We start from the raw sequence: 72,089 nt of genomic DNA, 5'->3' as shown, positions 1-72,089 counted from the left end.
CCATGCTAGGTTAGTTTTCCCACGGAAAACAGAGATTACATCGCCTACACTTCTCCACCACTTGCTACGCAAGTATTGGTTCTACGACCATCTACTTAAACTTTGGCCCTACGGCCGTCTATCTTATTGGTTTTAATGGGCACATCCCAAAATGTTCATTAGGCATTTGATTGAAATTTTGATTAATAAAAAGTCCTAAAATATTCCGTCACTGGATATTTCATTCAAGCTCCTCCGGGGCAAAAATATTTATCTATGTTTGAAAGAGGGTATCAATACTGATACTGAAAACGAAATTTAATCCCGACGGCACTCAAACATCCATATTCCCACTCCCACGGAGTTAATTAATAATAGACCATGTTTCGTGGCGTCTAAACGACCTCACTACTTTTTCGTGTTATTGAAAAAATATAGCTTTGATGGCCGTGTTAGAGCCGCGAAGCATCGGGCTATATATATGTAAAACGACCAACGGTTAAGAGGTCCTTCTGATCTAAAAGTGTGTTTTATTGTTTAATTCTCGCTTCCTCTCCATTTTTCTTATGACTTGGAAAATTTCGAATGATGGTTGCGACGATGGTGTGAGGATGACGTTTCCATGCACGACAAGGAACAACAAGCTGATTAAAAAGCCACTCCACATGAAGCCTACGGCAAAAAGGACAGCTGGTACTGTACCTCCTTCGGAGAATACAGTCCTATTTTTATACAAATTAATTTCGCCCTCGGCGACTCCTCGGAGTTCCTCCAGGAGAAACTTGTGGTCTCGCCACGTTAATCTGTAAGAGGTGGTCTTCAATCACCTTTTACAATCTTTACATGATGATCAAGGTCTCCACGAGGCATTGCACGATCGTGCCCCACGGGCACACGAATGTAAAGTACTTTTTTAAATAACTAACATTTAATTTTGCAACATAGCTGGATATTGCAAGGCCGGCGGAATGAACAATTTGCTATGAGGTTTTATTAAACCCATTTTATTTTTAAATTTGTTTCAAGGATGCTTTTTCTCCTCATTGGAGTCTGTCTACTACCTTAAAATACGACTATGTACTTCGTACATAAAATGAAAGGTAATGACAGAATCTAATGAGTGACGTTTGAGAAAAGCCCGCCTCTCGGTATCTAGGCTAGAGTTTTTAAAACTAACACCAACGATAGGATCACGTCCTACTCGTCAAACCCTTTGTACAAAGGTAATACCGTTCCACGAACGTTAAATCAATAAAAATACAGTCCACTGCGATTAGAAAAAATACTTTCACATCGTGTTTTATTTTTCTCTAATTTTCTTTCCATATTGCTACGCAAACAGAATGTTTTTATCAAATATATGTTAAAACCGCCAACAAATTTAACTTCGACAAGATAAATTCTTCCAAAATGAGCATAAAATAGTAGAGGCGAGAAAAGCAATAGAAATGTACGCACTTGTTCCAAAAAATGTTGAATAAATTTTTGCAAATTGAGTCAGAAATGTGAACAAAAAACTACAAAAGGGCTACGCTTGTTTGTCCACCAAACGAGATTTACGCCAATAAGAAGCACAAATGAGCAAAAAACCCAACAAATTTTAAATAAATTTTATTAAAAAAGGATTGTTCCAAAAATGTTTGTTGGGTTGTCACTTAATGGGTTCAGCAACGTGTCAATTTTCAGCAGCAAAATGTATAAAATCCTTAATATTCCGCTTACAGGAGGATTTTATTTTATTTGAGCCAGTATATTATCCAGAATTAGATTGTTCCAAAGTTTTAAAGTTTTTTGTTGAGCCAATAAATGTACTCCACAAATCCCAGAAAAGGTGAAAATGTTTGGGGAAATAAATTTTCAGAGTTTCAAACAAAAATGGTTCATAAAGCAAAGGTAAATTCTTTAGAGCAAAATAAATGTTTTAGCAATTGATAAATATAATAAAGGATGAAATGTTCATAAAGGTTGAGTTTATAAATTGAAGTTATCTAACCTCCATGTTTTCATGCTTGTCCACCAAACGTATTGTATTTACTCTTATTATGTATAATAATGACACCAGTTTTCCCAAAGTAATCGGTTGTTAAAGCCACGATGTTTTCCAAAAAATCCGCAAGAAATATAAGCTTAGTAAGGTTATGTTTTCTTGTATAAGTGACGCCAAAATTTGCGCTTTAATTTTCAAATAGATATTTATAATGGGTTTGTATTTTAAAGGTAATGTAAACTTCCAAAAAATTTTGGTTAATTCTATGTAAATTCCTCAAGATTTTATTGCAAAAATTTAGTTTGGTTATGATTTTTTGAGAGTATTTCCAGCATTGCACAGATAAAAAGACACCCCGAAAATTTTGATTAAAAGCTGCATCACTATATTTTTGTTGAATGTCGATAAAATATTTCAAATATATTGGGAAAATATTTATCAAACATGAAAATGTTGCCAAAAAGCGACCGATAAACGAGTTCAAACAAATAATTCATTGAAATTTGTTTAAGTTTTTAACTAATATTTGTTGTTATAATGGTTTTCAACGCTTGTCACATGTTCTCGCTCTCAAGAGCGAGAAAAAATAACTTTTTATGGCACAGAGAGATTTTCTGCTACAACAATATGCTGTGTTTATGTGTGTCGTTGCTATATTTGTGTGGCGTTTATTTTATCTATCTTCTTATTGCCACGGCGAATGCTTGTATGTATACTAAAACTTTGGTTTGTTGTTTTTATGAAACTAACAAAAGAAGAGAAAAAGAAAAAAATGTTTTGTTCGCAAGAAGCATTTATTTTTTTAACCATCAGTTTGGTGGCAGTTTGTTTAAGACTTTTGCTGTGATTAGATCGAACAGTGTGGAAATAAATCAGTGTTTTTTGTAAATTATGGTGATTATACATTTTATGAGGAAACATTGAATGTAATGCAAAAATCGGAAAAAGGAGAATCGAAATATTTTATTGGACGAAGAAGCAATTGCACGGTAATACTATTTTATATATTTGAAATATGATGCACCAATTTATTACATTTTATTCCAGATGCCGATTTTCCGCTGATGATTTGTAATTTAACAGGAGAATTCGTTTTATTTCACAACTAACGAGAAGCGTTCAACGAGATCCTTATTTTATTATTAAAAGTGTTTTATTAGTTTTCTTCTATTTGAATTCAAGAGTGACGCTAAATTATTACTTTTGTTATAAATTTCTTCATTACGTTTTTCTTCCATTAATTTCTTGTATCATTTATAATTGTGTATGTACCTAGCGTCTGTTATTGTTTTGCACTTGGTATTTCATAAATTTCAATAAAAAAGCAACCACCACCATTTATATGTGTGTGTATGTATCTATCTTTTTGTTAAACCTTATTGTATATGTGACCTTATTGTATATGTGACAATAAAAATAAAATAAAAATCAACAAAATTCTTAGTTAATATGAGAACTGCTTTATCAAAATAATTTCTAATTTCAGCGCGACAATTAGAGCACTCGTTCTTCAAGGGGCAGCAATGTCCAGGATTTCTTACGCATCCTTCAGGCGCCAGTGTTTGCGTTCATTCCTTCACAAAAGCAGAAGATTTACGACATTTAAAATCATACAGTCGACTTCCCCGCAAACCGTCTGGCCGATGTTGATCCCAGAGGTAACCTCCCAATTAAACTGGAACTAGGCGGTGAGACGTACTCGGCGATAAGCAGAGAAGACCGAATGTTTACAGGTTCTGGGCGATGTTTACGGCTACGAGACGGCGTTGAGCTTCGTCATCAGCGGTCCAATAAAAAACATGGAGAGAAGCTGACCTGAAGAGAAGCGGAGTTCAACACTGTGTCACTGTGAGGGGGAGAAGGTATGGTCAAGGACCATACCGGTCATAATTACTTTGGTCGAACCTGCTGCCTCCTATTCTCATATCGGTCTATCAAAAGTTTCCAAGCTAACTCAAACCCGTCATTTGTTGAAGGCACGTGACTTATAATTTCCTGAGCTTCGCCTGTTGTTTTCTGCATGAGATGAAAAAGCTTTTCCACGTTGCGCATTTTGGAGCTTTTTATGTATATGGCTGTGAATAAATCTCTGAACGTTGGCCAGGCAGCGTATCCTCCTTTGAAAGACTCCGTATCACATGGGAGCAATCTCGAAATCGAGGTGAAATCGAGTTCTGTGCTGGCTTTTGGTTCCATTTGGGATTCACGTTTGGCGTTTTCTTCCTTCTTATACAGTTCAACGGCCTTTTCGTAGACATCAATAGCTTCCAAGTAATGTTTCCTCAATTTATTCTTATCGATCGCCTTCTCCTCGGCCTCAGGAACATAGTCTCGACACTCTTCATAAGATCGCTTAACTTGGTCGAACACCGAATCCAGTTTCACTCGTGATGACTCCAGTGAATGTATGTCGTCTATTTGGTTCATAAAAAAAAACATTGTTCCACAGCATCCCATACGGGACAAGGGAGACTTCTCTCATATCAATGAGTGCACCCCGATTCATATTTAGCTCAATGATATGGGACCTACTGTTTATCGCCGAGTCCGAATGGCGTGTCTTAAGACACCATTTGTGGAGAAGTTTTTCAAGGCTGAAATACTCAGAAAATGTTGCCAACATTACTTATTTTGCCACCCTTGAAAAATGTTTGATGTTGCCTGGCCGGGAATCGAACCGACGATCTTCTGGGTGCAAGGCGGGTGTGCATACCATTGCACCACGGTGGCACCCCGTTTGGTTCGCGATTGCTAAAATTGACGTGTAATCACTAAGATCATTTACACAATTTACGCAAACTTTTCGCATACCATTGCACCACGGTGGCACCCCGTTTGGTTCGCGATTGCTAAAATTGACGTGTAATCACTAAGATCATTTACGTAATTTACGCAAACTTTCCGCATAAAGATTTGTCCATTTTGATAAGTGAAGGGTCTAACTTTCGAACAGATTTTTGCTTAGCAAGAATTTTACAAAGTTGCCCAATGACGAGGACGATTTTGTTCTTTTTGGTTTTACAACAAATCCAAAAGAAATTTTGATTTTTCAAAATTTCGGATGTTATTTTCCAAAAAATCAACGACGAATAATTTGTGTAGTCAAAACGATCTTAAATGGTTTGGAATCACTAACGAGATTTTTGTGAGAGAAAAGGGAATGTTTTTATCAAATATATGTTAAAACCGCCAACAAATTTAACTTCGACAAGATAAATTCTTCCAAAATGAGCATAAAATAGTAGAGGCGAGAAAAGCAATAGAAATGTACGCACTTGTTCCAAAAAGTGTTGAATAAATTTTTACAAATTGAGTCAGAAATGTGAACAAAAAACTACAAAAGGGCTACACTTGTCTGTCCACCAAACGAGACTTACGCCAATAAGAAGCACAAATGAGCAAAAAACCCAACAAATTTTAAATAAATTTTATTAAAAAAGGATTGTTCCAAAAATGTTTGTTGGGTTGTCACTTAATGGGTTCAGCAACGTGTCAATTTTCAGCAGCAAAATTTATAAAATACTTAATATTCCGCTTACAGGAGGATTTTATTTTATTTGAGCCAGTATATTATCCAGAATTAGATTGTTCCAAAGTTTTAAAGTTTTTTGTTGAGCCAATAAATGTACTCCACAAATCCCAGAAAAGGTGAAAATGTTTGGGGAAATAAATTTTCAGAGTTTCAAACAAAAATGGTTCATAAAGCAAAGGTAAATTCTTTAGAGCAAAATAAATGTTTTAGCAATTGATAAATATAATAAAGGATGAAATGTTCATAAAGGTTGAGTTTATAAATTGAAGTTATCTAACCTCCATGTTTTCATGCTTGTCCACCAAACGTATTGTATTTACTCTTATTATGTATAACAATGACACCAGTTTTCCCAAAGTAATCGGTTGTTAAAGCCACGATGTTTTCCAAAAAATCCGCAAGAAATATAAGCTTAGTAAGGTTATGTTGTCTTGTATAAGTGACGCCAAAATTTGCGCTTTAATTTTCAAATAGATATTTATAATGGGTTTGTATTTAAACCAAAAAATTTTGGTTAATTCTATGTAAATTCCTCAAGATTTTATTGTGTCACCAATATGATGCCGCAAGTGCGCGCCCAATTGCAAAAATTTAGTTTGGTTATGATTTTTTGAGAGTATTTCCAGCATTGCACAGATAAAAAGACACCCCGAAAATTTTGATTAAAAGCTGCATCACCATATTTTTGTTGAATGTCGATAAAATATTTCAAATATATTGGGAAAATATTTATCAAACATGAAAATGTTGCCAAAAAGCGACCGATAAACGAGTTCAAACAAATAATTCATTGAAATTTGTTTAAGTTTTTAACCAATATTTGTTGTTATAATGGTTTTCAACGTTTGTCACATGTTCTCGCTCTCAAGAGCGAGAAAAAATAACTTTTTATGCACAGAGAGATTTTCTGCTACAACAATATGCTGTGTTTATGTGTGTCGTTGCTATATTTGTGTGGGGTTTATTTTATCTATCTTCTTATTGCCACGGCGAATGCTTGTATGTATACTAAAACTTTGGTTTGTTGTTTTTATGAAACTAACAAAAGAAGAGAAAAAGAAGAAAATGTTTTGTTCGCAAGAAGCATTTATTTTTTTAACCATCAGTTTGGTGGCAGTTTGTTTAAGACTTTTGCTGTGATTAGATCGAACAGTGTGGAAATAAATCAGTGTTTTTTTGTAAATTATGGTGATTATACATTTTATGAGGAAACATTGAAGAGAATCGAAATATTTTATTGGACGAAGAAGCAATTGCACGGTAATACTATTTTATATATTTGAAATATGATGCACCAATTTATTACATTTTATTCCAGATGCCGATTTTCTGCTGATGATTTGTAATTTAACAGGAGAATTCGTTTTATTTCACAACTAACGAGAAGCGTTCAACGAGATCCTTATTTTATTATTAAAAGAGTTTTATTAGTTTTCTTCTATTTGAATTCAAGAGTGACGCTAAATTATTACTTTTGTTATAAATTTCTTCATTACGTTTTTCTTCCATTTATTTCTTGTATCATTTATAATTGTGTATGTACCTAGCGTCTGTTATTGTTTTGCACTTGGTATTTCATAAATTTCAATAAAAAAGCAACCACCACCATTTATAAATGTGTGTGTATGTATCTATCTTTTTGTTAAACCTTATTGTATATGTGACCTTATTGTATATGTGACAATAAAAATAAAATAAAAATCAACAAAATTCTTAGTTAATATGAGAACTGCTTTATCAAAATAATTTCTAATTTCAGCGATGGTACGTGTGGTGGCGGAAGAAATTGACACGTACGCGACAATTAGAGCACTCGTTCTTCAAGGGGCAGCAATGTCCAGGATTTCTTACGCATCCTTCAGGCGCCAGTGTTTGCGTTCATTCCTTCACAAAAGCAGAAGATTTACGACATTTAAAATCATACAGTCGACTTCCCCGCAAACCGTCTGGCCGATGTTGATCCCAGAGGTAACCTCCCAATTAAACTGGAACTAGGCGGTGACACGTACTCGGCGATAAGCAGAGAAGGCCGAATGTTTACAGGTTCTGGGCGATGTTTACGGCTACGAGACGGCGTTGAGCTTCGTCATCAGCGGTCCAATAAAAAGCATGGAGAGAAGCTGACCTGTAGAGAAGCGGAGTTCAACACTGTGTCACTGTGAGGGGGAGAAGGTATGGTCAAGGACCATACCGGTCATAATTACTTTGGTCGAACCTGCTGTTTGTCAAATTTGTCATTTACTTAGGGCTAGCGGTTCGCAAATATATATATATATATATATATATATATATATATATATATATATATATATATATATATATATATACATATTCCTGCAACTGCTAGCCTATTCCCTTTGCTGCCTTCCAATGACATTAGAAAAGCGATCAGGCAGCAAAGGGAGTTCAGTTTCTCCCGGTATTACAAGCGCACGTTACTATCCTCACAGTGAACACAAGTTACAATAACAACACAACTTGTTGCATCATAAAATTTGTCCAAATCACATAAATATTGTTAAAAGAACAGAAAGTGAATATACAAGAATAACAAGTAACAACTAGAAATTAACCAGAAGAAACTTCACATTTTTTAAACACAAAACATAGAATTTGTTAACTTTTTTTGTACATATAACACGAAATTGCACACAAAAACAAAGATTACAAAAGTTAAAAATATCTACTTAAAATCACAACACATTTTGTACAGAACAATCAAAAGTGAAAACTATCCTGAATTGCACATTACTTAAACCTATTTAAAACCTAAAACTATTTAAAACTTAAATCTATTTAAAACCTAAATCTATCTAAAATCTAAACCTACCTAAAAAATCTAATATTGCACAAAATATATTGCATTCCCCACCAATTTGTATATAAAAAAACCTATCCTGAATTAAATATATTGCACTATAAAATTTCACCAATTAAAACCTAATCTAAAAGCAACACAAAATTGAATTGTACATACACATACAAACCACATTGAATTACAAATAAAACCAATCACTATACCTTGTACGAATATCAAAACGAAAACCAAAAATTTTATCAATTGTGAAAAAACGGCAAAATTTAAACTAAAAGGTTTGTAAAAAAACAGATATTATATAACGGCAATAAAATGACAGAAATTTTATTTAGGTTTTCTTTTTTTACATGTAAATAAAAAACCTCATGCATGCACAAAATCAATGTTGCAGCAATGAATTATGCTTTTGTTTTAATATTTATTTTTAAATAAAAAAAATATATTATACTAATGTTCTACAATTATATTAAATTATACTAATCACATATATTATTATCATCCAGTCAATAATAGAATCACCAGAGCAACAGTTGACATTGAATGAAATTTACAATTGGTTTCAAAACACATTTTGTTATTTTCGGCGTAATGCTGCCACTTGGAAGGTACTGTGTGTAATTCTTAGATACGGTTTAAGAAAAAATAGACGAATATAAGATAACAATATCATTCTTGAATTAAATGAAAAAAAAAAAAAACATCGGGTAATGTGATTTTTTTTTCATTTAATTCAAGAAATTATTCATCATAAATATATAAAAACAATCAATTTGTACACATTTATGTAAAATCATATCTAAAATTGCGTTGATCTATTCATATTTTTGTTCCGCGTTACTTCAATAGCAACAATTCGGGAAATAAACGTCAATCCCAACAAGGGATATGTATCATTGAAAGTTGTTTGAGTAATTGAAAGTTGATTTCGCAATTAGGTATACATAGAATTTAAATATAGCAGATGTGATAACAAAATATATTAATAATCAACAAATGAAAACAATTTTGGACAAAGTGCTCTATAAATAATCTGAAGTATTTATTTTACATTATATGATTCAGGACGATGCTCTTTAAAGTACAGCAAGACATATGTATGAGTAGCATCTGTTTTCCTCTTAGGCCATGTTTATATTATGGCCTTTTGCACCGTTAACTGTACCGATCATTCTTTAATCACCAAATTCGTTATATTGGACTATGACAAGAAGAGCTTTTGAAATAAAATTTTCAAAAAAAATTATGTGGGGCTATTGCAAAACGAGGTAATGCGCTGATGATTTTCGCTGTAATATTTAAATCCCCCAATGAAGACCAAATACCAAATTTCTGATATTTTGGTTTGATAATGTGGTTACAACCAGGGCTTTGGAGCCGAGGTATTTTTGGCTCGACTCCCAATCCAGACCAATTTTTTCACGACTGCGACTCAGAGTCGTCTCCGACTTTTCCCCACAGCTTGGCTAATATAAGCTAATCTGTTAGTTTTTAACATATTCTTTAGAAAGGGCATTCGAATATAATACTCATCTACATAACATAGATGGGTGCCACCGTGGTGTAATGATATGCACACCCGCCTTGTACGCTGAAGGTCGTGGGTTCGTTTCCCCTTACAGGCAACCTCAAAACTTTTCAACGCTGGCAAAATACCCCTCAGTAATGTTGGCGACATTTTCTGAGTAGTTCAGCCATGAAAAACTTCTCTACAAGTGGTGTCTTAAAAGACGCCGTTCGGACTAGGCGATAAACAGTAGGTCCCGTATCATAGAGCTAATGTAAATCGGGGTGCACTCATTGATATGGGAGATGCCTCAATTGTCTTATCTGGGATGTTTGTTGAACAATATACATATATAAATTAAAAAGTCTTTTAATGATTTTGTTTTTTTTTAAGATAGCCGGGGCGGTTTTTATGCCGCCTGTCTTTATTGATACCAATTTGCGACTAAAAACTTAAATATACTTAACTCTTAATGTTAGCTGTTAATTTTACATGTTTTGATTACATTCTCATTTCTCAACGATCACGCCACTAGTAATACGATGAGCTTGGAACCTACCTCAAGGCTTGCGAATACGTTACAGTTATTTATGCTAGCTCATGTTCCATATTTTGGCTGCGCGTGTTGTAACCTGATCCGTTGTTATTGCATTAACTGACTGTGAAAAGGATTTATAGTGTTGTAAGCATTTATTATGATGTGGGAACAATTGTGTTGTTAACTCCTCCCCCTTTAAGTCCACGCGTCCTCGTGTGGAAGCTGTTTTATTGTGGAGTCAGAAGAAAGGCAGGCTATGAATACTTTTGTTTGTCTACGGGTTCTGTATATCTTCATCTTCGCAATGGGCCTTATTAGATTGTGGATCTTCTCTATTTGGGGATTCAGGAATGGTTTTTGGCTTTTCGGAAAAAACAGAGTTTTCTGGGTCGGTAAAATTATTTTTTTTTTCGGGGAACATATTATCAAAAAACCAATTAATTATAGTAATAAACACAGCCGAACAACACCAATAATCATATTAAAGTTGTTTTTCTCTCTTAAATCACTAAACAAAGGGGTGTTATTTAAATTCATCTGGTTAACAAGCTCCAGTGAGAGTATTTTCTTTTGGTCCATGATTTTCATAGGTTGGACTAAAGCTGGTAGAGGTTTCAGGCCTGACATCTGGGAAGAGTTGTACGTTCTTTTGTTGAGCTGAACTGTTGAATTGTAGTAGTGGATAAGGTACGAGCCATTAAGCCATAATGTTGAGTTGTCAGTTATAACTTCTTCGGTATATTGGTTGAGTATTATAACGTTATCATCTATTTCTTCTATCGTTGGGACGTGATCATTGTTAGTTGTAGTACAAGTTGAGTGTTGGCTGTTGATCAGCTTTGGGATGCAATTAGACTTAGTGATATCAACAAGTTGTTTTGTTTCGCAAATATTTAGAGAATTATAAGTTTTACAATTTTCTTTAAGTCCAAAAATTCTTTGTTTGCGTTCAACAATATAATCAAAATCTGATTTCAAAATTTTTACTCCATTTTTTAAAGGCTTTATTAATTTCTTTTTACAATTTTCTTCGTTTGTCGTTGGAGTACTTATGATACAAATTACATTTAGTCCTTCTGAGGCAATTTTAACTTTAGAGAAATGTAATAATTCATCAATACTACTGAATGGGATATTTTCCTTATCAAATATGTTATTTATTGTTTCTATTTCAATGAACGATAAGATAAAGGAATTTACGTTAACTTTGGCCAGATGGATTGCCAATTCAACATTTACAATTTCATCCTTTAATATTTCAAGCTTGTATTTGAATTCGATTAGTTTTTCATTTTCTTGATAGTCTTCTGAATTTATAATTTTAATTATTTTATTTGACGTAATGGTAAGTTGATTAATTTTCTCTATTGACAATTTGTTAATTATTTGATTTTCACTATTAATTGGGGTATTATCAATTTTTTCTGAACTATTTCAAAGTCGTGGCGGTCTGGACTACCAGCCAACCATTTCCAAGCTGTTCCAATAAAATCTAATGATCTTTTGGATTTTATTCTAGGTTTGATTCTTGAGATATGGGATTTGATTTGGGATATGGTAAAGGAAAGGTAAGGGATTAGTGGATGACGACTGCTGTTTCTAAAAATGGTGTCTTCGAATTGACGAACTATACTCTCATAGTTTTGCAGATCGATAGTGTGGACTATTTTGAATGATCCCGTTTGAATTTTTGCTAGACCTGCGTACATGGTTATTAATTTAAGCATAGTACACACGGTCCAACAAAACTGACAGTCAACGCACTTTTATGGCAATTTTCTGGCAAATAAAAACTTTTTGTTAGCTAAAAATGATTGAAATACAACATTTAAGGTATAATTTAGTGATTAGGAAAGTAATTATTCAGCTAGACTTTAATATTAACGAAATAGACCTCGATGACTGTTTGTTGGACCGTGTGTACTATGCTTTAGAGTTAGAATAATCCAGTATTTGCACTTCGGCTCTGCACAATAGCAGCAGTAATGGTACTCTGCAATATATAAAGTAAATAGCGATTATTTTCTAATGTGACTTTTGTGGACGACTCGTCCGCTTTCGGTTATTACTGTAGAATTTCTATCTTCTTTCACTATTTCCTCCTTGTATCTTTCTGACAATTTGGTACCTAATCGCATGTTAACTTTTACAAAAATATGCTGTCCTGGTAAATATGCTTTTGCTTCGGTCTTCCTTTTATTGTGGTAATTTATATCATTTGCCTGTTTTTGTTTCAATTTGTCAATATTTGAGAGTCATAACTTCCTGGAGTAAAATCGACAGTCCTACCGAAAAATAAGTCAACTGATTTCTTTCCTGTTGTCGAATGGATTGAATGGTTGTACTCATTAACGGCCTTTTCTAAGAGTTCTTCAATGTCACGACAAATTCCCTCAGCTTTAATACACCTTAAAAGTTCGGCTAATGTTGAATGGAATCTTTCGATTTGACCACTCACTTCACTCCTGTATGGTGGACATATAAATACATTGATACGTAGTTCATCTTTTATCATAAACATTATTGTTGCGGAATTGAATGATCTTTCGTTGTCTATCATAACGGTTTTTGGTACACCAAAATAAAATAACAGATCTCGAAGTGGTCTCCGTACGTCTTCGGTAGATTTCCCTTTAAGAATTCGAACGGAATTGAATGATCTTTCGTTGTCTATCACAACGGTTTTTGGTACACCAAAATAAAATAACAGATCTCGAAGTGGTCTCCGTACGTCTTCGGTAAATTTCCCTTTAAGAATTCGAACTTGTGCTAATTTTGAAAATTTGTCTATGGATTTTAAAATTAGTTTTTTATCTGTTGAAAAATATCTATGTGTATGACTTGACCCGGATGCGTGGGGATCGGTGTTTTTTTTAATTTGGGTTCATTTGGATGCCTTTCGTACTTATTTCTTTTACATATAGAACATAGTTTTGCTATTCTCTTTACCTTGTTAAACATGCCTGGAAAATAATATTTTTCTTAAATCTGTATCTTGTTTTCTTCTGCATTACGGTGTGCTCTGCTATGAGTATCGATTATGACATGTTCTTGGTCTGCTTTCGATGTAATATCCTCGACGACCTTTTGTGAAAAGACTATTTTGTAATTTTGAAAATTGTCAGGATAGATTTCTTGAATTTTACCCATTATGAACTCTGTAGTGCGATTCTGTAACTCCTTAAGGACAGAATTAACGACGGTTGTCGGTAGTTAACGATAATTATCGGTAAGTGCTATTCTGAACACTTATTTTACCGATTTTTTTGGTAAGTAACGTCGTTATCTACCGTAAAATATCCTTTAGTTAACAACCAAAAAAAAAGTAGTTGTTAAGTCTACCGACAGAAAATCTATTCATATTTCCACCAGGGTTTAAAAGCCAGCATCTAAAAACATTAGCATTAGTTGTACACTTCAACTGCTACACAATTTTCACACACACGGCTAAATAAGCAACCGATCGCATATTTATTTTTGTACATTTTTGCTTATTTCGTTTTTTACGTCTAATCTTTTTTTCGTTAGGCATAATCGACATCCACACTATATATTTAGGAGTCGGCTGACCATTCGTCGCAGCGAATTAGCCACAGAGTGTGTTTTTTGTGATTAGAGTTGCCAACGTAGTAATAAAAACGATGTCATTTAATGACATAATGCTCCCATCATATGGTAGAACTTAAAGAATACTAATCATTATTGTTTAAAAATAAAAAAATGTATTTTGAACGGCTTCACCAAAAATTCACATGTCCTTTGAACGAAAAAGTGGAATTAATTATATCGTGATTTTGAATGACTTACACTGGTTACCCTGATCTCAAAAACAATTGTTTGCTGAAAACATGGCTAAGCAGTTGAAACTTTGTTGCTTATTCTCTTTTCTGATATGTGTTGATCATGTGTGCTGCAAAATATGAGTATGCGTCTCCGATGCTTTTTTATTGCAGCAACGATATCGAATAGCATCAGCATCCCTAGCAATATTTTTGTGAAATTTGTTGCTACATGTTGCCGTTGTTCATTGTTGCTAAACATATTTCGAAGAAATTTTAGCAGGCAAAGCTGCAAATATTCGGTGCTTTTGCTAATATGGCGTTAGCATTTTAAACCCTGATTTCCACAAATCAATGCAATACCAATCTTCATATCTCGGCACAAGAATGCGGTCAAACAAAATGTTTTCGTCCGCCTGTCCACTAAAAATTGCAAGCAATAGTCATGAAAAATAATTTTTAGCCGATTTTGTAACTACTCTGTAGGTCGCAATAAGAGATGATGTTCAGATAATATTTAGCGGGTTATATGGTCCAAAACCTGTGAATATGTTTAATATACTGCTTGAATGGCATATTCCCACTAAATAAATTATCTTTTAAAGAGGAACTACCATTCTTTCCATTGACGCCAATTATGCCCGTTTACAATCTTTTCCTTGAAAATACGAATGTGCGACATGCTGCTTCCGTACTGAAAATGCACTTAGACAATGTCAACTTGCAAAGCCGCATGAGCTTTTCAGGGTAATCGAAAGTATCCGGCAGAAAGTAATTTATTCGCAGGGCTCAATCAGTTGCGAATCTTTAACCCAAAAAAATAAGAGTTATCTGTACAGATGGTTTCTCCTCGGATATGGCATTTCCATCCACAACATTAGTTTAGTCTCTCGCAACTCGTTCCTTGCGGCCGAAAAGTCTAATGGGCCAAATACATACGATCCGTTGTGTAACGCGTTGCGCGTTGGAAACAACAACCACAAGAAAACTATGTAAGTGATGCCAAGTTTGTTCTTGAAGTTTTCATGTGGTTGTTGTAACGCAACGCTCAACGCGCCGTATGTGCGGCCTTAACCGCTAACTATAGATGCAAATTTGGGTAACGTCAAAGATATTTCCCATTCTATTTTTGGCAATAAAATTTGCTGCATTTTAATATCATTGTCAGGACAGAGGTCATATATCATGTCAGCCAACTCGTGATGTATTGCCGGGTGGTGCAGATAAGAAAAAATGTTCGTTCTATCCGAAATTAATTTGCCCTAAGTAATATGAAAACCACAGATATGAGCCATAGTTGTTGCCTACTTTTAATGCGTGTTTGAAGTAGATTAACAGGTAGCACCACGGAAAGTCAGAGGACATTTGAGATGATCCTGATCAATCTGAATTTCACATGGTATATAAAATATCCCACGTCGCTAAATTTATTTAGATCACAGCATTAATAGGAATAAAATAATACTTTATTTTCACGATTTCATGAACAAGATACACAATCGGCCACATGTTAAATATTCTTCAAAACTGCCAAATTAAGAATGGTAAGACCGAATCCCAGTTCATTATCGGGACAGAGAATCATTGCAATTGCGTACACTAACTTGCTTTGCATCCAAATTTGCGCGTACTGACATTTTTCCTTAAAAACGGTTTAAAAAACGGTTTTTTTGTTCTAGAACTGCAACTAGCAAAGTTTTCATAAGCGAATTAATTTAGTTTGATTGACCACTCTATAAGCTTTTTAATGGTATACATATAAGTTTAATCGGTTACTTAAAACCGGTTCAAATATCGGTTTTAATGTCGGAATAACCGGTTCAAAAACTGAGATAGCCGGATATATCCTCCAAGAAAATTTATTATTATCGTGTTCATCATTACAAGAGCTATTTGTGGCAAATATCTCCGAAGCACCCCAGATGTCTACATAAGAAATAATCAATTCTTATGTGTACACACCTATACATGACCAATAACGAATATACAGAAAAACAAAACATAGTTTATTTCTGAACCAAAACCGATTAAATGTCAAAAAGGACAATGAAAACGGGACAAAATCGATTAGTTGTCAAAGAGAACCGTACCTAAAATCTTCTGAGCAACATTTTCGTAGAATATTTGGATGCTGAAAAATCTCATCTTGTGGTACTTTCACTACGGTTCAAGAAACAAAGGACGAAAAGGACATGAAAGGAATTGAGTTAGAAGAATGAAATGTTCTACAAAAAGATTCGCCAATCGATTTGGCTAAAGACATGTCACCTCAAAATGAAGCTACAACAACGCCAAACAGAGATATGGAGCTCTTTTCCCAAGTATTATAGAGAAAAAATCAAAAACTTCATCGCGCGATATCTCAGAAACTTGACCTATGGCGAAAATTTCCTTTTAGGTTCTTAGTATACCCATCAAGGGCTTTCACATTCAAGAAAAATTTCCCACCCCCCAAAAATGCTGCTGCACAGTGTAATATGTCTACGATAACCTGGAAATATAATTTAAAATTTATATGATGGTTCATCGTGTATTGAAAACCAAATTTGGTTTCCGGGACGCTATGGATCAGGTTTTCTGCGGAACTTTCGTGGCTATGAACAGTTCCTGTAAGTGAATTTATATTTTATTATATTTGTTCTGGGAAGGGCATTTGCATCGATGTTAGTTTTTCCTGGTTGGTATCTCAATTCATTGTTATATTCTTCCAAAATTGCTTTCCACCTTTTCATTTTGGCATTATTATTTTTGTTACTAAGGGCATAAGTAAGAGGCTGATTGTCGGTATAAATTATTACTTTGGCAGTTCCATATACGTAATTTCTTAAAGTGTCGAGAGCCCATATTATAGCCAACATTTCTCTTTCATTAGTGGCATAATTCTCTTCCGTCTGTGAAAGAACTCGAGATATAAATGTTATTAGTCTACCGCCTTGACTAAGAACTGCACCTAATGCATTAGTTGAAGTGTCCGTATTTAAATTAAAGTCCTTCTTATAGTCTGGATAATAAAGCATAACATCTCCAGCCACGAGGGCGTTCTTAAGGTTATCAATCGCTTTCTTTTCATTCTCTCCTAATGTTATTTTTATTTTGCTCGACTCTGATCTGGCAATGTTACCATAGGCTCCTCTTAACATGGAAGTTAATGGTTTTGCAATTTCTGCATAACCTTGTACAAATCGGTGATAATAATTACAGAGTCCGATGCGTCCTCCTTTTTGGCACTACCCAAATCGGAGAATTGTACGGTGAACGCGAAGGCCTAATTATTCCATCCTTGAGTAACTTACTAATATCTTCATCAACTATTCCTTTAAGCGATATTGGATATTGCCAATAATCTTGGTAGTTCACCCTTAAGACCTCTGATGAAGGTATCCAAATCTTTATCTCTGTAAGCTTTAGTCATATTTGTTAAACTTTTCTCATCATAATCTAAGCATGCTATTTTGTCTAGAATAAGAGAAAGGTGTTAGTAGACAGCACGGTAAAACTCCGTTACTGTCATATTTCCTTGCCACAAAGAACTCATTTGATATTCTAGTGTACTTATGTCACGTTTGTCAGAGTAGTGCATCATAAAACATTTTTTATTTTTCCCCAGTCCAAGGGAGTTCTATATGACTCCAGTGTTGTGTCGGCGTCCCCAACAATTTTCGACGTAATGGTATGCAAGATAGCAAAATATCTACTTGTACCTTTTATAGTCTCAAATAATTCTAATATCCTGTCAACCGATTTTCACCAAGAGTTAAATTCACCTGACCTTCCACTAAATTCTCTTTTAACTACACCCACTTTAAAAACTTGTTGTTTTTTAAAATTTGTAAACAACAAATATGTGATTAAGCGGGCTTACTTTAAAAATAATAAATTCTCTAAGGTTTTTAACTATGCCTGGGATTGAGTCCAATTCCTTAATATTAACCTGCGTTATAGGTTGATCCCCTATTTCTTCTGTATTGTTCTGAGGGAAGAAAGTTTTGATAATTTTGACTACGTCATCTTTCTGTGCTGGTGTCAATCTTAATGTAAGTGCAGAATATAAATATAAGCTATTTTTTAACCTTTTGGTTATAGCGTCTACGTTCGTCATTGTTGGAGTGTAGGACGTAGGTTAAGGATTAAAAATATTGGATAGTTGTTTGCCTTTTCGTGATAAAACAGTATTAAATTTTGACAATTTAATATTAATATTTTTGTTTGGGCTAAAGGATTAAAATCTAGAATAATTGTTTACGTTTTTGAGATACAACAATATTTAATTTTGACAAATTAGTAAAAAAGTCTTAACTATTAAGAAATAAAAGTACTTAAAGATAGGGCTTACAGTACGATGATTTGCATGTTGCTTGATGATGGAATTGCTGTTGTTGACGATGTTAATCCGTTCATTTGATGTTCCAACATTTTCTATTGCTCTCTTTACTTATATTTTTGCTTAATGTCTTAATTATTTATTTCAATTACTAATTTTTTAAATTTACTTGAATTTCTTTATTTGAAAAAATTTCAAGTTTACTTGTTTGCTTTTTTTTAATTTCACTACACAATTCTGTTTTTGCAATATATGATTAATTATTTGTTCTCCTTTTCTTATTGTTGCGAGTTCAACAACTAGTTTTAAGATCTTGAATTACAAACTTTAATTACTAACTTGAACTAAACTGAGTATAATTTTAAACGATCTGGTAGCCTTTACACATAATAAAGTTTTCACTCAAATCTCAAAGGCTACCATCTCTTAATTTTAAATGACATTTACTTTGCTGAATTGTAACTAAAAAACTGTGGGCAAATGGCCGCAGCCTTATATGTTCACTCACTAAAACATAAACCGTCTTGTCATCAAGCAATAAAAACTTACCCTTTTTTGTTCACCCGCAACAAATCTCAACTAAACTTTGCCTTTCATTAACCTTTACGGTGTTACAAATCGGAAGGAGTTTGTCACCGCAATACCTAACTCACCGCTACAGTCCAATAGACAATAGCTCCCCCAGATTTGTACATGGTCCTATCGAGGCTACCAAGAACCTGAAGGAAATAACCTATTTCGCTAATTTGGATGTATTGTCGTCCGCTGGTTTTTAATTGTATTTATTGCACAAATTCTCAAGGAACATGGAAAAAAGGTACGTAAGATAATATTAAATTGTGAGCGAATAGGGAATGCTTCTGTTGGCAGAATTTAACGTTTGAATTTCCACTTTAAGTTCAAACGCTTGTTAAAAAAAACTCTACATAAATATCGTCCAAGTCGATTTCAAAACCGCCGTTTTATTCAACAAATTCCACCCGCATAACAAAAAGCTACAAGCTACCCGCACAAGGAAAAGAGTATTCGCTCTTTGCAAAATTACTCATCCACTGTTTAAACTTGTTGGTTGGTTTCCTATAAATATCACTTCTCATCAACAATTGATATGTCCGTCCAATCATTCCAATTAATTTCCAAATTGACGGTGAAATATACACAGACTCTTTACCATTACCAGAGGTCGACAACCAGCTCTAAAACAAAATTGGATTACGTCGATCAATTCTTTCCTTTGTCGTTCTGTATGTTCAACACATTACACCTGCATCCTCATCCACCAACGGTCAGCAAGACAACCAGCTGTTACTAACAGTCAAACAGGCACATCATTTACAACATTCTCTTCAATTCTTCTCTATTGTTGACAACGACTGTTAGGAAAATTATTTGATTTGTTTGCATTGGTTGCCTTTTCGTTGGTTTGTCCATTTGCATAACGCACTACTCTCAACGACTGCTCTTACCGCCATCCACATACAGCGACCCACCGAGCGCTCAGCAAGCTCTGTTAACGTTGCTGTTAAGTAGTCCACGTACTGGTATGTGTGTATACCACACATCGACGACACAGTCGCAGCATAACTCTGACAACCACACTGCTCTCTTTGTACATTGGCACATTCTGCTTCATAAACGAGCAGTGCACATACACGGGCCCACACATAGTCGGTTTTTTAGACGTTGACGCACTGCTGTTTTCCAACGCACCGTACTAGTTGACGCAGTAGGTAGCCGTCAAAAAGATTTCTTGCAATTAAAGAAATAAAGAGAAGACGCCCTCAATAATTAAAGAGATATAATCCCCGTTGTCCCTGTGTTACAGGATTCTCTTAGTCAAACATATGTTTAGTACCAGGTGCTAGAGAAATAGAAACAAATAATAACCCGCATTGGGGCGCGAGTTGGAGAAAACGTCATTCAATACTAGCCGCCGTGGTGCCATGATCATATTTCTTGTTGATAAGAGTAATTTGCAAACGTGAAAATAAAAAGTTTTAAACAAAAAGGAAAATTACGGGCATAGATGTCAACAAAGAATAAAATACAAATACTTAAGTTAAAAATAAATAAGTTGCAGCTGTCAAGGAATAAAATAAATTAGAAACCCAGTGTGGTTGGAAAAGAAAATAACATAAAGAAAAAGAACTGGAAAAAAACACATTGCTCCAACAGAGTTGCTTTAATACGCTTTGTGCAAAACGAATAAACAACAAAGGAACAATTAAGAAACTTTGTGGCTATAAAAGTACAACTAAATAAAATTACGCTGGCAAATTAAATCTTAACGGAAAGAGCTGAAGGAAAAAAGCCCCTTAGAAAATCAAGTCTTCGAAGACATATTCGTGCACGATTCGTTAACGAAATTTCCGAAATTGTCATGAACGACATGCATGACCATGTCTTGCAGTGTGTCTTGGCAAAGAACCCAAGAAATTTTTCAAAAAAGCGAACTTTTAAATTTATTACCACTTTTATGACGAATAGGTGACAATTTGCAAGGCATTGTCTTGTAATGTGCCGTGCAAAACAAAAAAACGGTACCAATTCAAAACTGTATGAAAGCAGCATGCTATGCAATATTAATAGAAAATTAAAACTAATTTTTTTTTGTTATTTTCAATTCGGTTCTTGCCTTCAAATAAGCTATTGGATATACATATTAAACGTGTGTTTATATAAATAAAAGTGAATAAATATACAGATTATAAAAGAACGTAAGTAAAACTAAATAATATTTACAACATTTCATTATGTCATCTAAAAGATCTTTGCGGCGAGAAATTTCTCGAAAAAGTCGGGATTATTTGAAAAGACTTCGAGGAAAACAATTTAATCAAAAAGACTTCTGTCAGGCAGAGGGCAATAATAATGTTGAAGTTTTGCCAGTTTACAACGAAAATTCCCAGTTTGAACCATTCCTTGAAGATTTGCCTGTTTGTGACGAAAGTTCCCAATTCCAGCCAACACTGCGTGATAAATTGAGGGATGTTTTTTTGAAGCACAACGTATCTAGAAGTTTGGGAGATGATATATTGGCAATGCTGAGGGAAGAAAACATAAATGTTCCCAGCACTTCCATCCAACTTTTAAATTACGATAAACAGCCAACATTACTTCGCACAGTGAATCCTGGCCAATATTACCATTTCGCTCTTAAGAAGCAGATTTCAAAGCTTGGTAACATACTGGAGAATACAGATAGCATTGTGTTAGATGTAGGTATTGATGGTCTGCCGTTGTTCAAAAGTAGTTCAGTATCTCTATGGCCCATTTTAGGGAAAATCGTTAATTTGAATGTTCCATCAATTTTCCTTATTGGAGTTTATTGTGGGGTTAAAAAACCAGTATGTGTTAACGCTTATCTCCATGATTTTATAGTAGATTTAAAAGTCCTTTTGATTGAGGGAATTCAATATGGAGATAAGAATGTAAAGTTTATTTTAAGGGTCTTTATTTGCGATGCCCCTGCGAGTGCATTCATTAAAGGATGTGTAGGGCACAACGCGTTCAATGGATGCAGCCGCTGTTTACAGATAGGGCGAAAAGTAAACAATGTTACAGTTTTTTCCAAAGAGGTAGCTGAAAAACGAACTGATGACATGTTTAAAAACAGAGTAGATCCACAGCATCATAGTGTTAGATTTAGGACAACGACAACCGATCTAGAAGAGGCCGGAACTAATATGGTGACGCAATTTCCCATCGACGTTATGCATGCTATTGACTTGGGAGTTATGAGAAAAATTTTAAATATATTGATTGAAAAAATGAGCTCTGACCGAAAACAATCCTTATCAGATAAACTATTTTCCATTTCAAATTATATTCCTCAAGAATTTGTGCGAAAACCCCGTACGATTGATGAAATTAAAAGATGGAAAGCGACCGAATTTAGGCAGTTCCTTCTGTATACCGGCGTTGTTGTTCTGAAAGACATCATTGATGACGACACGTACTATCATTTTCTGCTACTGCACTGTGCATATAGGCTCTTATGCTGTCCTTACAGTTATAAAAATAACGTAGACTCAGCGGAAATTTTGTTGCAAGACTTTGTTAAATTTTTTGAAAATATATATGGAGAGCAAAATGTCACATACAACGTTCATAATTTATTGCATATATGTGAATGTGTTAGAGAACATGGTCTTGTAAAAGAATTTTCTGCTTATGACTTCGAAAATTATATGCAATGCATAAAAAATCTATAAAGAAAAACCACCAAATATTGCAACAAATCCGAACTAAGTTCGAAGAGACGGCAATAATAATACAAAAATTCAAATTTAATTATAGCAAACGTAAGGGAAAGTTAATTAGTGTTAACAACACTAATTGCTATATAAGCCACATTCCTCCCAACAATCTTGTTATGCTACAAAAGAACGACTCTTTGGATTCCGTGGTAAAAATAACAAGGATTGAGGACAAAACGATATACGGGTTTGAAATCGGAAGTCAACAAAACTTTTTCTCATTACCTGTTCCATCAAACCAGTTAGGTATATCACCTGTCAACCACTTAGATGATCCCGGAACAGAAATTGCGTTCGATTGTGGAAATATTAGGTGTAAAATGATGTACTTGCCATATAAAGGACAATTTGTTCTTTTACCAATGTTACACAACTGTGTGTAAATCATATTTGTTAATTTCATATTAAAACAATTCTTGCATTTTGATACAGATATCATATTATATAAAAACAAACATGAATAACATTGAAGAAGAAATGTCAACTATAAAACAAAAATTGAATGAGATCTTTGCACGGCAGGAGGAGATAGTAAAAATATTAGGGGAACACAACGTATTACTTCGGCGAAACCTTGGAATGTATGAAACCTCTCAGGCCATGTTTCCAATTTGTACGGAAGAAAAGTTAAAGGAGGTCGAAAATCATTTGCAGACAGAAAAAAAATTAGAAGTGGTAAGTATTAATTTTAAACTTAGTATAAGCGTTTCCGAATAAAAATACTTATTATATTTTACAGATCGGTGTCATGAGGAAAATTCTACAATATTCAATTAAAAATATTGATAAAGTTCTGGGAAAAGAAATTATAATGGCATATAATGTTGATGGAATAAAAAACAAGAAACCTTTAAAACAATATGGAAATTTTTTATGCGGCGTCTATGGTAAATACATAATATTATGGGCTTAGTAACAGAATTTATGCATTACTAATTCTTCTTATTACTCTGTTTTTTTCTTTACAGATGCTGTTAAAAGTGAAGGACTCACATACGAAGACTATTTATGTCAACTTAGAAACTCATTAAAACTAATTAAAAACACTATTAACAAAACAAATTCCAGAAAAACATTAACAGAAAACAAAAATTGAAAAATATTTCCAATTTTATAATTATTACTATTTGTTTTAATTTTTATTATAACTATGTTATCATTTTAATTATTATTAATTATATACTCTTTGAAAAATACAATGTTTGAATTTACTTTATTTACTTTAATTATATATGCATTATTATATATTCAAAAAAATTGTTTCTTTTCTTTTTAAATGGGGTTATTGGAGGAACTGCGGTTATTTATCACTGAAGAGAAAATAGATGGCATTGTAAGGCATTATGTTTTTTTTTATTTTTTTTAATTTTTTTTTATTATTTTTTTTATTATTTTATTATTTTTTATTTCAATACTCATTTTTACATTTCATGATAGATTTAAACCCACGAAGCTGTATGTAGCTTGTCTGTGGGAGTCGTGAACGAATTGGGTATGTCGTGCACGATTCATCAATGTTGTCTCGAAGACACTTTCTATTGGGAGGTAGCGCTGATAAAGCAAAATAAAAACAAATTCTTACATTTGCTATTTGTTTTAGTGTCTCCCGCAAACTCCACTTACAACGCTTCCCTCGTAGCATATTTAATAGCTAACAAAACAACAATTTTGCATACGTAAAAATCCACTTACATTACTTTCATAGCAGGATTAAACGCAGCATAGGTTTTTTTTTATGGAATTGGCAATTATATGTTACCTATAAGCATTTATGTGGAAGTCGTACACATCATTACTGGGTACAATAAATTTGCAACGGTGTTCCGAAATATAAAACAAAAAGAAAATTTTGGTAAACTGGTGTAAGAACAACGTTGAAGCACAATTAACCAGGAAACAAGAAAGAAGATAGAAACGGCTGATGTCAACAAAAATAAATGCGTACAGTACAAATCAATTACATGGTAAATAAGTTTTTGCTAATTATTGGCGAGTTGGTGGTTACAACTATCTTCTAAAGAGTGAATGGTTTGAGATGGAATTATTCGGGAAAGAAAATTTCAAAGGTTTAAGTATCGTCGATGCATCCACTCTAGAAAACAAACCCTAAAATTCTATAAATTTTCCGTTAAATAGCTATCAGAGCTCCTGAATATTTGGCAAGACAATTTGGTTAAATTAAAGGCGACACTTGGAGAATAAGTTGCCGCTTGGAATCTTTGTAAGTACCCAACATTCATTCACTTACGACATAATTATTAACAGCGATAACTCAAGTCGTTTAGTTATCCTGAACCTTCGAGATTTAACAAGTTTGTTGCAATTCGGTATTACATTGAATTGATTGAATAATTACTTTGAATTGTTGTGAAAGTTGTTGACTTCCAACAGACAAATTTGAAACAATTTGTGCACATATTTTAAACCGGGACAAACAGGGTAAACTACAATTGAATAGTGTGCTTCTTGCCGGTCCATACCATCTTCAGATAGGCAACATTACAGTGTTTTCATCCAACCAATGATTTCAACACGGATGTTCTCGTGTCTGGTGAATTTGTAGTTTTTTAAGAACTACCAGCCACAAATACATTGCTTTATATCCCATTTGCAATTTCTCTCTTGATTTTTGGACAGATCTGCTCCAAACCTGTATTGAGAGAGAGAATTCAATTGTTTTCTATCAAACATAAGTACATAGAATATATTTGAAGTTATATAGATATTCTTACCTTAATCTATACTAAGCCAGCGCTGTTTTTAAAGAAAAAATTATAAACAAAGTCAAGATTTCTGTTACGTGACGAAGCTAATATACATACGTTCGTTTTGAATACAGAAACCCTTTCGTTACTAAAGCCGTAATTTATCATCAATATAAAACATTGTGGTATTGTCATTTCTTGGGTGTTTTTTTATATGTTTTGCTAAACATTCAATGTTGGTTCGGTCGATCTCTTGCGCCAATAAAATAACTTATTGCTTGAGAGATTTCGTTCATATACTTGTGGGGTTAGACCTGCTGTTACACACTTTACATAGGGTTTCGAACTACTTTAAATCATAATATAAGTAAACTACGTTGAATCTAGCTATATTTTCCTACATTCACGCTCGGATAAATATTTGTTAAAGGTTTCAACGTTAAGTTGTTTTCTTTTCCACAAATATGTGAAAATTGTTTGTCGTATGGACACACTTCCACGAAATGTAAAAGCAAATACTTATGTCAAGTGTGCAAGCAACCACATCACACTCTATTACATTCTGATGGAGGTAATAATGTGAAATCAAATTCGCAAGGTCCACGGTCTGCATCCTCTACTTATCACATTAAGTCTTTCGACGATGAATTCCCTACCACATCTTCATCTGCATACTCCCATCTATCGAACGTTCAAAATCATTTTTCACAAGCTGGTCAAAAAACTGTTTTACCCACTGCCTTGGTAGATGTAGAACATCAAGGTATTTGTTTCACTGTTCGAGCCTTCATAGACCAAGGATCGCAGGAGTCGTTTGTTGCGAGTCGCATTATAAATCGTTTCAAAATTCCGACAAAGAAATTCTATACAAGGATTTCAGGTCTGGGTGGAACTCTTCTGGAAAATTCGTCTAAGATATGTGAATTAACGTTAAAATCAAAGAAATCCGATTTCAAGGTGTCCGCTTCCGCTATTGTGATTTCAAACCTTAATGATTTAATGCCCGCTTCCCAAACCGCTATCCATGATTCTGCTCACTTGAAATCTCTAGACTTATCTGATAATAACTTTTTCAAACCCGCTCCCATTGACTTACTCATTGGTAGCGATATATTGCCAGCCATTATAAAACCTTGGCTTGAAAATAATGTGTCTGGAAATCTATTGGCCCAGAATACGGAATTTGGGTGGATCATTAGTGGCAAGCCCACATCACAATCCGTTGTTTCCTTTGCCTCGTGGACGACAACTGTCGATCCACTTAATCAAGATTTGCGAAAGTTTTGGGCGTTGGAAAATGTTTCTAATGAGAAAACCATGTCTACTGATAATATATGGTGTGAAGATTTCTATAAAAAACGGTAAACCGTAGACCCGATGGTCGATACGTAGTAAAACTCCCGTTCAAGCAAAATTTAGCATCTGATCAATACCTTGGTGCTTCAAGACATGCAGCAATGGGTCAGTCCTTAAGGATGGAAAAAACCCTTGATCGAAACCCTGATCTATCTGCCGAATATAATAAAGTCCTCTCCGAATATTTATCGCTAGATCACATGAAGCCAACTTCAGGTCAAGAAATTGTTGACAACAAACGCTTTCTCTCCTATTACCTGCCACACCACGCTGTGGTCAAACCAGAAAGAGTGTACACCAAAGTTAGAGTCGTTTTTAACGCATCAAAGAGAACCCAAAGTGGGTTCTCACTAAACGACATCCTTCATACGGGCCCTACTTTACAAAACGACTTAATGAATGTCGTATTGAAATGGAGAGTTTTTAAATATGTTTTTAATGGCGACATTCAGAAAATGTTCCGCCAAATTCTTGTATGCGAAGGCGACCAACAGTTCCAACGAATTTTGTTACGAACTTCTCCAACAGAGGAAGTTCAAGATTCCTGCCTGCAAACTGTTACCTTCGGGGTCAACTGCGCTCCATATTTGGCAATTCGAACTTTGCTTCAACTTAGTGAAGACAGTAAGACTTCCCATCCGACTGCATCATCAATTCTGAAGAGCCAAATTTACATTGACGATATTTTATCCGGATCCCATTCATTAACTGAAACAAGATCTTATCTTCATGAACTAATAGACTTGCTTAATTCCGCAGGCTTTCCGCTAAAGAAAATAACGTCAAATCATCAGCAAATCCTGCAAAATCTAGCCCCCGAAGATCTTCTTAACGAAGAATTCCTACAAATTCAGGTTATCAGTGAGACAAAAACCTTAGGCATACAATGGAATGCAATGAAAGATTATTTTTTCTACAAGATAACACATATAGAGTTACCAACTGTTTCGATAACAAAACGAAGAGTTTTGTCCATAATTGCGAAGTTATTTGACCCTGCAGGGTGGTTAACTCCGATTATAGTGGTTGCCAAAATCTTAATGCAACAATTTTGGATCGATGGAACATATTGGGACGTGGAAATTAAACCTCAGTCTTTGGAGAAATGGAATTCCTTTCTGGTGAACTTTTCTGAAATTCAAAATATGAAAATTCCCCGTTGGATTCACTATTCTCCCGAAGCCATGGCCCAAATACATGGCTTCTGTGATGCTTCAGAGAAAGCATACTGTGTCTGTTTATACATCCGTTCCACTTTTCCAAATAATGTAACATACACTAATCTACTGGTTTCAAAAAGCAAGGTAGCACCACTCAAAACTGTTAGCCTATCCAGACTTGAATTGTGTGGTGCAACAATGTTGTCAAAGTTGATAAAAAATGTCATCGGAAATCTCAAGATTGCGAATCCTGAAATCTATTTATGGACTGATTCCACTATTACCCTGGCATAGATCAGTAATCCAGCTGATATTGGTACCCGTGGATGTACAGCCGCAGAATTGAAGTCTTGTAACTTGTGGTGGCATGGGCCAAAATGGTTATCCGAGGAACCGCAACATTGGCCAAACCAAGTACAGTTTCAAGAAGTTGCACCTGAGAAAAAGTAATTGCGCTTCATACTCAGGTTAATGGAGATTCACTACTTGAACATTTTTCTTCCTGGAGTCGAGCACTACGAGTGTTCGCATATGTATTCAGATTTATACATGGATGTAAAAGAGTACAAACGTCAGGCGTACGGGACCAAGTGATTCTAGCCCGTGAAATCACATTTGTCAAATACAGATTCATAAAAATAGCACAAATGTTGCATTACGCTTGGGAATATCAAGCTCTCGAGTCACACCAACCTATCCCCGCAAAAAGTCGAATACTTAAATTGAACCCATTCCTTGACGAAAATAAAATACTTAGAGTAGACGGTCGCCTGGCTAACACTGATGCCAGTTACAACGAGCGTCATCCGATAATTTTACCCGAAAGATCCTTATTCTGCAGACTGTTCATTGAGTACGTACATCAACTCCTTCTACACGCAGAACACCAAGTGATGCTAAGAGCCATTCGTCAAGAGTTTTTCATAATCCGCTTAAAAAGTGCAGTTCGTTTATATATCCGTAAATGTCACAAGTGCAAGATCTACAAACACCACACACAACAACAAATAATGTCCGCATTACCGCCTGAACGATGCACTTTCTCCTTACCCTTCACAAATACTGGTCTTGACTTCGCAGGTCCCTTCGACCTTAAAACTTCTCGGCTTCGCAATGCCAAGCTGCAAAAAGGCTATGCAGCGATCTTTGTTTGCCTCTCCACTAGAGCAGTTCATTTGGAAGTTTGCTCTGAATTGACCTCCGATGCCTTTCTTGCTACCTTCAACAGATTTGTTGGACGAAGAGGCCTTCCAAGTCAAGTTTTTTCAGGCAACTGTACCAATTTTGTCGGCGCCAGTCGCACCTTGTGCTATGAATATAAAAAATTCCTACAATCAACTGAGCAACACATTGTATCCAAGTATAACTTACACGGCTTCACTTGGCATTTCATACCGCCCCATGCCCCACACATGGGTGGCCTTTGGGAAGCGGCAGTGAAGAGTATGAAGTCTCATTTGAAAAAGGTTGCTGGTAATACAAAATATACCTACGAAGAATTTTCGACCTTGCTGGTTAGAATAGAAAGTATTCTTAATTCCAGGCCACTCTCTCCTCTAACTGACGAACCAAACGAACTCCTCCCTCTAACTCCTGGTCACCTGCTACGCGGAGCACCTCTTGTTGCAATACCTGAACAGTTTTCCGACAATTTGCCCTTAATGAATAGGTGGAAACGCTTAAAAACCATACAACTTCAGTTCGCCAGACGTTGGAAAAACGAATATGTAACCGAACTTCAGCGCAGATACAAATGGAAACACGTTCAGAGGGACTTAGCTCCCGACAACTTTGTTGTTATCAAAGACGATAACCTTCCTCCTACAGAATGGCGACTTGGACGGGTAATAAAAGTGTTTACGGGAAAAGATTCTAAAGTTCGAGTCGCAGAAATTCGCACGCAAAATGGAATCGTTGTTCGCCCTCTAGTAAAACTCTTCATTCTTCCCAATTGTGAGTTTTCCATCCTATGCTCACAATTTTTATAAAATCTTATGTTTAGCAATACTTCCAGCGTACCAAAGTTCCGCATTTGCAAAGAACGGCATTTCATAAAATTATGTCCTACTTTTTCCGCCATGGACGTCATGCAAAGAAGAACCATAGCCCAGCAGAAAGGCTTCTGCTTTAATTGCCTCTGCACTGCCCACACTCGTGAATGGTGTCTTAGCCGCAAAGCATGTGTCGTTTGTCAAAAAAAAACCACCACACAATGCTTCACATGGATGCTAAGAAAACCGCTCACTCTTCTGCAAAGTCTTCTAACTCTCGGCGCTCGTTACCATCCAATGGCAACCCTGACAAAAACGCACCAAGCCTTTACCAAGTCGGTCCGCCAGAAAGAATTCCAGCCCCAAACAGTCCGAACAAATGCCATCCACTTCTTCTGCTTCCAACCGTTAGCGACCGGCTGACATGCCGCGCGAATCGCCACATCTTTGTACCAACAGCACTTGCGAAGGTAGTTACAGTTGAATGATGCGACAAAATACGCCTATTAATGAATTCGGGCGCAGCACAGACTTTGATTTCCACCCACTTGGTCCAGCGAATACAATTACCGATAACGCAAAGAGCAGGAAAAACATACGCCACCCTCAACCTCCTATCGTTTCATGAACATACGGTGAAGGTCCAAATCACTGGAGAGGTGCGATCCCAACTCAATATTTCCTTTGCTGAATCCACCAATGAGAAACGTTTACAGTCACTTTATAATCATCTGACAGATCTAGCGGACCCTCATTTCTACAATCCCATCAATATCGAAATTTTATTAGCCAACGATCATATTCCTAAAATACTAAGAGCCGGTTTGATTCAGACTGGTTCTAATATGCCAATTGTACAAAGCACTGTATTCGGTTGGATCAACGCAAGGGAGGCCGCCATGTTGAAGCGAGTTTAACAACTAGTTTTAAGATCTTGCGCCATGTTGAAGCGAGTTTAACAACTGGTTTTAAGATCTTGAATTACAAATTTGAATTACTAACTTAAACTAAACTGAATATATATATTTTTTTATTTTTGCCTTATGAAGGCGAAGGCCATTTATAGAGGTATTTAATTAATTCTCTTTCGAGTTGAGCTGTAAGGCCTTTAGAGATACATTGAAAAATTAGGAGTCTTCCGAAGTCCCACGCTTCCAACCATTACACTACGTTTCACGGGTGGTAAAGCCGATCTTCAGGTGTATTAGGATGTGGTTGTTGTGGCAGACGAAGACAAAGCTTGGAAACTATTATATATATCGCACTTCATTAGATAAATGTATATGCGAAATTATGTCAGTTAATTGAAACTCTAAACTTTTCCTATAGTCTTGCTTGGTAATCCCATTTTTCAATGTTCACAAATACTACGGTAAGTTTTATTCCTACATCATTAGTAATTGCTCTTCAATATCAGAAGATTTTATTTTTTGATTTGATCATCAATTATTGTCTACTAAAGTTTTGACAAGTTGATGGTGGCTTAGAACACTGAGACGCCGGCAACCTTGACACTCAGTTGTCGGAGACCCAGGTTCGAATCCCAGCCTGGCTCATGCTGAAATTATTTTTTTATTTTATTTTTGCCTTATGAAGGCGAAGGCCATTTATAGTGATATTTAATTAATTCTCTTTCGAGTTGAGCTGTAAGGCCTTTAGAGATACATTGAAAAATTAGGAGTCTACCGAAGTCCCAAGCATCCAAACATTACACTACGTTTCACGGGTGGTAAAGCCGATCTTCAGGTGTATTAGGATGTTGTTGTTGTGGCAGACGAAGGCAAAGCTTGGAAACTAGCATATATATCGCACTTCATTAGATAAATGTATATGCGAAGTTATGTCAGTTAATTGAAACTCCGAACTTTTCATATAGTCTTGCTTGGTAATCCCATTTTTCAATGTTCACAAATACTACGGTAAGTTTTATTCCTACATCATTAGTAATTGCTCTTCTATATCAGAAGATTTTATTTTTTGATTTGATCATCAATTATTGTCTACTAAAGTTTTGACATGTTGATGGTGGCTTAGAACGCTGAGACGCCGGCAACCTTGACACTCAGTTGTCGGAGACCCAGGTTCGAATCCCAGCCTGGCTCATGCTGAAATTATTTTTTTTTTTTTTTTTTGCCTTATGAAGGCGAAGGCCATTTATAGTGATATTTAATTATTTCTCTTTCGAGTTGAGCTGTAAAGTCTTTAGAGATACATTGAAAAATTAGGAGTCTACCGAAGGCGAAGGCCATTTATAGTGATATTTAATTAATTAAAATTTCGAGTTGAGCTGTAAGGCCTTTAGAGATACATTGAAAAATTAGGAGTCTACCGAAGTCCCACGCATCCAACCATTACACTACGTCTCCTCCCTTGCGTTGATGCAACTTAATATTCACATGCCCCAGATAGCATCCAACCGAATACAGTGCTTTGTACAATTGGATGCGTGGGACTTCGGTAGACTCCTAATGGTTGGATGCGAAGATTTTATTTTTTGATTTGATCATCAATTATTGTCTACTAAAGTTTTGACATGTTGATGGTGGCTTAGAACGCTGAGACGCCGGCAACCTTGACACTCAGTTGTCGGAGACCCAGGTTCGAATCCCAGCCTGGCTCATGCTGAAATTATTTTTTTTTTATTTTTGCCTTATGAAGGCGAAGGCCATTTATAGTGATATTTAATTATTTCTCTTTCGAGTTGAGCAGTAAGGTCTTTAGAGATACATTGAAAAATTAGGAGTCTACCGAAGGCGAAGGCCATTTATAGTGATATTTAATTATTCTCTTTCGAGTTGAGCTGTAAGGCCTTTAGAGATACATTGAAAAATTAGGAGTCTACCGAAGTCCCACGCATCCAACCATTACACTACGTTTCACGGGTGGTAAAGCCGATCTTCAGGTGTATTAGGATGTTGTTGTTGTGGCAGACGAAGGCAAAGCTTGGAAACTAGTATATATATCGCACTTCATTAGATAAATGTATATGCGAAATTATGTCAGTTAAATGAAACTCCAAACTTTTCATATAGTCTTGCTTGGTAATCCCATTTTTCAATGTTCACAAATACTACGGTAAGTTTTATTCCTACATCATTAGTAATTGCTCTTCTATATCAGAAGGTTTTATTTTTTGATTTGATCATCAATTATTGTCTACTAAAGTTTTGACATGTTGATGGTGGCTTAGAACGCTGAGACGCCGGCAACCTTGACACTCAGTTGTCGGAGACCCAGGTTCGAATCCGAGCCTGGCTCATGCTGAAATTATTTTTTTTTTTTTTATTTTTGCCTTATGAAGGCGAAGGCCATTTATTACTTACTTACTTAGCTGGCCTTTTACAGAACATTTGTTCCATAAGCCGAACTAAGAAAAAATCTCCAATCCTCTCTGTTTGCTGCTGTATTTTCCCAGTGTGGGATATGTGACTTTCTGATATCTCGTTTCACTTGTTCGCTCCAACGAAGCTTTGGCCTTCCAGATCTGCGAGAACCTCCATGCGGCCCGTATTTATACGCCTTTTTTGCGGGTTCATCATCACTCATTCTTATAACATGGCCTAGCCATCGCAATCGTTGTATCTCGATTCGTTCAACTACATTGATGTCATTGTATAGTTGATACAGCTCGTTGTTCATACGACGCCGATATTCGCCGTCAACACAGATTGGCCCGTAGATCTTTCGAAGAATTTTTCTCTCGAACACACCAAGCACTGCCTTATCTGCTTGAGCAAGTACCCATGCTTCGGAACCATACATTAGCACGGGTAGTATCAGTTTTTTGTAAAGTGTTAATTTTGTTTGACGAGAGGTGGCTTTATTCCTAAACTGCTTACTCAGCCCAAAGTAGCATCTTTTAGCCAACACTATTCTTCTTCGTATTTCACAACTGATGTTATTTGTTGTGTTTATGGCGGTGCCGAGGTAGACAAAGTCCTTTACTATCTCAAAATTGTAGGTACCAACATTCACAGATGCGGGGTTTGTGGACATATTACGCGTTGATACCATCAACTTGGTTTTTTCGCCGTTTACTGCCAGACCAACTTTTGCAGATTCTCTTTCGACTTTTGCAAAGGTGTCAGTTACTTCCTTTACCGATCGACCCATGATGTCAATGTCGTCGGCATAAGTCAGTAACATATCGTATATCGTTCCATTTCTTTTGACCTTCGCGTCTCGTATGACCTTTTCCAGCAGGATGTTGAATAGATCACACGACAGGCCGTCTCCTTGTCTGAAACCTCTTTTGGTAATAAACTCTTCGGAGAGGTTCTTTCCTATTTTAACTGAGGATCTCGTCTCAGTTAATGTCATTCTACAAAGCCGAATGAGCTTTGCAGGAATGGTAGATTTGCCAGGTCTAAAGCCGCACTGGTAGGGTCCAATAATTTCATTGACCATAGGCTTTAGTCTGTCACACAATATGTCAGATACTATCTTATATGCAATAGGGAGCAGACTTATGCCCCTGTAATTGGAGCACACAGTCTTATCACCCTTCTTGTGTACTGGACATAGGATGCTCACGTTCCAATCGTCGGGTACGCGTTCTTCCTGCCAGATGGTGCTAACTAGCTGATGCATACACCTTATCAGCGTGTCGCCTCCGGTTTTGAACAGCTCGGCTGGTAGGCCATCTGCTCCTGCCGCCTTATTATTCTTCAGCCGGTTTATTGCTGTCCTTACCTCATATTGGCTGGGTGGTATACATTCAATACCATCTTCTGGGATTGGATCTGTGGTATCTTCGCCGTCTTCACTGCTATCGGATACCAACAGTTTGGAAAAATGTTCTTTCCATATCCTGAGCACACTATCTGCATCAGTTACCAAATTACCTTGTTGGTCTCTACAGGAGGACATGCCTGTACCAAAGCCATCAGCTTGATGCTTCACTCTTTGGTAGAATTTTCGGACTTCGTTCTGTCTCCTGTACATCTCTACTTGTTCACACTCCCTCTTCTCCATCTCTCTCTTTTTCCTGCGGAAAAGACGTTTCTCCTCTTTCCTTTTCTCCCGATACCTCTCTCATGCGCTACGCGTTGCTACTGATTGTAAAGTAGCCCTATATGCCGTATTTTTTTCTTCGGTAGCAGCACGGCACTCCTGGTCATACCATGGATTCTTTGGCGTAGGTCTCTGGTATACAAGTACTGATCTTCCGGCTGTTTGCATGGAGTGGGCAATGTTTTGCCATTGTGCTGATATGTTATCGGGACGAGAAGCGCTTTCATTAAGCATGTGGGACAGTTGAGTGGAATATGCTGTGGCTATCTGTTGTGTTTGCAGCTTAGCGATGTCCAACTTTCGTGTTGTGTCCGTCCGTGCTTTATTTGCAACGTTTAGACGGGTACGTACATTTGCTGCAACGAGATAATGGTCCGAATCTATGTTTGCTCCTCGGAACGATCGTACATCCAACACGCTCGATGAATGTCTTCCATCTATCACAACATGATCAATTTGATTTATTGTTCTTTGGTCTGGAGACAGCCAAGTGCCCTTATGAATATCGAGATGCTTAAATCTGGTACTGCTAACTACCATGTTTTTTGCCGCTGCGAAGTCTATCAGCCTCATTCCATTGTCTGATGTTTCACTATGTAGACTGAATTTCCCGACTGTTTGTCTTTACCAATTTTGGCATTAAAATCGCCTTGAACAATTTTAATGTCATGGGCAGGACAACGGTCATATGTTTCTTCTAAGCGCTCGTAAAATATATCTTTGGTCTGTTCGTCCTTATCTTCGGTTGGCGCTTGAGCGCAGATTAAGCTGATGTTGAAGAATTTTGCTTTTAATCGAATTGTAGCAAGTCTTTCATTCACTGGAGTGAAGCTGGATACCAGATGCTTTAGTCTCCGACTAACTACAAATCCGCAACCAAACTCATGCTTTGTGTCATGGCAGCTATAATACAATGCGTCACCTTTAGGTGTTGTTGTGACATCTTTTCCAGTCCATCGTATTTCCTGTATGGCAGTAATGTCGGCCTTGTACTTTTCAAGTATATCTGCCAGCGCGTAAACTGCACCTTCTCTATAAAGAGTGCGAACATTCCAGGTGCAGATTCGCAGATCATGATCCTTAAAACGTTTGCGGGGTTCGTCAACTTTAGAGGGGTTTGTTTTTCTTTTCTTTCGTTTTTTCATAGTAGACTGTTTTTTCTAGGGGAGGGTTACTAACCCGACGCCCAAACCCAAGTTTTTAACGTTCTTAAGGGTGAACGCGCGGCACATGTTAGCTCACTACCTTTAACGGGTGTTAAAGGCAGTTCCCCAGGTGACACCACGGGGAGGTCAGTGTCCACTTGAGATGAAAGAGGGACCAAGATAAATCCTGGGCTTTGCCATGTTAAAACCGGTCAGGACCGTTGCTTGGTATCTTCCATCCCCTACGTCACCCAAGGCCATTTATAGTGATATTTAATTAATTCTCTTTCGAGTTTAGCTGTAAGGTCTTTAGAGATACATTGAAAAATTAGGAGTCTACCGAAGTCCATCGCATCCAATTGTACAAAGTTGGATGCTATCTGGGCATGTGAATATTAAGTTGCATCAACGCAAGGGAGGAGACGTAGTGTAATGGTTGGATGCGTGGGACTTCGGTAGACTCCTAATTTTTCAATGTATCTCTAAAGGCCTTACAGCTCAACTCGAAAGAGAATTAATTAAATATCACTATAAATGACTTTCGCCTTCGGTAGACTCCTAATTTTTCAATGTACCTCTAAAGACCTTACAGCTCAACTCGAAAGAGAAATAATTAAATATCACTATAAATGGCCTTCGCCTTCATAAGGCAAAAATAAAAAAAAAATAATAATTTCAGCATGAGCCAGGCTGGGATTCGAACCTGGGTCTCCGACAACTGAGTGACAAGGTTGCCGGCGTCTCAGCGTTCTAAGCCACCATCAACTTGTCAAAACTTTAGTAGACAACAATTGTTGATCAAATCAAAAAATAAAATCTTCTGATATAGAAGAGCAATTACTAATGATGTAGGAATAAAACTCACCGTAGTATTTGTGAACATTGAAAAATGGGATTACCAAGCAAGACTATAGGAAAAGTTTGGAGTTTCAATTAACTGACATAATTTCACATATACATTTATCTAATGAAGAGTGATATATATATATGCTAGTTTCCAAGCTTTGCCTTCGTCTGCCACAACAACATCCTAATACACCTGAAGATCGGCTTTACCACCCGTGAAACGTAGTGTAATGGTTGGATGCGTGGGACTTCGGTAGACTCCTAGTTTTTCAATGTATCTCTAAAGGCCTTACAGCTCAACTCGAAAGAGAAATAATTAAATATCACTATAAATGGCCTTCGCCTTCATAAGGCAAAAATAAAAAAAAAAATAATTTCAACATGGGCCAGGCTGGGATTCGAACCTGGATCTCCGACAACTGAGTGCCAAGGTTGCCGGCGTCTCAGCGTTCTAAGCCACCATCAACTTGTCAAAACTTTAGTAGACAATAATTGATGATCAAATCAAAAAATAAAATCTTCTGATATTGAAGAGCAATTACTAATGATGTAGGAATAAAACTTACCGTAGTATTTGTGAACATTGAAAAATGGGATTACCAAGCAAGACTATAGGAAAAGTTTAGAGTTTCAATTAACTGACATAATTTCGCATATACATTTATCTAATGAAGTGCGATATATATACTAGTTTCCAAGCTTTGCCTTCGTCTACCACAACAACAACATCCTAATACACCTGAAGATCGGCTTTACCACCCGTGAAACGTAGTGTAATGGTTGGATGCGTGGGACTTCGGTAGACCCCTAATTTTTCAATGTATCTCTAAAGGCCTTACAGCTCAACTCGAAAGACAAATAATTAAATATAGCTATAAGTGGCCTTTGCCTTCTTAAGGCAAAAATAAAAAAAAAATAATTTCAGCATGAGCCAGGCTCTGATTCAAACCTGGGTCTCCGACAACTGAGTGTCAAGGTTGCCGGCGTCTCAGCGTTCTAAGCCACCATCAACTTGTCAAAACTTTAGTAGACAATAATTGATGATCAAATCAAAAAATAAAATCTTCTGATATAGAAGAGCAATTACTAATGATGTAGGAATAAAACTTACCGTAGCATTTGGGAACATTGAAAAATGGGATTACCAAGCAAGACTATAGGAAACGTTTGGAGCTTCAATTAACTGATATAATTTCGCATATACATTTATCTAATGAAGTGCGATATATATACTAGTTTCCAAGCTTTGCCTTCGTCTGCCACAACAACAACATCCTAATACACCTGAAGATCGGCTTTACCACCTGTTTAGGTGAGGGAGGGGAATTCCATAGGTTTCTTCGATAGTTCAACGATAGCTCAGTTATCGTATGTTGAGCGGTGGAGGGAGAAAAGAATAAAAGAAATAAAAACAACCAGTATTTATTCTTAATATAAATATAATTGAAGTTTATTGTGATTCTTTTCAAACAACAAAATTGATTACCTTTTGTAATCGGTGGTAGTGGCGACAGAGGCCTTTTAGTAATAACGCGTAGACGTTATTCTTCAACAAATGACTAATGACAAGTGAACGCAGAGGTTCTGAGTGATCGCAGAGGATCTCATGTCATATACTAATACAATTACAATTATTCCTGTGAGGGTAAGAGTGTAACAAAGTGAGCAAACCGTCAACAACCGATGCCCAGCGGCGATCCGCACACTACGGTCTCCGCAGAGGGAGTTGTAGAGGAGATGCAAGTACGCCAGTCAGCATCCGTGATTGATCGAGCAGGGGAAGTTGAGGGACAAAGTATCTAACTTACTTACGAGTCACTGAACAATTCAATTTAAGTTTTCAAGATATAACAGCACTAGCGATTTGTTTCAATTAGTTGTTAGCATTACTCAGTGGTCGGTTTCAATTTAAAATACGAGATTAATAACAAGAGGTGGCAGGAACCGGACCGATAAGAAGGTACCCGAAAGTATATTTTTGGGCAAGCAACGAATTCAAAACTATGTTTGGCTGTTCCCAAAAGCACACTATTATCTAAGGAAGAGTTTGGTGTTGTCCGAAGACCGATCTATCTCGACTTTTAACATCAGTAAAAGCCGAAGTGGAGGTTGGACGCGACAAGGAAGGACTAAATATTCGACTTTTGACCATGGTAAAAGCCGGAGAGGTATTTGAGCGCGACAAAGAAGGGCTAAATACTCGACTTTTGACCTTCGTAAAAGCCGGAGATGATTTCGTCAGAGTTGAAGCTAATACTCGACTTTTGACATATGTAAAAGCCGGAGGGGAATTCACAGAGGGCGAAGCAAGAACTTTACTATTGCTCAAGGTATCAGTGTCTGTATGATTGCTTTGGCGTCTGTTAGGAGAGCGGGTCGACATAGTACACTTAAACTCTCGACTTTTGACATTTGTAAAAGCCGGAGAAGTGCAGGACAATGTAGAAATGCCTGCAGAATGTCGGGGCTGCGACAAAACACAACTGTGATCTCGACACTTGACTTCAGTAAGAGATGGAGACAGTTTTGATGTGGTCGGAGCAATAACTCTTCTAACTTGTGGTCGGTGGAGAAGGCTATGTTGCCGTTGTTTGCACAAGTTGCAGCTATATTTGCTGTTACATTTCTTAACAGCATGACCACGACATAAGCAATTTATGCAGAACTTATACTTTTTAACAATCAAAAATTTGTCCTCAAATGAAAGTTTAGAAAACTGGGAGCAGAGACGCAAAGCATGTCGCTGATTAGGACAAATTGGGCAACAAGATTTCTGGGCTGAACTATTGGATAAAGTTTTCGATTTGGACAACGATTGTTTGGAGGATTTAGATAAAGCAACATTATTGGGTGACGAGTCAGTGAGTTAATTCCGGTACATGTTGTGAATACAAACCAATGTTTGTATCCTCTCTGTAAGGAAAGCATCTAAGTCTCGCCAAGAAGGCAACGAAGACTTGTTTTTGATACTTTGCTCCCACAGAGTCAAAGTTAACTTTGGCAAACGCTGCAAACAAATACAAACTATTATTGGATCCCAATGATCCGTGATGACGTCATAGACGGTCATTGCAGCAAGACAACTACTAATCCCACGCTGAATGGTTTTCAAACCTGAACAAGTTTCTTTATCAAACGAAGGGAGTTTAAACAATTGCTGGATGTGATTATACCCAGGACACGTTTATTTTCATACGCATCCGACAAAGCTTTCCACGCCAACGGGAAACTACTATTGGTGAGTGGAAATCCCAACACGATTTCCCTAGCCTCAACGGTGGTCTTCTGCAACAAATACCAAAAACGTTCAATATCGGAAAGACCCGAATTGTGGATGTATAGAGTGGTGAATAAATCTCGGAAGGTTGGCCAAGGCGTAAAGTCGCCAGCAAAAACATCAATGTCGATGGGAGGTAAAAGTAGTCTATAGTTATCGACAGTTGATCTGAAGCAATGATTATTAGCAGGGTCACTACAAGTTGTGGTGGAGGAAGTTTCTGTTGGGACAATTACACCAAGAGGAGTAGACTGCACAGAAACGGAGGCTAAAGACTCGCTAGAAAGCAAACTGGGAGATGGTGTTTCCTTTGAAACGAACAAAAAATCATTTGGTGAAGGTGGTGAGATTGCAGAAGCTATAGCAGGTGAAGGAGTTTCACTATCAGGACTAATTGTGCTAATGCACCGAAGGTAAGCAATCCCAGCAAAATGTTCGATGCCAAAGATGACATTGAATCATGGGTGCAAGTGATCTAGCATGTCATCTTTTTAGCATCTTCATCGATGAATTTTATATGAGCGTGGACCCCAAAAGATGACGTTCTTTTCTGGATCCTAAGCATGTCATTTTAACCAATGCATTGACATGTCATTTCCACCAATGCTTTGGCATGTCATTTCCACCAATGATTTGACATGTCATTTTCACCAATGCTTTGACACGTCATTTTCACCCATGCTTTGACATGTCATTTTAACCAATGCTTTGGCATGTCATTTTCACCAACCCCTTGGCATGAAATTTTCATGTCTTGTTTGGAAAATGGAAATGCTGTATTGAAATATGGTTTTCATGAAAAACAAAACTCTTTATTAATTCAAACGAATTCATGAAATAGCTACAATTAATTTATCAGTTTAGTTTTTCAAAAGTTTACATCCAAAATTGCAATGTAATCACCACCGCTGCAACGCAAAAGATTACTTCCTCCGTTCTCCGCAACTGATATTCTTTCATCTTACTAAAGGTTTTTTCAATTATCTTCCCATCACCAGTTCAGATTTCAACATGGACTCCAAATGCACTCCTTTAAGTATTTTTATTTCGTAAATTACTTTTATTTTATAATTTTGTTATTTTATAACAACATTTTGGTAATTTATACTCTTTTGTTTAGTGACGGAAACATGTAGGGATCTACAACCCGGCTTGCTTTAGGGATCTCTAAGAACAAAATGGTACGAACGGGGAGGAGAGACTTTTTATGGAAAATACCATTTATGCTTAATTAATTTATTTTTAATTGTTCCTTTCCAAAAGTAGTTTCTTCTTTATTCTCAGATTATTGTTCCTTTTCGTTTCGGACTTTTTTTTCAAATTCCAAGAAGCGAGATTTGATTGATTTCATTCTATGTCAGATTTAGAACAGACAAGGGAACTTTTAAAATAGCAATGTGTGCAGTCCGATTCTATTTTTAGCTCGATGGTTGGGACTTCGTATAATACCAATTGTTTAGAAATTTTAGTTGTTTGATATGCAGGAAATGTAAGACAACATCACGACGACAGTTCTAACAACTTTGGTCTGTTCCAGAAACTGCAAGAATCTACTTATTTTTACTACGATAACAATTTTTCCTTTATGTTATCGAAAAAAATAGTAAAAATTAGTAGATTTTTGCAGTACTGGAACATCCCAGCTAACATTTTTTTCCGAATTCGTATCGAATTCGGACAGAATTTCTGAAAAAATATCCGATTCTGATGCCGAATTCGTACCGAATTCGGTACGAAAGTTGTATGGACGTGGTCACCGAATTCGGAAAGAATTTTCTAAGGAAATTCTTAAAAAATATTAGAGTTTCGCGACGAATTCGGTCCGTATTCGGAAGTAAATTCTTGGAAAATTCGGCGAAAAATTTAGATTTTCTGACAGAATTCGGTCCGAATTCGGAAGAAAATTCTGGAAAATTCGATGAAAAGTTTAGATTTTCTTAAGAAAATCCGTCCGAATTCGGAAGGAAATTCTGGAAAAATTCGGAGAAAAGTTCAGATTTTCTGAAAAAAATCGGAAACAACTCTGACGCTGACGCCTTTGATATTGACACAACACGTGTACTGTACTGAACAACCCCCACTCAGAGACAATTTTCTTTTAATGTACTATTTATGGAAGATTATAATTTCAAACTTTCTAATGATTTTGCCTGTTGTTATCATTTTATGATTAACAGTAGAACAATGTGCAGAAGTATGTCGAAGCTATCAGCACTAGCTTGAATTATTATATGTTGCCTTTATATTAAAAAAATTGTAAATTTGTATATGCGAATTTTATGACCAGTAATTTTGTTCTTCGACATCAACCGAAAAAAAATTCCCTTACAAAATCCATTAGAAATCGGAACGAATTCGGAATGACGATTCTTTAGAAAATGTGCAGAGATTCTTAAAATAAACTTATAGAAAATCGGTCCAATTTCTAGGAAAATATTAGAGAAATCGGCCACATTTCTAAAAAAAAAAATTAGAAAATCTCAGAAAAAATCTGATATCAGAGCCCTCGGAAAAAATTGTTAGCTGGGATACCAAAATGAAAATAAACAGGTGTGTAAATAAAAACACAAACATCATCTCTATTGGATCGATGGAATGGGTACAAATACTGATGAAAAGATCGGATCTTTCACGACTTCCTTGGCATTGGTTCAAATCCTAATGAAAAGATCGGATCTTTCACGACTTCCTTTGAACCAATGCAAAAGATGACATGAAATCACGTCATCGCAAAGAACCCCTTCCGTCAAATTTTGCTGGGAATGTAGGATGTGGCGTACTTTTCCTCAACGACATCAATACCATTATCCTGTGCAGTCTCGGACGTCGTGAGGTAGTTTCTGCACTCATCATAAGTGCTTTTGACTTTAGACCATAATTTTCGAAACTCAGAACTGTGGATTTCGAAATAATATACATTATTGTTGGATTCACTTCTCTGTACAAAGGAAGCCACAGGTCTCAAAACGATGTCAGCAGTTCTAACAAAACGAGTAACCGGGGTAACTGACATTTTGCAATGTAAATGGACAAAAGCACCAAGGTAAGTGAGCAAAACTTGCAATTAGTTTGCAACAAACAACTAGGAAAGGTAAAAAGGAGATACAATTCAAGCGCAAATTGCTGTAGCTTCAAGGAAATAAGAAATTTCCCCAAAAAACTTCCAAAATTGTACAGTTGTACCGTCGAGATTTCGCAGGGCGATAACAATTTTAAATTAAAGTAGGGTGAAATGGGAGATAAGCTCAAGAACCTTTCTCAGGACGAACAAAAACTACTTTAATTAAGTCAAAAAATGCTAAAAAGTCTCAATTATACCAAAGTGTATATGGCGCTACCAAGTGTAGGGTGTATGAGAAGGTGAGATTTTCCAATGCTGGGGTGTTCTTGTCCAAATTCCAACGACAAATAAGCTATTTGTCTGAAAAAGAAATGTTTGCCCAAGAAAATCAACGCAGATAAAATAATTTGTCAGAAATATATCTTATTTGGTTGACACGTTGGTGCAAGGTATGCCAAAAGTAGGGTGTATTTGTCCAAAAATACCTAAACCCTACGGGGGCTTAAACAATTTTGCAAAATGTTTAAGTTATATTGCCAAAAACAATATTAAAATGTCGAAAAACTAGTATTTTTCACATATATTCTCTGCTCGAAATAGGTGCAATTAATGCCGAGTGTAGGGTGAATTTGTCCAAAAATTCCAAAAACCCTACTGCCAATTAATTATAGTTTCAAAAACTATCGAAAAATAATTTTCAAAATTACCTATTAAAAAAAACAATCTGTACTATTGTACCCCACTGTGCTAAACCATCAACGCATATAGCACAAAGAGGAATCGACAACACAATTGGCGCTGGCAGAGGAATGGCTGTGTGTGAACAGTGCAGCTCCCACTGAAGGACAGACGTTGCAAACGACCAAGCAGTATGTGGTGCTGATGAGCAGAATTTTGTTGGTATTTTTACAACGTAACTAAAAAAGACGCTTCAAAAAGGCGGGAAGAGATATGTACATTGTTGGTAGAATTACAATGTAATTTCTCAAATTAGAATAATTACTTGGGAGAATAGAAAAACTAATGTGTTTGATTGGGATCTATACAACAATGAAATTAAATGCAGCGAGAACTTGGATGGTGCGTTGTTATTGTATATTTGGCTGTGCAAATTTTCAAAGCGTTTTATGTAAACCGAGGGGGAATAACAACGCCAAATATTTTTGGATGGAGAGGATCGTACCAACAACTAATACCAAATGACAATGTGCAATGTGTGTTGTTGTTAAATTTGCCAATGCAAATGCAAAGATCCTTGGCGAATAACAACAATAACAAATAAATGAGAGCTAGATCAGTGCGGGTAATAATATAACAACACGAGAGCAAAAGTGATTGGAAGTTGACGATGTTGCTACTGCAAATATTACAAATATATTTGCAAGTTCTCAGATTGAGAAGAGTCACAATTCGAATTTTACAAAATAACAACACCGAATGCTTTCTTTGTATGATCAACGCGACGTAGGGTGATCAGCACAACGACAACGTATTTGCAAATTTAGGAACAACTAAAATGTTTCGTATTGGTGAAAGCAAGTATTAACACAAGAAGTGCTAATATGCGTCGACCAATATGAACTTTTTTTTGACGACAATAAAAGGCGATTGGAAGGAGTGTGTTTGTTGTTATGGTGAGAACTAATAAGTTAGAGCAAATCGAACAATAATAACAACAACACGGATTATGATTTGTATGATCAACGCGACGTCGGATGATCAGTACAACAACGATTTAAACCAAATTTGTGTGTGGACTGTATAAGTAATAATTGTGCAAAAAATTTAATTCACTCGCGTAGAGAGATTGAAATTCAACCACAATATTTGTTTTTTTTTTATTATTTACTGCAAAACCAAATAAAAATACTAACACTCGCGATAGCTTGCTTTTTATGGAAATCTGATTTTACGTACCTGGTGTTAGTATGCTGATTTGTTGTTGGGGTGATGATATGATTCAAAATTGTCCAATATTTTTACAGTGCCAAGACAACAACAAAGGCTTCACATCTCGTTTAAGAGAGGAGTAAAAACAAGGCTGGCTTCTATTCGGCTCGATGCGACCAAATGTTTAGTTGGGCAACAACAAAATCTCCAGTTCGATTGGATAAAATGTTGAGGTGAGGGAGGGGTGATCCATAGGTTATATTTCTCAGTTACCGTATATGATGAGCAGTGGAGGGAGAAAAGAATAAAAGAAATAAAAACAACCAGTATTTATTCTTAATATAAATATAATTGAAGTTTATTGTGATTCTTTTCAAACAACAAAATAGATTACCTTTTGTAATCGGTGGTAGTGGCGACAGAGGCCTTTTAGTAATAACGCATAGACGTTATTCTTCAACAAATGACTAATGACAAGTGAACGCAGAGGTTCTGAGTGATCGCAGAGGATCTCATGCCATATACTAATACAATTACAATTATTCCTGTGAGAGTAAGAGTGTAACAAAGTGAGCAAACCGTCAACAACCGATGCCCAGCGGCGATCCGCACACTACGGTCTCCGCAGAGGGAGTTGTAGAGGAGATGCCAGTACGCCAATCAGCATCCGTGATTGATCGAGCAGGGGAAGTTGAGGGACAAAGTATCTAACTTATACACCACCCGTGAAACGTAGTGTAATGGTTGGATGCGTGGGACTTCGGTAGACTCCTAATTTTTCAAAGTATCTCTAAAGGCCTTACAGCTCAACTCGAAAGAGAATTAATTAAACTGAATATAATTTTAAACGATCTGGTAGCCTTTACACATAATAAAGTTTTCACTCAAATCTCAAAGGCTACCATCTCTTAATTTTAAATGACATTTACTTTGCTGAATTGTAACTAAAAAACTGTGGGCAAATGGTCGCAGCCTTATATGTTCACTCACTAAAACATAAACCGCCTTTTCATCAAGCAATAAAAACATACCTTTTTTTGTTCACCCGCAACAAATCTAAATTAAACTTTGCCTTTCATTAACCTTTACGGTGTTACAAATCGGAAGGAGTTTGTCACCGTAATACCTTACTCACCGCTACAGACCACTAGACAATAACTCCCCCAGATTTGTACACTTATTTTTTTAATTCCTGTTCTTCAATGATTGTCTTTTTACTTTTTTTAATTTTTAATTGTTCATTTAACTTTCGCAAAATTGTTTGTTCCTTACAATATTTGGTATTTTACTTTAATTTATGTGGGAAATGGGCATAACAGGCGAAGTACCCGTAGTGGCCTTACCTTCTAGAAGCAAAACACTGCAATGTGCGCACTAAAATAAGGGCACCTATATGATTGAAGTGTGAGACCAACATAAATACTAAAAGAATTGTGAAATAGTTAGAAGAAAGCTTTTAATCTTTAAGCAACCGCCATCTGTGTAAAACATAAATTTTACTAGCTTAAGATCACGGAACATCGATTCTGAACAAACATAATTTTAAGGATTAATACTAAATAAAACCTAATTTAAGCAATTCATCGAAATTGTTTCAATGCGTTTTAGTAAAATCCTACATTTTGGGGGCTGTGAATGGAGAAAATTCCAGAATAATATGCATAAAATATCCGTGTGTTAGCGAGAAACAGCGTAGTTAAAAACCTGAGTGGTTGAAGAAAACAGCAGAAAGAACTTAGCTGTATGAAAATGTTTAAAGAAAAAAATGATTGTACGTGTCTAAATGTAAAAACTGCATAGAAAAAAAAAACGAATATTCGAGAGATCTAACATAACATGTATTGTGATATTTAATTGTGCATGTATGGGTGTAAAATAGCTTTTAAACTTTAAGTCGCTTAAATTTAAACTAAAGCTTTGAAAGTGTTGCTCGAAGACTTTTTCTAAAGACGCTTCGAGCAAAAGCTTTAATACAGTGTTCACCAGCAACAACATATTCAACCGCTGCGTTTGTGTTGGGCACACACACGAGATTATCTATCCATCTCTAGATAAACATCGTGTGCGTTAATTCATTGCTAAAGCAACGTTCAAACTCACCAGAATTGAGATTGTGTGTGTTCACACAGACACGGCTCGCGAGGACAGTGGTGATTAACACTGCTTTAATATAACTAAAAAAGCTTTAATAAACTAATGTGTGGTGAAATACAAGACGCTATACATAATGTTCTAATGACCACTAAGTCGAGAACAAGTGTTGATAAGTAGCGATCCTATAAACACGTACATAAAAATAGCAAAAAATATACTTGTTGTCAAGCGCAAAAGAACAACAAAGTGTGTGAGAACAACCCTTATTTGCCATGAGAGGAATGAGCATTTGGTGAAACGAGCGAGAGACGGAGACAGCCGCGTGCCAAGAAACAAGAGCGAGATACGATAACTTGACGAGTTGGAGAATTATAAGATAAGTTTATATTTTTATCTATCGTTACAAACATCCGTATATAGCTTTTACATTTTTAGATGTTAATTATCTTGTATTAAAAAGTATTTTGTACTGAATAACTTTTAAAAAAAGTTTTAGCACTTGAGTAGCTTTTAAAATTTTAAATTAAAGTTTTAAATTATAAAGTTTCATTACAGAGGGCTCTCAGCAAGTTTTTTAAGTTCTAAAATATAAAATTTGAAGTTTACGATAAAACTTCTAAGTTTTAAATTTCGCTAAAGTTTTAAACTCTAAAATTAAAGTTTTTAATTATAAAGTTTCATCATAGAGGGCGCACAGCAAGTTTTGCAAGCCTTTTAAAGTTTTAAAATATAAAAAATAGATAACGATCAATCCTTTTAGGTTTAAAAATCCGCTAAAGCTTTATAATCTGAAGTTTATTGTAGCGATTTCCAAACTGTAAAAAGTAAATTCAAAAACCTGATTTTGTAAACTAAAATTTTGAGAAACACAATTTGATTTCAGTTCGTATGTATATATAGTTTTAAAGGCATTGATTTTTTTGATTTTTAAGATAAGGGTAATTTTTATACTTACATATACAATTTTTATTTTAAACATTTTTGCCAAATATTAACAAACAAAATTGATTTAAAACAAGTGTTAGATATGAATGTGAATGATTTGAAATGTAAATTAGAGACATTACGGTTGGACACTACGGGACAAAAGTCCGATTTGCAAAAAAGAGTAATAGAACACTACAACCGTCCTGCTGGTAATTCTGACTCCGATTATGACGATGCTGCTTCTGCCAATTTACCTATTCAGGTTCCTCAGAGGAGTATGTTTACATTGAGAGATGTTGAGGACTCCTTTTCATCTTTTACCTGCACAGATGGTATTAATATAAGTCATTGGCTAGATGAATTTGAAGAAAATGCGGAAACGATTGCTTGGAATGATCTCCGTTTATGGGAAACTTTTATTTATGGGAAACAGCTTCTAAAAGGCGCCGCGAGAATGTTTATCCACTGTCAGACCGGCATTAAGAATTGACTGAAGAGTTTGGTATAACTTTATCTAGCATTGAGGTACATAGGATTTTGAAAAACCGCAGAGAGAAAAGTAGCGAGAGTCTTCGCGAATATTTATATGCCCTTTTGGAAATAGGAAAACCAAATTCTATCGATGATAAAAGCAGTATACAATATTTTATAGAGGGAATTCCGGACTCCGGTAAAAGCAAACTGTACCAAGATAAAAGTATAAGTGATCTAAAAGAGGAAATGCGAATTTACGAACAAATCAGGGGATCGGGCATCAACCTTTAAGCTTACCCTAAAGTCTGAGGAGGAAAATGTTACAAGTGACATCAGCATTCTGATGAAAGTAGGCCATCTAGCAAATGCTTGCAAATCTAGCTGCGTAAAATGTTTCAAGTGCGGTGGTTTAGACACAAAGCAAATTTATGCAAGAAAGAGAAGCCACTTGAAACAAAATTCAAAAATGAAAACTCGTGTATGATCCAAGGTGTTCAAGACGTTGAGAAAATTAAATCCCCGAGTCATAACCGCAATTTTAAAGAAAAAAAATAAACGAAATAAGTTTTTCGGCGATTATCGATACAGGTAGCGACATTTTAATCATTCTCTCAGATATTTTCGGGAAATTATGTATTGAAGAATTTACAAAGGAAGAGCGTAGGTTTATTACTATTGTTTATACTGTAGCACTGGGTAATGACATTTTACAATATGTTGATGACGTAATGACGTCAGAGGGTGCAACATTGAAGAAATTGTATGAGAAAGGGACTAATGTATGAGAAAGGGAATAATGGGGTTTTGAAGTCTCAAGAGGTAGATATTAATTTGACACATTTTAGTGGGCAAATGAAGAATAAAGTGAGCGAAATAATTAATTCTTATGAGCCAAAGAGGTCTCAGCCGTCGCCCATTGAAATGAAGATAATTTTATCCGATGAAATGCCAGTTTTTCAATAACCTCGTAAAATTTCATACGTCTAAAATATATACAACTCTAGATTTGAAAAACTGAATTTTTCGTGTACCAGTAGAGGAAAATTCGAGAAAATATACATCGTTTGTTACCCACAATGGTCAATATGAATTTTTATATCTACCATTTGGAATCTCCAATGCACCGGCAATACTTTCACGATTCATATTTTCCATCTTTAGGGAACTGATTCAAGCAGGAATCGCAATTGTGTATATGGACGATGTCATCATGCCATCATTAACAGAAGAAGAAGGTTTAGAGAAATTGAGCATTGTACTTAAAGTTGCACAGAGCCATAACTTAAAGATAAAACGGAAAAATGTCAGATTTTGAGTAAACGTGTAAACTTTTTAGGCTATATAATTGAGGATTCCACAATAAAACCATCAGTTGAGAAAACATCGGCAGTAGCTAATTTTTTCACTAGAGAGATTTTTAGGCTTAAATTCGTACTTTAGGAGATTTGTCTGCAATTATGCGCTAGTAGCTAAGCCGTTAACGGATCTATTGGAAAAGGATGTACCTTTTAAGGTCAATGGGACAGTGTTGCTTGCATTTGAACGGTTGAAATCCAAGTTAGTGAATTTCCTGTTTTAAATTTGTTTAACCCAAAAGCTTTTACTGAGGTACACACAGATGCGAGTATGTATGGTTATGGGGGTATGCTCTTACAAAAAAAATCTGATGAGCAACAACTACATCCTATAGAGTACATGAGTCGCAAAACTTCCGAAGCCAAAAAAAATATCATTCGTACGAGCTAGAGGTGCTAGCTATTGTGGAGGCTTTAAAGAAATGGAAGGTATTTCTATTAGGAATGAAATTTAAGTAATGCATTTGCTATGACAATTAAAAAACAAGATGTTCCTCTAAGGGTATCTAGATGAGCAATGTTTTTGCAGGAATTTGACTTCGTAATCGAACACCGACCAGGTAATAAGATGAAACACGTCGATGCCCTTAGCAGAGTGTCATGTTTAATAAATGTCGACTGAAGAGCGCACAAATGAACGATGATATAGTAAACGCAATTAAGAAAGTCCTTGAAAAAGACACATATGAAGACTGAACAATTGAGTGAGTTGGCCTAGAGTGGACTGTATGCGGTTGATTACAGGATAAGCGATGGCAACTCCCTCAGTTGTTAAAAAATAGCAGGTGTGCGGGGTAAGATAAATAAAAGGCTTTTTGTTTTCTTTGTGTTGTGCGGCAGAGTTTATTTGTTAGACGTGTTGTCGTCTATGCGATTTTGGTACAAGTAAAATTTAATGCGTTTGCTGCAGACATTTGCAGTCATATCTTATATTTGTTTTACAGAAACAAAATGGAAGTGGTAACGTTTTATACCTTGAGTGAAAGCTCTTGTATAAAGCGTTGCCATACTATATTTTTAAGTTGGGATTGTTGATGAACTCGCTTCAACATGCCGGGCCCTCTTGCGGTAACGCAACTTGGGTTACTAATTTTTTCGGGCAATAAAAATGTTCAGTTGAAAGTTTGGAAATAAATGCGACAAGCTGAAAGTAATGTAAAATGTTTGTTACTTGTGAGCATGGTTTAAAACCATTTAAAATAATCTGAAAGGAACCAAATTTAAGTCCGTGTGTACACAAAGTTCATCGACAGCCGTTTGCTGTGTATGACAGGTAATTAAATATGCTGGTACTACAGTTGTGCTCCAGAAGAAGTTTCTACAATTTTCAACATTTTTTTCAACTTCCAAATTTTTCGCAATTCAATTATAATTAAGTATAAGCCGCAATGTTTAAATCCTTCTTCTTCAGTATTTCTTACGCAGCATTTGTTACAGGGTGTTTTTGTAAAAATGCTTGCCTGTCACACGAACCGTTCGTACTAAAACGTATACGTTCAAAATTTGGTTCTTGTAAAATTTTACGAACCATTCGTTTTTATCTGAAAGCTTTCGTCTATTTCGTAAAAGCTTTTATATTTCAGGGTTTCCATGATACTTATTTTGCGAATTTTGCATAGGCATTTGCACGTAACATGTGTTACTTGATGGCAACCCAGATAAACAGATGAAAAACAAAAAATAAGAAAAAAATGTAATCAAATTTGTCCAAAAATAATTGTGATAATATGAAGAAACGGATGTACATATACGCGTGTGCTTCTATGGAAATAAATTAAATTGCATGCCCTTCCAGTTTTCGTGTGTTTTGTGCCATTTATTACTCAAATTATTTAATTTTCATTCAAAACGATGGGTCTTTTCCATTCGTTTATTTTTGACGTATTCGTTCATCTGATTTTGTTGCGAAAACCAAAAAAATTACGAAAATAAAAAGCTTTCATTTGTTTGTCACACGAATACAGCCAACCGCTATGAAAATCAAATTGTGTTTTCGTTCATGAAATCGACGAACGAATGGGCTAAAACTTTTTACAAAACCACGCTGTTATTCTTCATAATATGAACGTTGTATAGCGTTCGTTGGAGTATTAGATGCAGTACCTCCAATTGTTATTGATGAACCAATATTAGTGTTTTGTGGATCCGAGACCATTCTTCTTTTGTGTGTGTAGTTGGTTTATAGGTTTGACAGAACAAAAGATTTGAGTGTACAGATATTTTTTGAACGAGGTGGTGAGGTCTTCAATGAAAGTGTTTGTTATGCTAAGGAATTCGGAAAACAATGGATTCCAGTTATATGGATGACCCCTGGTAAAGATAGAGTGTAGATTTCTTGACGTCGTTTGCTTGGCCACGTTCCGGTAATATTGAAAAGATCCAAAGCGGCTAAAGTTTGGACAGTTTGTACTTGTCAAAGATTTAACGAAGGTTACTGTTGACACTTTTCTTTATTAACACATTATCTTTCTTCGGCCAACTAAATGGAAGATAACTTTAGTTACTTAAGATTTGGGATTGTAGAATTCAAGAATACAATCCGTAGACTCGTTAAAAATGAGGATAGTTTCGTATCAATTTACAAATCAATGAAACTTCAAGTTATGCATGTTATTATCACTTCCTTTTTTTGATTCTTTTTCTTTAGGTTTATTTTCCTTATTTTTCGTGCCATAGATGTACTTTTAAATTTGTTTTATTTTTCCATATCCACAAAATGATTTATTAATTTGTTTAATTCTGTATTTAGTTCGTTTTCTTTTGCACAAACATATGCCAGTAATTTTGTTTATATTTCGATTGCTTTTTTCCCAGCAAATTCTTCATTTCAACTGTATGTTCTTGACAGACAGCACTGCGGTCAGTATTAAATGACGTTTTATTAAACTCTTCTAACGTCCAGCACTAAACATATATCTGAGTAAAGAGAATTCTCTGACATAGGGATTGTCTAATTATTAGACTCTAATATTTTCTATGTTAAGAGTATTTATTTCTATGTATTGATAGTGCATTCTCTTTAATTAATCAATAGAAAAGAGTTTGGGGACGGTGGCTGACTACTGCGTCAAAAGGTATGTTGATAACCTGATGAGCGCAGAATTTCAATGCAGTAGTGCGTCAATGAACCTATTTGGCTTTACAAAATATGTATGCAACGGCAGAATGTGTGTATGCTGTTTGTTTACATGGCAGAATGCGCCAATAAATATTGTGGAGTATGGACGAACCAAAGCAGTGTAATTGGCGGCAGAGTTATGTGCGCGAACTACTTAACAGCCACGTAAGTTTGGTGGCCTCCTCCTGTATGTGGATGGGGGTTGAAGGGTAAGAGCGCGGCAATTATTAAGTGTAGTGACGGACGGACAAACCAACGAATAGATGGGCAACGATGAGTAATAGATCTCCAAGTCTGTTATCAACAGACGGCGCACTCTGTTCTATTTGTGCGGGTTTAATATGTCTGTTAATCAGACGGGGTTTCAATTTTGCGGAGAAACTCCTTAATAATTAAGGAGAAAATTAGAAGAAGAACTGATGGAGATGGCAAAGTTTAATAACCTTTGCGCAATTGTGAACATGATATCTTCTTGACGTTGTTTTGTTTGCGTTTTTTTTTTGCGGGTAGATTACATTGTACGTATGTATGCATGTATGTCTACGTGTAATTTTATTTTTCTTTGGGTTTTTTTGTTTGACTTGACCAGAACTTTAGCATTTATAGATGGAAACAATTGTTTGTATTTGCTTTTTTTGTGCGAAAATCAACCAATCGATACAAGAAAAAACCCTGAATGCTCACTTTACAAACCTTTTTGCGGTGGATGATGGCCTCAAAGACTTGAATTTGGTGGACGTAATCCAATAGTAGTGGTCTTCCTTCAATTCTTTGTAGGCTCGATAGGACCATGAACAATTGAGTGAGTTGGCCTAGAGTGGACATATGCGGTTGATTACAGGATAAGCGGTGGCAACTCCCTCAGTTGTTAAAAAGTAGCAGGTGTGCGGGGTAAGATAAATAAAAGGCTTTTTGTTTTCTTTGTGTTGTGCGGCAGAGTTTATTTGTTAGACGTGTTGTCGTCTATGCGATTTTGGTACAAGTAAAATTTAATGCGTTTGCTGCAGACATTTGCTGTCATATCTTATATTTGTTTTACAGAAAGAAAATGGAAGTGGTAACGTTTTATACCTTGAGTGAAAGCTCTTGTTATAAAGCGTTACCATACTATATTTTTAAGTTGGGATTGTTGTTGAACTCGCTTCAACAAAGACTATTTTATAAAACATGATCTCCTATATAAAGATCCGAACAGAGATCTCATTGTTATTCCAACTAGCTATGGAAAACGAAATAATTCAAATAGCACATCGAGAAGGACATTTCGCAGCAAAAAAAGACTCGTGCGTTAATCGAGCGTGAATTTTACATTCCTGACATTTCTCAAAAAGTTAACAATGTTGTTCGAAATTGTGTAGAGTGTCTTGTTAATGAAAGAAAATTAGGAAAATCAGAAGGTTATTTAAATCCTATCGATAAAGCGGATCTTCCTTTAAAAACATACCATATTGATCACGTGGACCTATGGAACTTACGAAGAAAAAATATAACCACATATTAGTTGTGGTGGATGCTTTTCCCAAATTTTTTTGGTTATATCCGACTAGGAGTACCGGAACGGAAGAGGTTCTATATAAACTAAAACGACAAGCATCAGTTTTTGGAAACCCAGAGCGGATAGTAACTGATAGAGGAACAGCGTTTACTTCCAATGCATTTGAGGCCTATTGCGAGAAAAAACACATACAGGATCTTTTGATAGCAACTGGGGTACCGCGAGGAAATGGCCAGGTTGAAAGAATCAATAAGATGGTTATAACAGTTTTATCGAAGTTGTGTACAGAAAATCCGCAAAATTGGTATAGTCATGTTGAAAGGGTTCAACAGTGCATAAACAATTCACCTTCTAGAAGTACAAATTCTTCTCCTTTTAAAATATTAACCGGATTAGAAATGAAAGTAACGGCTCACGATAATGTTCGACAAATTATTGAACAAGAAACCGTTTTAGAACTGCATGAAGAAAGGGAACAAATCAGAAAAGATTCACGTGATAGTATTGGAAGAATACAAGCTAAAAATAAAAGACATTTTGATAAAAATAGAACTAGAGCGATAGAATACCAACAAGTTGAGCTTGTAGCCATTAAGCGCACACAATTTGGACCAGGTTTAAAAATCAAAGCTATGTTTCTACTGTGGCTGAATATATGAAGAGGTGGAGCTCGTCATTCGGGTCGAATGATACCGCAGGATGGCCGAATGTGGGAACTGGGCATAACAGGCGAAGAACCCGTAGTGGCCTTACCTTTAAAATGTAGCTGGCCGTGAAAAATTAAACACCGTTAGTCCTTTTTTTGTTTTATTTTTTTTTTTCGTTTTATTTATTTGCGGATCGTACGTCCATTCACTTTTAATTTCTTACACAGACTGAATTGTTAGTTGACAAGAATGATGGATGAGAGTGATTGGTACCATCACCAATCAATTAATGTTAAAGACTTACAGCTAGTTAATATTAACGTAACGTAATTTAAAGTAAGTTCATCTTACGTACTAGTTACCTTACATACTACTTAGTATACTACACCTTCTAGAAACAAAACACTGCATTAAATTCAATGAGAAATACAACACTGTATAAATTAGAACAATGTGCGTACTAAAATCAGGACATCTATATGATTGAAGAGTGAGACCAACTTAAAAACTAAAAGAATTGTGAAATAGTTAGAAGAAAGCTTTTAGTCTTTAAGCAACCGCCATCTGTGTAAAACATCAATTTTACTAGTTTTAAGATCACGGAACATCAATTCCGAACAAACATAATTTTAAGGATTAATACTAAATAAAACCTAATTTAAGCAATTCATCAAAATTGTTTCAATGTGTTTTAGTAAAATCCTACAATTATCTTCAGTTTACATTTTTTTAAAATTACTTTATTCCTCACTTAATATTGTTTTTATAGCAATATTTGATTTTTATTTGTTTTTTCTATTTTTTTTTGTTCCTTACAACATTTGATATTTTATTTAATGTTATCTTAACTTTTCAATTTTTTTGTTTAATCTTCATTTAATTTTTGTTTTAATTATATATATTATTATTGTCATTTTCTTATTCTTCCTTGTTTTTCTATTTTCATTTAATTCATTTGTCTTTCTTCTAATTTTCTTAGAATTTCACTATATTTTGTTTCCTTTCTTTTTATTTCATTAATTTATTTTTTAAATTAATATTTAATATAACGATTTCTCATTAATTTTTTGTTGATTCAATATTTCACTTGATTTTCTTTCTCTTTTAATTTGTGTTCTTTAACCTTTTTTATTTAATATTTCTTCATATAATTTTTCTTTTGTCAATATTTATGCTTTTCTTTATTTTTTATGTTAACTTGTTCCGTTTTTAATGTTTAATTATTTATTTAGTTCACTTTTCATTTTCACATTTTTTTACTTAATTTTTGTTAGTTGTACCAAGGTCACTGGTATTTTGTAGCCTCCCGTTTGCATTTAAGCTACTAAGGCGCTTCTTTTCCTTGGACATTATAATTTTGTTGAGCACACAAACCCGGTTTCTTAACATACGAGTAATCCTTTTCGTAGTTAAAGGATGACCCACGTTGTTCTGCGCCAATTAAAAAGCCTTTTAAAGATTTTTTTTTTAAAAAGATAACCGGGGCGGTTTTCATGCCGCCTGTCTTTATTAGTACCAATTTGCGACTTAAAACTTAAATCAACTTAACTCTAAATGTTAGCTGTTACATGTTTTGATTACATTCGCATTTCTCAACGCCACTACTCATACGATGAGCTGGGAACGTTTACTGCTACCAAGGCTTGGGAATACATTACAGTTATTCATGCTAGCTCATGTTCCATATTTTGGCTGCGCGTGTTGTAACCTGATCCGTTGTTATTGCATTAACTGACTGTGAGAAGGATTTATAGTGTTGTAAGCATTTATTATGATGTGGGAACAATTATGTTGTTAACTTATACAAAACATAGATATAAAAAAAATGCATATCTATATTGTTTCTGCTGAATCTTACGTTGCAAAATAGCCCCACAGCAAGACCAAGAGATCGGTCGGGTTTTCAATTCTCTCCGCATTTCAGCGTTTAAATCATATATTTAAATGTTATTTTGATTTAAAAGTCGCCGTAATTATCTGCATTCGATACCGTGAACTCAAATTTTTTAAAAATATATTCAACAACAAATAGACCTAATAATAAAACATTTCTAATTTAACACCAAAAGCAAAAATGCAACCGAACAAAATCAGTAACACTCGGAAAATATTCTCAACACCAAAAACAACACGCATGGACGATGCTCCCATTTCATCTTAATCCCAATCGCCAAAAATACTCCAAATTCATAGAAGGGAAAGTTTTTAAACAAAACCAAGTAATGATTGCTGCTATCCAAGAGAGTGTTAAAACAAGTGTAGAGGAGAGAAAGAGGAATTGAAGATAAAATTTCAACACTCTCTCTTTATGTCGAAGATATCAGTTACGAAATAAACAATATTGAAATCAAATAACAATAAATGCAAAGCAAATATGAGATTCCAACTTTCTGTGGAGTACCATTTTATCAAAATAAAAATTTATTCTACATTTTACAAAATTTATGCACGTAATTCAGCGTAATGATTCCTAATACTAAAGCAATTCAGCGTTTAAAACAAAATAATAAACAGTGTACATTCGTGGGCGTTGGCCAAAAGTGGAGTGGACTGTATAGCTTCTTCTGATGCGGTGGCAACTCCCACGGATGCAATAATAACCAATACAAAGGCAGATTCAGGTTAGGTTTGTGCGGTTGAGCAAATTAAGGCTTTATTTCGTGTTCTTCATGCAACGACTGTTTTAATCCAAGTGAAGGGTTCATATATAATGTTGATGTCGAAGACATTATATGTAATTCTAATATATGAAACAAATGGAATTTGATACAAAATGGTAACATCTAAAAGCTAATGAGTGAAAGCTCTTATTATTTAATGAGTAAAGGGTTACCAACTTAAATGTAATTAAGTTTTGCTTGTAATTTAAATAGGGAAAATTCATATAAATTGCATCTATATTATAAATTCATGTACTTAGACTAGCTTGTTAAACACGGTTTAACATGCCGGGGCCTCTCGCGGCAACGTAACTTAATACTGGCAGCTTCCGGAAATAATCCAGCCAAAGACAGAGATTTGGGCTATTGGCATGTTGCTAGCAGTTTGTATAAGTCCTGCTTTTAAAATCTTCGGTATATGGTCGTTTGTCAATGTCATTTCGATGTTAATCGGATTAAAAAAGTGGGGATCTGCCAGATCAGTAATATGATTGTATATAGATAGCAGCCGTTTGTCTTTGGTTGATTCGGGGGGAGAGATTGATAAGTTGCTCTTCACTTCACCGGTAACTTAAATTTTAATGGTATGATCGTGAAAAGATTGTAAATTAATTGTGGCGAATCGTCTTCCACCTCTATGGGTAAGCGGCAGCTGGAGCCTTTCAACTAATTTCACAGATATCATTGTTTGTGTGGTCCCGGAATTCAAGACAAGGCGTACTTTGTCACTTCCATCAGCGGACAAGACTTTTGCGAGCGCGGTTGGCAAAAATACGTGCGACTTTTTGCGACAGCTCAATCGATCGCTGACATTGCTCTTATTGCGTGATGTTGAAGAAGTGGAGGTTTTTTGATTAGGTGACCTGTCTCTGTGCTGATGGGATCGATCCGGTCTTTGTTTCGTTGTCATGGGTTCTGGACTGTGTCTGGGCGATGGTGACCTCCGCCTCGGTTTGGACTTGGATGAGGAATTGTTGTCGACATGAAGCATCGTATGATGTCCCTTTTGGCAGACCATACAAACTCTCCGGCTTGGACAAAATTCGCCTATATGGGCGGTGCAAAGGCAATTAAAACAGAATCCTTTTTGCCTGGCTACTTCACGACGCTTGACGACATTCATTTTATGAAATGTGGGACATGACTTGATGAAATGTCTTTCTTGGCAAATACGACATTTGGCAAGCTAGAATTATTACTGAAAAGTAAGGTATTATTAAATATGTGAGCAGGGTATACATCTAACAATTGGGAAGGATACAAAGTTGAACAAGCGGACGTACAACTATTCCATTTTGTGTGCGAATTTCCGCGACACGAACCTTGTAATCCTTACCCGTAAATACTTTAACTACACGTCCCAGTCGCCATTCAGTTGGTGGGAGATTGTCATCTTTGATGACCACAAAATCATTTGGTTGCAAATCTCGTTGAGTTCTCTTCCATTTGTACCTACGTTGGAGCTCAGTTATGTATTCGTTTTTCCAACGCTTAGCAAAATGGAGTTGCAAAGTTTTCAATCTTTGCCATCTGTTCATCAACAATAAGTCGTCGGAAAATGGTTCTGGTATGGCAACAAGTGGAGCTCCTCGTAACAGGTGACCAGGTGTAAGCGGTATTAACTCTGTTGGATCTTCGGTTAGAGGAGATAGTGGTCTGGAGTTCAGGATGCTTTCAATTTTTATTAATAACGTCGAAAACTCTTCATAAGTATACTTTATGTGGCCTCCAACTTTTCTAAGATGAGTCTTCATCGATTTTACCGCAGCTTCCCACATGCCACCCATATGTGGTGCCTGGGGCGGGATAAAATGCCACTTGAAGTCATGTAGATTGTATTTAGCCACTAGATGTTGTTCAGCGGATTTTAAAAAGTCTTTGTACTCTTGTAATAATGTGCGGTTGGCTCCAACAAAGTTGGTTCCATTATCAGAATACAGCTGATTCGGAAGACCTCTTCGGCCAACGAATCGGCTAAATGTGGCTAAAAATGCTTCTGACGACAAATCTGAGCATACTTCAAGGTGTTTAGCACGAGTAGAGAGTTTACATTACCAATATTGTCAAGAATCTCTGAGACTTTGTTCGCCACAAAGGTTTTCCAGTGGAAAGGTGGTTTACTGATCCAAGCAAGCGTAATTGTGGAATCAGTCAATAAATATATTTCTGGTGTTGATAATTCCAAGTTTTGACACACAGATTTTACAAGTTTAGAAAGCATTGCTGCACCACATAGTTCTAATCTGGGCAGGCTAACCGTTTTCAAAGAAGCCACAACAGAATCCATGGATTTGAAATTTATTGTCCGGAGAGAAATGTATTCAACGAGGGATCTTAATTTTCTGAATATCAGCAAAATTCAGAATGAAAAGATTCCATCTCTCAAATGAATGTGGTCTGACTTGTTCGTCCCAGTTCGTTCCATCAATCCACAATTGTTGCATCAATAGTTTCGCAACAACAATAATCGCTGCCAACCAACCAGCAGGATCAAATAATTTAGCAACAATAGACAAAATTTTTCGTTTTGTAACGGAACAAGTTAGTAACTCTATGTGTGTCACTTTGTAGAAGAAATAGTCCGAAATTGCATTCCATTGAATGCCCAAAGTTTTGGTTTCGCTTATATCTTCTATTTTTAAGAAATCTTCACAAAGAAGATCTGCTGGTGGATAATTTTGTAAAATTTGAGGATGATTTGCAGTGATTTTCTTTAATGGAAAGCCCGCGGAACTCAATGAGTCTATTACCTCATGAAGGTATGACCTTGCCTCTGTGAGGGAATGTGCTCCCGATAGAATATCATCAACGTATATTTGATTCTTTAGGATAGATGATGCAGTTGGGTGGGAATCTTTACTGTCGTCACTTAATTGAAGGAGTGTCCTAATAGCCAGGTATGGTGCAAAATTCACCCCAAATGTGACAGTTTTTAAACAAAAGTCTTGAACTTTCTCGACTGGAGAAGTTCGAAACAAAATTCTTTGGTACTGTTGGTCATTCTCATGGACGAATATCTGGCGGTACATTTTCTGTATGTCCCCATTGAAAACATATTTGAATAATCTCCAACGTAGGATAACATTCATCAGTTCGTTTTGTAGTGTTGGACCAGTATGGAGAATGTCATTTAATGAGAATCCACTAGCAGTTCGTTTGGAAGCGTTAAACACAACTCTAACTTTAGTAGAGGCTCGCTCAGGTTTCACCACAGCATGGTGTGGCAAGTAAAAGGACATAAATATTGAATTCTCGATGCTTTCGACGTTTGTAGTCGGTCTCATATGTCCTAATGTAACATATTCAGAGAGGACTTGATTGTATTCCAGTGCAAGGTTTGGATTCTTTTCCAAAGTCTTTTCCATTCTTAGGAATTGACCCATGGCGGCACCTCTGGAAGAACCAAGGCTCGTATCAGACGGTAAATTTTGTTTAAATGGCAACATATCTACCTTCTGATCTACGGTAAACTGTTTTCTTGTAAAATTTTTCACCCCAAACGTCAGATTCAGAAAAAAGTGGTTCATTTGAAATATTCTCAATTTCCCAGAATTTCCTTAATTCGTCATTTAACGGATCCACAGTGGCCGTACAGGAAGCGAATGAAACAAAAGTTCGAGAAGTGGGTTTTCCACTAATTATCCAACCAAATTCGGTGTCTTGAGCTAACAAGTTTCCAAAAACATTCTTTTCCAGCCCTGGTTTTATAATGTTTGGCAAGATGTCGCTGCCAATCAGCATATTGTTTAGGGCTGGTTTGAAAAAATTGGGATCGGCTAATTCTAGTCTTGATAATTTCATAAAATCGTCTATGGCGGTAGGAGATGATGGCATTAACTGATTCAAACTGAAAACAACAATGGCAGATGCTGTAATTTTGAAATCTGATCTCCTAGATTTCAGGGTAAGCTCACAGCTTTTGGAAGAATTTTCTAGAAGTGTACCACCGAGACCAGAAATCATCGTAAATGATTTCTTGGTTGGTATTTTGAAGCGGGATACAATACGACTTGAGACAAAGGATTCCTGTGATCCTGTGGGCAAGACTGTTTTGTCACCTGAGTGAGAAAAATTTGCTTGAACATTTGAGGCAACATTGTAAGCGGCAGCAGACGAAGTCGGCTGATCATTATAATATGTTGCGACATGATACGAAGCGGATGCAGACTTTGGTGGCTGCCAGTTTGGTTTGGGTCGAGAACCCATGGTATTTGAAGCGGAGGAACCCTCGTTAGGGTGTAACAAAGTATGGTGTGATTGTCTACATGTTTGACAAACATGTTGACTTTTACACTTGTTGGAGACGTGACCATAAGATAAGCAATTTTCACAAATTTTGTTGTTGGAAACAAATTTCTTTTTTCGGAATGTGGCCAAGATTTAAAAACGGAACATGACCTTAAATGATGAGCTTGTCGGCATAACTTACATGCCTTGTGTGGAGACTCAGAGAAAGCATTGTAATTATTAGACTTCTGGGACGTGTTTGTATGTGAGGATGGTTTCCTCATATCAATTATTGATTCGATCATGTGTAACCGTTTTGTGATGAACTCATCCAACTGATCCCAAGATGACATGTCATTATGATTGGACAATGAATTTTCCCAGGCAGTTAACGTTTCTTCTGGCAACTTTGAAGAAACCCAATAAACCAGAATCGGATCCCAAGAAATCACTGATACATTGTATGTTTGCAGGACTGAGAGACAGTTATTAATGGTATACTGAAGATTTCGCAATGTTTTCCCACGTTCATTTGATACGTGATCTATTTCGAAAATTTTTCTTAGTTGATGGTTAATGAGAATACGTTTGTTCTCATATCGTTGACGCAATGCTTCCCATGCTAACTGGAAGTTATCGTCTGTTAAGGGAAATCTTTTTACAATTTGATTTGCTTCGCCCCTCGTCTTGGCTCGCAAATGAAACAGCTTTTGTGCCGGTGACAATTGTTCATGCTTCGAATAAATGGCTGTAAACATATCTCGAAAGCTTGGCCATTTATCATAACCCCCGTGAAACACTTCCGTGTCACATGGCGGTAGCTTTAGCGAATAACTTGGTTAATTTTTTGTAACCTCTTCCACCTTAGTATTTGATACTGAGTTTATAAGTTTTTGTTGTTCGATCTGAACTAAATCAAGAATTGAAGATTTACATTCTTTATATGATCGGCAACATTCAGTGAATTTAGCACGTATTTCTCCTCTAGCGTCTTTGGAGACCTCGGGATCGGCAGAGGTCATCTCATTCTCATAAACCTGCACAAGTTGACGCCAACGTCTCTCCAAATCATCAAGGTCAACTTGTAGGCTAGTGGCAGTATGATCTTGGATAGGTATTTGGGCAAAATCAGCACAAAACGTTACCAGCTGGTCTGAGAAGAAGATAAACTTCTGAGGAGCGAGGGATTCCTTAGTGGACATAATGATGTTCGAAACAATTGAGATCTGACACAAAAGTTTCACAAAATTATTTTTGTTCAATCAATTGCAGAATTTTTATCAATAATATGGAAATATTCACTAAGGAATATTTGTATTTGAGTACTCTACAATTTTAAAAAACTCGAACAAGAAAATTTGGAACTAGAAACCTCGTAATCATCAACTAATATTTGTCCTAGTGAGTGTCAAGACAAATAATGCGAAAATTTAGCGAAGTTGAAGTATAACGAGAAACCATACAATCAGTTTTGCTATCGCAACATCTAAGGATTGAAACTAAGAGAATAAAATTGTATTCACGAAATGAACCAGGTTGAAATCTCTAACGATGCTGAGATAAATTTCGAACTATTAAAACCTTCCAACCTTATTATTGTACTCTTCTCTCCGATGGAGTTATAGCAAGTTTTTTTTCCCCCGGTATTGGTGTATTATTAGAAAGGATAAAATATGAAAAGCTAAGGAAACTATGTGATGTATGTGTGTCGATAAAAACGCATATTATTTTTGAATTTCGAGAGCTTTTATCGGCTTTCCCTTTCCTTACAGGCTTACCCATATAGCTTAATTTTGTTGAAAAGAAAATCGTATGTGTCGAAAAAGAGATTGTAACTCTTCATCAGTTTTCAAGTGAGACACAACTTTCAGAAAATCATATCAGTTGTTGCACTTTGTTGAAAAGAAAAACGTATGAGTCGAAAAAGAGATTTTAACTCTTCATCAGTTTTCAAGTGAGACACAACTTTCAGAAAATCATATCAGTTGTTGCACCCTTCTGCTGCAACCAGGTGACTAGACAACGACGATTCAATTATTAGATGTGTAGCTGTCAACTCTCTGTCGTTTGTTATGAAAGCCTGCGTTAAACACTCAGTAACAAAAAACTTGAATGTGTATTTGCAAGCATATGGTATGTTCCTTTACTTTTAAAAATGGTAAAACCGGCAAGTTGTAAACTGCTCCCATATGAATTGTATGGTGTTGAAGTAAATGAACGCTTTTCCAGTGGTAAAACTTGAAGATTATTGCACATAAAGGAACAGAGCTATATTCTTCTAGTTATTTTAGGCGTGTGTATGAAATAAGCCAGGGAACAACTTTATCAACGTATATTCATATTTGGGACATTCATCACAACTCAGAGAAACTTCGAAAAAATAGAAAACCAAGGAGTTACAATGATTGATTTTATTGACCTTTGCGGCACGTTGTAAAGCAACTTCTCTTTCCACTTCAACAACTTTTATATTACAAAGCTCAACTTATATTGTGCCCCTTTATTTTGTAATCCTTGTATTCTGTCAAATGTTATTATTGTTGATCAATGACAACGAGGACATTTGATAAAATGTAAGAAAGCTGGTTATGATATTTTTGGTTCTAACCAACCTGTTCTTGTTTTTAATCGGATGATTGTATGAGTGGTTGTCTATTTACGTTCCGCAGTGCGTTGCAATAGGACTGACGTATTCCCTAAGACCCTTCACTGATAGGAAAGGTAAAAAAAAACGGAGCCAACGTTGAAAATCTTTTTTTGCTAATGAACAGAAATGCAACTTTGAAAATAGTGGCTTTTTTCCTCAGTGTGGAACAGACCGAATATGCATTTGTTGTGTGGATATAAGACATCAACTCTTTTTAGTATTCAAACAAAAGTTAAGGTCAATGTGCCGTCAAGTGAAATATAATGGAGCGAACTATCGTTATATTTTTTATTTCATACTATAGGTGCTCCTATTATATTTCTTGTGGTAACAGAAACGTACAAAAAAAAAAAACTCTCTTAGATACCCTTCCATACATAATTTTTTTGGTAAGGTTTTATAAAAGTAGATTTTTGTTTTTTATGTTTGATAATTGATTTTGCAAAATAGACTTACTTTTTCACCTTGTTTTGCTCTGTTTTTGTTGATGATCTCTTATTCCTCTTCTTCTACTTTGAAAGAATGTCAATTTTGTTTCCCTTTGTTTTTGTAATTCTGTTCTTTCTCTTTTTCCTTGATATTTTGTTTTGTATTTCAGTTTATTGCCATTCCTCTTTCCTGTGGCAGTGCGTAACTCCCAAAAAACAACGAGTAACAGTAATATTGGTGTTAAAACTTATTGGATGATGTTTTGTGTGACACGCTTGATTTTTTTGTTGTGCCTAGTTTTAATATTCTTTGTTGAAAGCAGGCCTTTTTAAAGACAATTTTTTTTCTTCTAATAGCTTCATATGTACTTTTCGTTTGTAATTCTTTTTGTTCACAAGTCTGCCATGGAGTTTTTGGGTTTTCTTAAAGTTGATTCCACAATTCTTTTTGATCTGTATAACTAGCACCCGACACCACTTTATTTTTCGAGTTTCCACAAATTAATATTGCTTGTTGATCATATTAATTGGAGAAAATAATTATTTGCAGTAACTAATTCTTTGCAAGCGATTGGTTAATTTTTTTTTTCGGAAATTTATTTTATATTTGTAAAGAATTGATCTTCGTTGTTGACAGTTTGAAGGTTTTTAATAAATGCTAATTGCATTCCTCTTCAATCCTCATTTGTGTATTAAAAAATTGTTATTGTAATTATCGCTCCGAAGTTTGATGTTTAGTGGTGAATATTTCTTGTGGTGGGTATGCTGTCGTTAAGTGGGTGTAAAAGAGTTGTTGATCCGTGTGTAGCTGGCATACACACAACCATATACATATTTGCAAGATGTGACTGTTTTGTTTTAAGAACGGACTTATTCTATTGGAAACTACTTCTGAATTCCATAATATATTTTATTTGAGAAGGCTTGGAATGTTTTGCTAGTCAAAAAGTTTTCGTTTTGGAAAGAAACATTTTTGAGGAGATTCGATTTTGAAATTTGAAACGAAATAGAACGATATCAAAGAAAATTTTTTAATAATTATTTTTGAGGAAAAGTCCTTTGAACGGATATACTGCTATTTGGATGGGTGAAATTTATCCTGGTTATGAAGTCCTCGCTGGTTTGGGATTGTCCTTCAATTTAAATAAGTCTGAAAATCCAAAACTTATGGGTCAATAGTTATTTTATGCTGATTTCCTGAAATTTGAATTTTGAAAATTTTAATCTGAAGAGGCTGAAATTCCAGCGATCCATCAAATTTATATTCCGACATTAAATATCAAAAGGCAACATACTATTATAATAAATCAAGGATTAATTATTTATAACAAGATATCAAGTCTTAAAAGTATGGCATCCTAAAAGAGATTATTTTGAAACGAAACTTTTATCCCGGATGAATTATTTTTATTTAACTTGAATACGAAAGCTATTATAACATACAGAAGTTCGCTATTTGGAAGATCCTGTTTTTTTATATCATGTTAACTGTTTATACTATGAAAATAATATTATCATAACAAGATTATCATTATCAGATCAGATCAACAAGCGCTTGTCGACAAATGCCAATAATGATTGTAAGTAATAACATAATAATTCAAACACTATATAGGATATAAGTATCGTTTATAAATTATCTTAATATTATTCTTTTTCCGCGACATACTTACATCGTTTACTTTTTCTTACGATAACATAAACTATAATAGATCAATTAGAATATACCACGATCTGTTAGATCTCATTTTCTCATTTACCTAATCTTTTTGTACCAATTTTGATAAATGTCATTTGTTCTTATTCATTATTAAATATACTGCTATTAAAAATTAAAATGACATCTTATTCTCGTTAGGACATATAGTAGTTCCACGAAATTGAAGACGTAGGCATTTAGAATGTATATGGGCTGACGGAAATATATAGTCGGCATGGTTGGGAGGGATGTCCGACAACGAATCTATAACACCTAGATTCCAATCCATATAAACAAACCCTTATACTGACAATGACCATCGCGATTTCCTTGCAATAATAAATAGCTACCAAAAAAATTTAATTTTTCTGTAACTGGTTGGGACATATTTCTTTTGACAAGAACACCCCACAAGCCCTGAGCACGGTCGGATTTAAAGGTAGCATTAGTCAGAAGAAATAGTGTCTGGTGAGGACCGTTACATAAAATAAATGGCGCCCAACGTGGGGCCCTGTCAGATGGATTCATAATAATATATTATTTCATGTCAGAATTTTGATGCCCGTAACCGCAGCGGGAAGATCAATATCATCTGATATTGCCCTCTATTATAGTTGTGAAGGTCAAATATTTCGGATTTATGTTAATGAATATTCATTATAGGCTATGGACTTTCGGTTCGGAAGTTTAGTTCAGGACCAATACCAAGTCTGAGATGAATATTGAAGTTTTTAAGTCAGCAAAGTATAACGTTCGAGATTTTGAAACTTGATATTAACTATTCGAGATTTATACTCATGTTTCTTTGTTTGACATATTTAGATATTGTGGGAGAAAAATTTTTAGTTTTGTATTCGATGATTTGTTAGGAAATTAGTGCGCTGAAACAAGTTTTGGCTGCTAACCAACAAAACATCGGCTACTTTATTAATGAAAAATTTGAGTATAAAGGTTTGTTTGGATTTGCGGATTACAACATTCCGAATGCCATCGTCTTCAAGAGTAGAGGAAGTACAAGTTCTATAATTTTAAACGATATTTTAAAAATATCTAAGAATTGATTTCTGATTTCTTATACATTATTAAATTTAGAATAAAATATTTTAATTAAAAATGCCTTTGACTAGAAGTCGAGAAAATTTAAATTTGATTGGTCTAGAGGAACCTGCAAATTGCAGTTTTACGATTGATATGAGTCAGTCTAATTCAGGAAATACTAGAAGAGTAACAAGATCTCAAACCCGCAATAATAACACTGAAAGTGATACACTAAATGAAAGCCATAACGTTCCAAACGTTGTAACCCAAAATAGTAACATCGCGGATAGGACCACATTTGATGAAAATCAGATACGATTAATGATTAGTGAGTCCGTTAGTAGTTTACGCGAGGATATAATCAGTATATTGTCGGGGGAAGTTAGAACCATTGTACAGAATATGAGTAGAACGACAATTGGTAATCCGCGGCCAGCGCAAGAGGAAAAGAGCGCGAGGAACCGAATTTTCTCCGAGGTTATCAGGCGGTGAACCATCAGCCTCTCGATCAATGGAGACTTTAGGTACAGAGAAGGTCTTAAATATCATAAGGAATTGGAGATTAAAGTTCACAGGGCACTCCAACGACATGACTGTTGAAGAATTTATATATCGCGTGAGCATTCTAACAACCAACAATTTACAGGGGGATTTTCAACTGCTATGTAAACATGCACATAGTTTATTCGAGGGAAAAGCTCTGGAATGGTTTTGGAGATACCATAGGCAAACTGAGGATTTCAACTGGCAATCTCTGACTGATGCATTGAAGAATCAATACAAAGACGAGTATAACGATTTTGATATTTTGGAAGATATTCGTAGACGTAAACAAAAGTGTAATGAACCAATAGACGAATATCTAGAGGCAATCGCAAGATTGACAAGTAGAATGAAGCGTCATATTCAAGATAATGATTTGTGTTGAAACAATAATGAGAAATCTTAGGCCTGAAATAAGACATGAGCTTTTACACTTGAACATATCTAGTCTATCACAGCTTAGAAAGGAAGTACGTAAACATGAAAAGTTTATGAGAGAGGTGAGTTTTAAGGAACCGAAATTTGGAAAAGTCAGGGTATCCGAAATTAAGGAAATAGATTCCGAGGAAGTAGGGGAAGATTCTGACATAAACGAAGCATGCGCTCTGAGGGTATTGAAATGCTGGAACTGTGATAAGGTAGGCCACTCTTTCATGGACTGCATGGAACCAAGACGGATTTTTTGTTATGGATGTGGTTTGGTGGATAATTACAAACCGACTTGTCCTAAATGTACAAACAAGACACAGGGAAACGACAAGTCGGATGTCCGTCGGAAAAAGATCGGGCATCCGGATCAGGGCAAATACAATTAGACACAACTGATAATAATAAACATAATATTTCACTGACAATACCTTTGCATGAACGGATTGAACAGTATAGGAAAACGGGAGTGAAAAGAATCGTGAATCTTTCAAGTAGGAAAATTAGGTCAGCCAAAAGGATCAATGAATATTTTAAAAGACTTAGAAAATATAATAAATGTACCATTTCTTCCATAGTTAACATGGAATCAGACAGTAGACCTTAATATAAAAATTAAGATTGCAAACACATTTTACTATGCGTTACTTGATAGCGGAGCTACAAAGAGTGTCATAGGAGGGCAATTGGCAAAGACCTTGCAAGATAGTTCTGACTTTAAGAGGTGTATCGGCAGTGTTAAGACTGCAGATGGCCAGAAACAATCGGTTACGGGAACAATTCAGCTAGAGGTACTATTTAAAAGCTTAAATGTTTCTTTTGAATTTTTAGTAGTTCCCTCGATTTGTCAAGATGTCATTTTGTGGATACGATTTTTGGAAAGCCTATGGGTTAGAAATTTCGATGCCATGTATTGATAGTATAGCTGTAGAAATGCCGGATTCGGACAGAATCACATTGACCGACGAGCAGACCCGAAAATTAAATACCGTAATATCAATTTTTCCAAATTCAGAGGTCGAAGGACTAGGTTGTACAAATCTTATAGAACACCACATTGACACAGGAAATGCGAAGCCAATAAAGCAACGATATTATCCAATATCACCTGCTATCGAGAAACAGCTCGCAAAAGGCACCCAGTTCACCATGGTCTTCCCCGACAGTGGTTGTTATTAAGCCCGGAAAAGTACGCATGTGTTTAGATAGTAGACGGTTGAATTCTGTGACAGAAAAGGATGCATACCCAATACCCAATATTGATGGTATTCTAGCAAGGCTACCTCCTGTCCACTGTATATCGAAAATTGATCTAAAAGATGCCTTTTGGCAGATCAAACTCAGTGAAGATTCAAAACAGAAGACTGCTTTTACCGTGCCAAATAGACCATTGTACCAATTTACTAGAATGCCTTTTGGGCTATGTAATGCTCCACAATCATTATGTCGGCTAATGGATATAGTAATACCCTATAATATGAAATCACATGTATTCGTATACTTAGATGATTTGTTGGTGGTGTCGCAAAACTTTGAGGATCATTTAGTACACTTGTCAGAAGTCGCAACTCAATTGCGTAAAGCGGGTTTGACGATAAATGTCAGCAAAAGCAGTTTTGCTTTAAGCAAAGTAAAGTACTTAGGTTACGTGGTGGGAAACGGTACATTGCAAGTTGATGTAGAAAAAGTAAAAGCTATAAGAGAGATACCGATACCAAAATCAATTAAACAAGTTCGGCGATTCTTAGGAATGACCGGATGGTATAGACGGTTTATTGAAGGTTATTCATCTATTACCTTTCCTTTGACAGAACTCTTATCTAAGGAAAAATCGTTTGCGTGGAATGAAGATGCACAACGTGCTTTTGAGTTGTTAAAGGAGAAACTGACATCAGCTCCAGTTTTGGTTAACCCTAACTACGAAAAACCATTTATTTTGCAATGCGATGCTAGTACGTTCGGAATAGGTGCAGTGTTAGCTCAGGAGGATGAGGAAGGAATCGAAAGACCAATAGCGTTTATGTCACACAAACTAAATAAAAGTCAGCGTAATTATACCATTACAGAGTTAGAGTGCTTAGCCGTTGTGATGGCTATTGCAAAGTATAGATCATATATAGAAGGACAGGAGTTTAAGGTGGTCACTGATCACGCAAGTCTGAAATGGCTTATGAGCCAAAAGGACTTATCGGGGCGATTAGCAAGGTGGTCACTAAAACTCCAAGGCTTCAATTTTAAAATTGAGCATAGGAAAGGAAAAGATAATATTGTTCCTGATGCTTTATCAAGAGTATATGAGGGGGATGCTGCTGTCGAAGCGATAGATTTAGAGATTTTACCTTCTATTGACTTAAATTCTTCCGCGTTCGAGAGTGCAGAGTACCGTAAATTGAGGGAAGAATTTACACGTACAAAGATACCGGATTTTAAAGTGCTGGACAAGTTTATATATAAGCGAACTTGCTTTGCTTCTGGGGACGAAAATGAGTCTAATGCATGGAAACTTCTAGTGCCAGACGATTTAAGGTTACAAATCATTTATACATGTCACGACATACCGAGTGCTTCTCATGGCGGCATAGGAAGAACCTTGGAACGTATCAGGAGATACTTTTATTGGCCTGGAATGGTGAAGGATGTAAGGAGTTATATACGAAATTGTGACTTGTGCAAGACATCGAAGACGCCAACAACTGTTTTAAGGCCTCCTATGGGAAATATGATAAAGACAGATAGACCATTTCAAAGATTATATATTGATCTTATTGGACCTTTGCCAAGAACAAAATCTGGAAATATAGGCATTTTAATTATAGTTGATCATTTATCCAAATTCATCTTTTTAAAGCCTTTAAAAAAGTTTGTAACAAAACCAATAACGGATTATTTACGGGCAGATATATTTAATTGTTTTGGAGTTCCTGAAGTCATAGTTACTGATAATGGCTCACAATTTCGGAGTAAGGATTTCTTAAAATTTCTGCAACGTTTTGGAGTGAAACATACAGTGACCGCAGTCTATAGTCCTCAGGCAAACGCAAGTGAACGGGTTAATAGGGTTATAAACGAAGCCCTACGCTCATATGTGAGAGAAGATCAGCGAGAATGGGACCATTATTTAGGTAGTGTGAATTGCGCCCTAAGGAATAG

The sequence above is a fragment of the Musca autumnalis genome, unplaced genomic scaffold (assembly GCF_047663935.1).
Source record: "Musca autumnalis isolate F117 unplaced genomic scaffold, ASM4766393v1 scaffold_59, whole genome shotgun sequence".
NCBI lineage: Eukaryota > Metazoa > Arthropoda > Insecta > Diptera > Muscidae > Musca > Musca autumnalis.
Note: the sequence above shows the minus strand (reverse complement) of the source record.